This window comes from Pelodiscus sinensis, chromosome 4 (genome assembly GCF_049634645.1).
Source record: "Pelodiscus sinensis isolate JC-2024 chromosome 4, ASM4963464v1, whole genome shotgun sequence".
Taxonomy (NCBI): Eukaryota; Metazoa; Chordata; order Testudines; family Trionychidae; genus Pelodiscus; species Pelodiscus sinensis.
Genome location: NC_134714.1, coordinates 116,274,339 through 116,346,427, shown reverse-complemented (window position 1 = coordinate 116,346,427; position 72,089 = coordinate 116,274,339). Strand labels below are relative to the sequence as shown.

The 72,089-nt window shown below is 44.0% G+C and overlaps 1 long non-coding RNA gene across 1 annotated transcript; it reads right to left on the bottom strand.

The window, feature by feature from the left end:
• Nucleotides 1-39,093: 39,093 nt before the first annotated feature.
• On the bottom strand, nucleotides 39,094-62,099 carry LOC142829014 (uncharacterized). The gene is made up of 3 exons (XR_012903228.1): nucleotides 61,909-62,099; nucleotides 55,835-55,910; nucleotides 39,094-39,651 (listed from the first exon to the last, which is right to left on the bottom strand). It is a non-coding gene; the product is annotated as an uncharacterized LOC142829014 (long non-coding RNA).
• Between the last annotated feature and the right edge of the window lie 9,990 nt (nucleotides 62,100-72,089).

Below are 72,089 nucleotides of genomic sequence, written 5' to 3'. Positions count from 1 at the left end.
GTATTCAGTATTAATAAAAATAATTATATATTGAACCATTTTATATCATTCTACTATATGTAATGACTTTCATCTCCAAGAATCTCAAACCACTTTACAAACTAGGTGCCCCATTTTTTTCAATGTCTTACTCAAGTATTCCTTAATCAGACAACATGTCCAATGGAAACTTTTTGTGGAGCCTTTTACCTGAGCAAGGCTTAACTGTATTGGAATGAGAGTGCAGGCTTTATCCCTGTAGGATTCAGTCACTGGGCTGTGAAATGCAGTGCAGGTAGAAAATGGCCACTGTTTGTGCCTTACTGGGGTCGATGAGCATTTTTCCATTGATTTAATTGGACTTTGCATGCGTCCCTAATAACCTGGAATAAAACCACATGGGGCAGTTTAGAACAGGAGGAAAAGAAAAATACCACCCAAATCTGAAATTCAGGGACAATCTAGGTAGGCAGAACTCATGTCCAGAATCTATTATAGCTGAGGAAAGTTGAATACTCTTGTCGTATATTTTACATTATTTGTGTATAAAAGCTACAGTGGCATACCAGGTGTTTTGAAATATCAAAAGTAGCTAACTTTGCAGCAATTTGAATGTGGTTCATGTGTCTTGGAACATAGTTTCGACATCCATCTATTTTATTAAATGTACCTACAGCCTAGATGGAAAAGCATCTGTAGAAGTGCAAATTTTCTATAAATTAACTGTTGCTATTTTCACTTATTTGGAAAATCAGAAAAAAAAAGTATTAGTAGCAATGAGCCGGCGGTGGAGCTCCCTCCGCAAAGACTGTCTGGAAGCATGAAAACAAATTCATACGACTCCGTGGCCAGGCTCGTTGTGCTAAAATAAGCAAGCGCTAAAATAAACAGTGGTACAGTGTTTGTCTGTCGGGGATATGTATATATAATACATATGCGCATACATACCATATGCCATAGGTATATGTTGTTGATCTCTTGTTTGGATATAGATATCTGCCCCTAATTTTGAAGCCCGTTCTGCTCCAAGCAGAACTGGATGAGACAGAAGGCGTGAATGGACAGCCAAGACGGAGCGCAGCCAAGGGACTGGCTTGGCTGTAGGAGCCAAAACGCAAACTGAGCCATTGGAGCCGGCTGTACACAGATGAGAAGGAAAATGCACAAAGTGATAAATAACTTTGCTTAGACCTCCAGGAAGGGCTGCCAGAGCATTCTCGCTTGGCTGCGTGCTTCCTTGGCTCGTCCTTCCCTTCCTGAATAGACAAAGAGCTGCACCAGACCCATGCACGCATTTGGAGATTTGCTTGGGACGTCATTGGCAGTGCCCAATGGCTGGATCGCTCAGTGAGCTTTCCCAGCCCATTCCGAGGTAAAAAAGGCCCCTGCTCCCAAGAACACAGTCTTCCTCACTGTCCCTGTTTAGATAGCACACAATCACAGCAGGTGAAGGGGAAATGGGGACAAAACCAGGAGTCCTTCCATTCATTTCATTGGATTTTGGATCAGGCCCAATATGAATTTAATCCATCTCCTTCATTGCTCTCGACGTTTTGTATCAATACTGCCCCTAGCGTTAGTGTATAGTTTTATCTAGGTAGTCAAGGAATATCCTGTTTCCGAAAGCCTAGGAACTCTTTACTCACAGTGTTGAGTAGTTGCATGCGCACATAGTGCAGAAGCCTTCAATAGGTCTACTCATGTGAGTAATTGCTGAACCACGGTGTGTAAGGGGCTCATGATACAGCCCCTAAAGGCCAATTGGATATACTGCATGGGCCCATTTAGACCTGCAGCAGTCAGTTTTCAGTACAAAGTACAGTGTACTATAAATAAAATTGCACTTTCTCTGCTGCCCTATGATGTCAACTAAACTATTCCATTAATTTGGGCAAGTCTAATACACTTGGTTTAGATGAAAGGAGAGGAGTTGACTTTTCAGGGAATTTGTCAGGAAAATGTAGTCTTGACAGCACTTCTTGGTTTCAGCTTCAGTATGAGAAAAGCTGGTGTAATATCTCATCTGCCTTTCTGATCTATGATGAACATTAAGCAGATGTCTTCATTTAGTTGCGTATGATTTCCCCTACATCTTTTTTTCCCCCTCTGGGGTTACAGTGAATTCAGGCTGTATGAGTACTTTAATCAGTTGTTTCCCAGTATATTATCTTGTACTTATCTATGTTGAAAAACATTTGTAGCGAAGTTATTCAGTCAGTACCTAGTTTTAATAGGTCCATACTGAGTTCCTCATAAGTACCCTATGCTTGTGCAACTGAAATTATTTTGTATGTCACTTTGCTATTCACTCACGCCTCTTCTGGCTAATACATATATTCAACAGCACTGGATTTGGTACTGAACCTTGGAGCATCCTATATCACCCTTATTTGCTGCTGAACACTGCCCATTTATGCCCACTTTTTGCATCTTCTCTTTTAATCATGACAGAGTTTCTGGGTTTTCTCTGATTACTAAATTTCAGTAACAGCCTCTTGGGAGAGACTTGGTCAAATTCTCTAAATAAATCATCTCCCTTTATCTCTTGGAAGCCCCGATTCAGCATAACATTTAGGTATGTGCTTAAGTCTGTCCTTATTCAGCAGAGCTCTTAAGCTCCATCACTCTGAGCACATGCCCCAAGTTAAGCACTTTGATGAATAGGCAAGACCTGCTGAATCACATTTCCACCCACTTGCTGCATCACAATCAACCTTTATGTCTTAATCTTCAGGGCACCACACCCATCTTATGTGCTTTGTTGAGACAGGGTCTAAATCTCTGCTCCCATTTCATGTACTTTCCACCCCACTGCTTGTACTCTTTCCATGCATCCAGGGGGAACACACAGTTTCATTCTCATCCTTATGCCATTTTCCCATGCTGGCCTCACTGTTTGGAGTTAGCTCCCTTACCTTGTTTGCCCGTCAATCTTCACCTCTTCATTCAAACACGTTTCACCTGTGAAACCGTGTAAAACCATCCCAAAAAATCATTCAGTGACTGAGATTTGATCCAAACCCTCCCATTGATTTCAATGAACTTGGGATTAGGACTTGAATTTTCAGACTTTAAGATACACTTAGGCTGCGTCTAGACTGGCATGATTTTGCAGAAATACTTATAACGGAAAAGTTTTTCTAGTCTAGACGTGATTTTGCGCAAGAAAGCCCCGATCGCCATTTTAGCCATCAGGGCTTTTTTGCGCAAAACAGTTCTTCCCTGTCTACACTGGCTCTCTTGTGCAAGTATTCTTGCACAGGAGGGCTTTTTCCTGAGCGTGAGCGTTAAAGTATTTGTGCAAGAAGCACTGATTTTGTACATTACAAAGTCAGTGCTCTTGCGCAAATTCAAGTGGCCAGGGTAGACAGCTGGCAAGTTTTTGCGCAAAAGCAATTGCTTTTGCGCAAAATCTTGCCAGTCTAGACGCACCCTTACGTGACTAGTCCTGGCAAAACTTTCATTGACGTCACCAGGACCAGGATTTCTTGCTTAGACTGTGCCTAATTTTTAATGTAAGTTCTTTGGGGCAGGAGCAGGCCTACTTCTGTGTTTATAAAGCAGTCGGGGTTCAATGAATAACCATGAACTGTCATAAGCTTGATATGTTGTTTAACTTTTTTTTCAAAGAAATCTAACAGAGCAGGGTGATTTTCTCTTATGAAAGCCTTATTACCATATTTCACTCCACATTCCTGCACTATGTACATTTTGGCACTATTGAAATAATAAATAACACTACCATTTTTTTTTAAAGCTGTGCTTTTCAAAAGAGAAATTTGATTCTGGCAAATACTGTCCTATAAGTGGAACTTCAGACTCTAGTAACAGAATGAAACGTATGTTAAGGGGGAAGACACATGTAAAGCCTGATGTTCAGCGACGCTAAGCACTCCATTTCTAGTGTCAGGCAGTCTGCACCTTTTATGATCAAGCACCTAGAGCAGGGGTGAGGAACCCTTTTTTGGGTAAGGGGCCACTGAGCCACAGAAAAACCCGTCAGTGACGTGGCCCCTGGCTGAGAAGGCATCCAGCCTCTGACCATAGGTTCCCAACCCCTGACCTAGAGGATAACAGAAATGAGAAGGAAGACGTTTGGGTTCAGAAAAAATAAATGATGCCAGGCAAACTTGCTTTTCTGATAGAGCTCTAGGCTTAGATCCCAATCCAACACATGACTTCATATGGGGAGATTCTTACAGGCATCCACCCCTATACAGATGGGGGTGGGGAGTTAGTGGGTGGAGAAGACACACAGCAGAAGAGGTGCTGTATCTTTAACTTGAGCAAAGCAAGGAATACAGTGTCACAAACTCTCCTTAGTGAAATGCCTTCAGCTTGGCTTTGATCTGAGCACTGTGTTGGGAACTAAAAACTGGCTATAGGGCCATAATCCAAGGATAATGACAAGTGGTTGCAGGCTGTGCCACATCAGTGAGGTGCTCCGAGGACCAGTCTTAGTTCTGATCTGACTTAACGTGGTCATTAATAATGGGGAGGAGAAGATGGCCTGCATCTTGAAGGGAGGTGCAAGTGTTGCACCCAGAAGAGACAAATAATACAGAGGAACCTAGGGCCTGGTCCAAAACCCACTGAAGTCAATGGAAAGAGACCCATTGGCGGCCATGGACTTTGGATCAGGCTCTTAGATGCTAGGAATATGGGCAAGATATGGAAAATGGGAGTCAGCTTGGAAAACTGAATGTTAATACATCTTGAAGGAAAAAAACCCTGAAACACATATTGAGCAAGAGGGGGAGGACACTGGAATGTAATAGTGTTCATTAAATTAATAGGATGCAGCAACTCAAAAAAAGCTATTGGTGTATAGAAAGTAATAAATACAATAATAGTTTGATAAGCTATATGGTATCCAAAACTGCCAGTGTGAGTGGTCTGCATTTGCAGTGGCATCACAAGATAGATGTTAGACACACTATGCAGAGCTGTAGAGAAACTGAACCTAGAATACTGTGTTCAGTTCACACGATATCAATGAATGCCTTAAGTCAGAAGAGAAGTTAACTACAGATCCAGAGGGAAAAAAATGCTACATTGAGCTCTGATGACTCAATCCAGATGCAGAGTTGCCTAGATTATCACAGTAATAGTTTAGAATTATAGATTGATAGATAATTAAGAACCCACAAAATACTAAACATTCCACTAGCTAAAGCCCATGTTTGTATGTATGTATGCAATTTTAATTCTAGAACCAAAACATTCTCAAAGGTTCTAATTTGCAGCATCCATCAAGTTATAAAAATCTTTAAATTATGGTTCTGGTTTCCTCCTACTTGAAATTATTTAGGTTTTTCAGTCAGTTTTATGATATTTCTCTGGTCATATTATGCCATGGTGGCAATTTAGTTAATCTGCCATGACCGCTAAAGAGAAACAAAAAGAGGCATAAGAAAAAATTATTGCTCTCTTTGGCTGGGTACTGACCAGCAGATGACTGTGAATGGAGAAGAAAGGTCAGTTCCATGGATAGTCTAAAATGGTGTAGCTCTATTAACTTCGGAGGTACATATAAGTTGACACTTGATGAGGATCTGGAACTCTGAACATTTTTTTTCTTTTAAAAATCTACATAACATTTAACTGTAGCTACAGTTATAGACCTCAACACACACAATGAGATCTCCACAGGTTTAATCTGTTATGGAAACTTGGGGAAAAGTGATAGCCATATATGCCCTGGCATTAGTGGTCATCAACCTTAAACCAAAAAGGAAATAAAATTCAGGTCTGGACTCTCAAAAACCCCATTAATCACAAAACTTTCTGTCCAAAGGTATTAGTGATCAAACACAAGAAGACATGCATCTGATGAAGTGGGTCTTTGCCCACAAAAACGTATGCTCCAATGAATCTGTTAGTCTATAAGGTGCCACGGGACTTCTCATTGTTTATGCAGATTCAGACCAACACGGCTGCCCCTCAGATACTTGTCAAACATAAGAAGAGGCACTGACCTACTGTGATGTTCTGGCCAATTCGCTTCACCTTCTTGTCCTGCTCTTTCCTTCCACCCATTGTCTTATGTACGCGACTGTTTCAGAGCAGGCCCCTTTGAAGTGCCTCACGTAGAGCACACAAGAACGAGTACACCAAAATCACATCTCATTTTTGAACATGCAGATCCCAAGTGCTTAAAAGGGCTGCAGAGACGGCTGTGCTGCTTTGACATTCCTCAGCACAGAGCGCTCCCAGAGCTACCAGAGAATCCCAAGAAGCTCAGGGATCAGCTCTGCCTTCCCACAGCACTGCACAGTGAAATGCTTACCCACAGTGCTTTGCTCTGTCTGTCAGCAAGGCACTAGCAACGTGGCCATGAAAAGTCAGCAATGGGAGGCAGAAAAGCTGGTTTGACCTGTTTTCACTTTTGGCGACTTTTGCATGTCAACAGCGCTTGATTCGCCAAAACCTTCCCAGTGTAGACACGGCCTTAAAGAGGGATTGGAAGAAGAAAGGGAAAAAAGTCTGCTTCAAGCACATCAGGTAGCCTGAAAGGTGTGAAGCTCCGGGAGAAGGGACTCTAGGACAAAGCCCACCACTCAAACCCAGCCATGGCCCTGCTGGAGCAAGCTCAGTCTCAATGGCTGTGAAGTGTGTGCCCAGAGTCAGCGAAAGAGAAAAGGCAGCTTGGACATAAATGTTTTATGTTTAAAGGAAATCCGGTTGAATCAAAGCAGCAGCCAGGTTTCGCCCATCCCTGTCCCGTCCCCTTTTAATGTATTTAACACATAAAAATAAAGATCCCTTTATGTGAATAAAAGTGGAAGGCGTCTCCCTGGAGCGTTTTTTAAAATTCCAGAAATAGTCCCAAAGTCTCAACCAAAAGCGAACATAGTCAGGATTTCTGTGGAAAATGTCTGTAGATGGAGGGGTGGATGAAGGGAGGGCAAGGAATTCAAATAGCTGCTGCCCAGGCCCTTTTCCTTCCCCCACTCACCGTGCCCCACTGTACATCTCCAGCATCCTGTCACAGTAGATGAGTCTGGCCCAGTCTAAAAGGCCTGAATTGGTTGTTGGCTGCCTAACTGACCCTCCAGAGAAACAGCAAACTCTCCTCAATGGTCCTCCCTGTCCTGTCTGACAGCTCTTGGCAACTCTGGAGCAACGTGTTGCTAACAGTGGTTTCTCCCTAATTAATGGGGAACATGTGTGTGTGTTTAAAAAAAAATCCCTTTTTTGTTGTTTGTGTGTGTGTGTGGAAATACCACAATGCTGTTTGTATCCACTATTAAAAAGGGCTTTTACTATCTCCTGATCCCAGAGGTTTCTTTTACCTCAGATCAGGCATGTCCAAAGTCCGGCCCGCGGGCCAGTTGCGGCCCGTGTTCCGGTTTAATACGGCCCACAGGTAATTTGGCAATATCTATCTTTTGTGGCCCCCAACGAATCCATATGTATTGAGATGAATACATTGTAAAATCTCAGTTAATGTCAGTTGGTCTAAATCAGTTATAAATATATTTGGACACAACATGTATACTTGGTGTTATGTTCCTGTTCATATTTTTTTAACTTAAAAGTTGACAGACAACCTTTATTACCAATAATATGTAATGTACTTTACAATGTTCCTGACATATATTTCAGCTTCCTGGATTTTTTTTTCATCTGGCCTTCAGATATGAAAGGCAGAGTGATTTAACACCTGTTTAGATTTGTCATCCATGTGACGAAATGAAAAGTATGCCGTTTGCAATAAACTTTGCATAAAATAGTTAATTTGCATTTAATTTTAATGGTTCAAAGAATGTCAGGCAAAATGGTCGGCCCTCACGCATGTTCACTTCATCAAATCTGGCCCTCTTTGAAAAAAGTTTGGACACCCCTGCCTCAGATCAACCAACTTAGGATCAGGCACTTTCCTAATCCCCTGAGCTTTTCCCACAGGCTTTCACACATCTGCACCCTGCTCTCCTGCATTCCTGCCATGCCACTCCTTCTAATGAAAAGTAGCAGCTTTCAAAATGCCGCCAAGCCTTTGCGGAGAGGAAAGGAGAGTGGGGGGAAGGGAGATAAATAATTCTTCGATGTTTATGGGTTATTTTTAATTCTTCATTTTTTTTGTTTACTTTAAATTTTGCAAAGTAACAAAGTGGATTTTTTTCCCCTGACATTTTTCTTCCTTTGGGAATAAGTGGCTTGCACTTGCATAGTCCTTGCCAACAGAGAATCTCAATATATTTGACAAGGTAGCTGTCAGGCCCATACACCCCCACCTCAGATATACCCTCTTCTAGATAGAAGGCCTCCCTCAGAGGCATCCAGCTGTCATAACTGCTTCCATGTTACCCCCCGGCAAGAGTTCTCACCATCGGAGATGTATTGGGAGTGAGCAGGGGATGATGTGAATGGCAATTAGGAGTCTAAATACCTTGGTGGATCTGGGCCGTAGTGCCCTCTGCAAACAGAGTTCAAGTTAGGGCAGCCCTTGCAGCCCCAGTATTTGCAGGGGATGGGGGTGGGGCCAGCAGGTCACATGCCTCAGGTCCTGTTCCCATGGGGATTCTCTCTGAGTATGGAGAGCCAAATAGGGTGTGAATCAACATAACAGCATTAGCTGCAGTTCCTAGGTGTTTAATCCAAGGCAGAGAGGGTCTGTGAAGTATTCCACAGGCATAGGGCAACCATAGTTCCCTATGCTGAACATGGGACACCTGGTAAAAATGCTCATATTCAAGAGAGTTCAATGGTCATAGATCAGATCTAGGGTATGTCTACACTACAAAGTTAGTTCGAACTAACGGACGTTAGTTCGAACTAACTTTGATAGGCGCTACACTAGCGCTCTGTTAGTTCGAATTTAATTCGAACTAACGGAGCACTTAGTTCGAACTAGGTAATCCTCATTCCACGAGGATTAAGCCTAGTTCGAACTTACTATTTCGAATTAAGGGCTGTGTAGACCCTTAATTGGAACTAGTGGGAGGCTAGCCCTCCCCAGCTTTCCCTGGTGGCCACTCTGGCCAACACCAGGAAAACTCTATTGCCCCCCTCCCGGCCCCGGACCCCTTAAAGGGGCACGGGCTGGCTACGGTGCCCGTGCCAGGTGCAAGCCTGCCAGCACCCAGCCAGCAGACCCTGCACCCGGCACGGATCGAGCCACCCACCCGATGCCCCCCAGCCCTCCCCCTCTTGCCGGGACCAGGCTGGCAGCTCCCGGGAGCTTGCCCGGGACCGCAAGAGGCGGGCACCCTCCTGGGCTAGTGCGGACATCGTGGACCTCGTCCACGATCTCCGCACTAGGCACAGGAAAGTGGCCGTCTAGGGCAGGAGAGCTGCCAGCCTGGACACCCAGGAGCAGGAGTGCATGAAAATCAGAGTGGTCCATCGAGACCCCTGAGCCCTGAGCTTAGAATGTCCGTACTGGGTCAGACCAAAGGTCCATCTAGCCCAGTAGCCTGTCTGCCGACAGCGGCCAACCCTAGGGACCCTGGAGGGGATGGACCGAAACAATGACCAAGCCATTTGTCTCGTGCCATCCCTCTCCAGCGTTCCAGAAACCTTGGGCAGGGACACCACTCCTACCCCCTGGCTAATACCACTCCATGGACCCAACCTCCATGACTTGATCTCACTTCCCTTTAAACTCTGTTCTAGTTCTAGCCGTCACAGCCTCCTGCAGCAAGGAGTTCCACAGGTTGACTCTTTGCTTTGTGAAGAACAACTTTCTGTTACTAGTTTGAAGCCTGCTACCCATTCCTTTCCTTTGGTGTCCTCTAGTCCTTCTTTATGGGAACTAATGAAGAACTTTTCTGTATGCACTCTCTCCACCCAACTCCTGCTTTTAGAGACCTCTATCCTGTCCCCCCTCCATCTCCTCTTTTCTAAGCTGAAACGTCCCAGTCTCTTTAGCCTCTCTTCATATGAGACCTGTTCCCAACCCCTGATCATTTTAGTTGCCCTCCCCTCTCCCAGCCTCTCTCTTCCCCTCTCCCACCTGCTTTTCCCAGTCTCCCCCAGTTTTGTTCAATAAAGACAGATTCCATTTTTTAACACAATTGTCCTTTATTTTGTACATCAAGAAGAGGGGCTAGGGAAGGGTAAGTGGAAGGAGGTGAGGGAGGAATGGGGCACGAGCCCCCAATGGGGAGGACTGGGCTGGCTCTGCGGGCTTTTGGGGTGGAAGCTCTCCTGCAGCCCCCCCGATTGCCCCCTCTCCCCAGATGGCAGCCTGCGGCAAGTGCAGCCGGTCTGATGGCCGAGTGCTGTGATGTGCCCAGTGTGGGCACTCCGGCCACTCCAAGCCAGGACTGGTTTTCAAGCGGGGCACCCCTGAGAACTGTCTGTCCGGGGTGGGGGTCGGGACCCTTTAAGCGCAGCCCTCGGCTAGCCTGAGACAGCATCTCCACGCTCTAAGTCCTCCTCTGATGCCCTGCTGGCACTGCTTCCGGCCATCCTTAAGCCTGGTTCAGGGTCCACTTAATGTGGACATGCTAGTTCGAATTAGCAAAACGCTAATTCGAACTAGTTTTTTAGTCTGGATCCGTTAGTTCGAATTAGCTTAATTCGAATTAACTAATTCCCTAACTAAGTTAGTTCGAATTAACGTTGTAGTGTAGACGTACCCCTAGGTAGTGCAAACATTCAGATTAACATCAAGCTACCTGAACCTCTTTTGAAAAGAAATACTGTGTAGCTGGAGTCTTTTTATTTACCTGCTTATCTTTAAGACTTTGGTGTTCATGCAAGAAAAAGTGACACACACACACTCCTGTACACCTCTCTCACACAGCGAGGGTGACCATCTGAACCGATCTTCCCTGCCTGGTGCTTTCAGCCTGGCTGTGCTTCGAGGACGGACCTGCCTCTTTTGGTACCTGGCATTGAGTGTTCCCAAGACAACATGAGGGTGGGGAAGGATGCAGCATCACATGTCCCCTTCTCCCTATGATTTCTTCCAAAGTTCATACCACAATATGGCCAGCCACAGCCTTTGGGCACTATACAGAAGGGAAGGGAAGGGAGATGCTTGCAGCAGTGCAGTGCGTGGGAGGGGAGAAGGGAGAGGAACAGATGACCTGGCCTGGCCTGCATTTTTGCAGTGTTCTTCTCTTCCCCTCTCCCCCTTTCTGTGAAAGGCATCTAACATTTCCAGGCTGCTGCTGGCCACCGAGGTAGCCCAGCCACCGTTGGCTACAGCAGGGCAGAAAAGGGTTAAGAGAGGTGGCTCAGCAGGGGAGGATGTCACAGGGCAGAGCAGCTCCATGCTCCCTGGTTGCAGGAGCTAAGGTGGCAGGTGAAGAGGATGCTAAGACCCTCCTAGGAAGGCTGCTGGGGAGCCTGCCGGATTGAGGTGCAAACAGGCTGGAAATTGCGTCCCCTTCACTCTCACCCCCACCAGTGCAGAGCTTAGAGGAGTGGCAGAGAGGCGTCCTGTGCCAACACTGTGTGGGGCTTTGGCACATAGGGGGCTTGGCTCTTCCTGACCAGTGCTCCAGGCCAGCAGGTCTTGAGCTTTCCTGGCATGTCATCTGAGGCAGAGCCAGTGGGGGAAGGAAGACACCTGCAGGTCAGGCTGTTGATGAGCTCAGCACTCTGGCCAGGGGCTCATTCATCACAGGATGCTGGGAGCAGGATGCCCCTCACTCAGGAGATATGAAGGAGCAGCTGGGCTGGGTTGTACCAGGGCACAGTAGAGAGAGGACAGTGAGCAGGGGCGGGTGGGGAGGGAAGGACGGTGTCACTTAAATGAAATAAAAATATTAAGTGAATCAACATGTTCAATAGAATCACTATGGATAATAATTCCATGCTTCAATAATAAGAAATTAGCAGTAGGGATATATTACCGACTACCTGACCAGGACAGCGATACTGACATTGAAATGCTGAGGGAGATTAGAGAGGCTACCAAAATAAAGAACTCTATAATAATGGGGGATTTTAATTACCCCCATATTGACTGGATACATGTCACCTCAGGAAGAGAAGCAGAGATAAAATTTCTCAATGGCTTAAATGACTGCTTCTTGGAGCAGCTGGTGCAGGAACCCACAAGGGGAGAGGCAATTCTCGATTTAGTCCTGAGTGGAGCGCAGGATCAGGTCCAGGAAATAACCGTTACAGGACCACTTGGGAATAGTGACCATAATATAATAACATTCAACATTCCTGTGGTGGGAAGAACATCTCAGCAGTCCAGCACCCTGGCATTTAATTTCAAAAAGGGGAATTACACAAAAATGAGGAAGTTAGTTAAACAGAAATTAAAAGGCACAGTGACTAGAGCCAAATCCCTGAAAGCTGCATGAAAACTTTTTAAAGACACCATAATAGAGGCCCAACTTAAATGTATACCCCACATTAAAAAACTTAGCAAGAGACCTAAAAAAGAGTTACCTTTTCTTAACCACCATGTAAAAGAAGCAGTGATGGACAAAAAGGTATATTTTAAGACGTGGAAGTCCAGTCCTAGTAAGATAAATAGAAAGGAACATAAACGCTGTTAAATCAAGTGTAAAAATGTATTAAGAAAAGCAAAAAAAGATTTTGAGGAACAGCTAGCCAAAAACTCAAAAAGAAATAACAAAATGTTTTTTAAGTACATTAGAAGCAGGAAGCCTGCTAAAAAACCTGTGGGTCCCCTAGATGATCAAGCTGTAAAAGGAGCAATGAAGGACAATAAAGCCATTGCGGAGAAACTAAATGATTTCTTTGCTTCAGTCTTCACGGCTGAGGATGTTGGGGAGATTCCCGAATCTGCACCGACCTTTGTGGGTGATGAATCTGAGGAATTGTCCTGGATTGAAGTGTCATTAGAGGAGATTTTGGAAGAAATAGAAAAACTTAATGTTAACAAACCTCCGGGACCGGATGGCATTCATCCAAGGGTTCTAAAAGAACTAAAATGGGAAATTGCTGAGTTATTATCTGTGGTTTGTAACCTATCCTTTAAATCGGCTTCCATACCTAATGACTGGAAGGTAGCTAATGTGACACCAATATTTAAAAAGGGCTCTAGAGGCGATCCTGGCAATTACAGACCGGTAAGTCTAACTTCAGAACCGGGCAAATTAGTCGAAACAATAGTAAAGAATAAAATTGTGAAGCATATAGAAGAACATAATTTGTTGGGCAAAAGTCAACATGGCTTCTGTAAAGGGAAATCCTGTCTTACTAATCTATTAGAGTTCTTTGAAGGGGTTAACAAACATGCGGACAAGGGGGATCCAGTAGATATAGTATACTTGGATTTTCAGAAAACCTTTGACAAGGTCCCTCACCAAAGGCTCTTGTGTAAATTACATGGCCATGGGATAAGAGGGAAGGTCCTTTCTTGGATTGAGAACTGGTTAAAAGACAGGAAACAAAGAGTAGGAATAAATGGTAAATTTTCAGATTGGAGAGGGGTAACTAGTGGTGTCTCCCAAGGGTCAGTCCTGGGACCAATCCTTTTCAACTTATTCATAAATGATCTGGAGAAAGGGGTAAGCAGTGAGGTAGTAAAGTTTGCAGATGATACCAAACTGTTTAGGATAGTCAAGACAGAAGCAGACTGTGAGGGACTCCAAGAAGATTGGTCACCAAAATGGCAAATGAAATTTAATGTGGATAAGTGTAAAGTAATGCACATGGGGAAAAATAACCCCAACTATACGTACAGTATGATGGGGGCTAATTTGGCTACGACAAATCAGGAAAGAGATCTTGGAGTTATCGTGAACAGTTCTCTGAAAACTTCCACACAGTGTGCAGCGGCGGTCAAAGAGGCAAATAGGATGCTAGGAATTATTAAGAAAGGGATAGAAAATAAGACCCAGAATATCTTACTGCCCCTGTATAAAACTATGGTACACCCACATCTTGAATACTGTGTACAGATGTGGTCTCCTCACCTCAAAAAAGATATTTTGACCTTGGAAAGGGTTCAGAAAAGGGCAACTAAAATGATTAGGGGTTTGGAATGGGTCCCATATGAGGAGAGGTTAAAGCGACTGGGACTTTTCAGTTTAGAAAAGAGGAGACTGAGGGGGGATATGATAGAGGTATATAAAATCATGAGTGGTGTGGAGAGGGCCGATAAAGAAAAGTTATTTATTAGTTCCCTAAATAGAAGAACTAGAGGACACCAAATGAAATTAATGGGTAGCAGGTTTAAAACTAAATAAAGAAAGTTCTTCACACAGCGTGTAGTCAACCTGTGGAACTCCTTGCCAGAGGAGGCTGTGAAGGCTAGGACTATAATAGAGTGACTATAATAGAGTTTAAAGAGAAGCTAGATAATTTCATGGAGGTTAGGTCCATAAAAGGTAATTAGCCAGGGTATAAAATGGTGTCCTTGGCCTCTGTTTGTCAGAGGCTGGAGAGGGATGGCAAGAGACAATTCGCTTGATCATTGTCTTTGGTCCACCCTCTCTGGGCACCTGTTGCTGGCCACTGTCAGCAGACAGGATACTGGGCTAGATGGACCTTTGGTCTGACCCAGTACGGCCGTTCTTATGTTCTTATATTCTTATGTTAAAGCACTAGAAGGTGGGCAGCAGAGGTGATACATATTTAGTTGCTGCTCAGCACCTGGGGGCACCCACCAGCGCTCATGGTGTGTTGCCAGTGCTGGCTGGAACAGGAGAGGGGGCAGGGCCCTGTTAACTGAGAGCCAGCAAGGGTGAGTGGCTGGCCCTGGGCACTACACCTTCACCCTGCCACCAGAACTTGCATACCCACCCCATGGTTGGCCACTGGACTCCCCTACTCACACGAGTGAGTGAGAGGCTGGAAAGAAGGGCTCTGGCCAGGAGCAGAACCGCCAGAACTGATGTGTGGGGGTGGGGACAGAAAATAAGGGTCAATTTGTCTGGTTTTAATAAAAAGCCAGGACACCTGCAGGTGGGCTTAAATCTGGGATTTCTGGTCATTCTATACAGATTGGAGTGCTGGATGGAGGAAGCTGCATCATGGAGCTTTCCCTCATGAAGTTTCCCCCAGGATTGTTCCACAACAGTTTGGGCTTTGCTCTTGACCAGGAAGACAGGGGATTCTACCCCATAACCCTCCTGAAACCCACAGAAGGTCAGGGCCAATGACACTGTCTGATTGTCTACATATGTGGCTCATCACCATAGCATCTGAGCACCTGTCTGCTTCTCCCAGGCAATGCAATCCTACATTACTACAGCTCCTTGCCATGGTGATTTGTGAGGGGTTCTAGAGCACAGAGCGGGACTGTGGAACACTTAGACTATGTCTACACTAGCGGGTTGTTGCACAAGAATAACTTGCGCAAGAGTTCTTGTGCAAGAACACGTCCACACTGCTATGTGCTTTTGTGCAAGAGCATCCATGGCAGTGTGGATGCTCTCTTGCGCAAGAAAGCTTGGCTGGCCATTTTAGCCGTAGGGCTACCTTGCACAAGAAACCCCTGCTGTGTGTCCACTCTTGGGCAAGAGGGCTTACACTTGTTAGAAAAGAGTGTAGCTCTTGCACAAGAAGCCCTGTCTTTCGACGCTGTACTGTAAATTTCTTGCGCAAGAGCAGGCGGGCAGTGTGGACACTCTGCGGGTTCTTGCACAAGAACCCGCCAGTGTAAACATATCCTTTCTGTGCTGTCAGGCTGGATTAATGTTTTTGTCAATTCTCTAGAGGGCTAGTCAGGATGAGACACATTTCATCCACTGATCCTTTCCCAGATCTGTGACCCAATGGAGTCTCTCAGCACGCATCAAGGCAGAAGGTATGCGACTGCCCATTCTTCAACATTGAAGAAAAGTTCTTAAAACCAGACAATGTGAATGCCTGTTTCAATGAGTAGCTTATTCCAGCTACTTATCCTGCAGTCTCTGGAACCTGACTTCCATAGAAAGTTATAGGAGAGCAGCAGAATAAATACAAAAAGGACCATGGGGAGGAGTCTGATGAATAATGATCACTATGCAATTTTTGTTGAGGGCAAACCTGTAACATTCTGGTGACAAATGCTGATTTTGGGGGGGTGTTTGGCATTTTGCATGTAAGAATACCTGAAATGCCGCAACTTAGATATTTCACTACTTTTGTCCAAAAGGCAAAAATATCTAAAGAAACCTCATTTGTGAAGCATGAAACATTGTCCTTTGTTACTTGTGGAAGATGGCAGAAAATTCTACACCAAAGCATTCCATGTTTCATTTTTCACCAAATCAGTGAGACTGGCACTACCTCCTCCCCCACAAATTACAATTTTATTCACCCGGCTGATGCTAAGAGACTTCCGTGGGAATAGACAATTTATATCAGCTGATGCTCTGTCCCATTGAGTTGCAACCCCAATAGGAAATTCATAGGCTAGATTTGATTTTTCACAACTCTGCCCCCTCTCCTGCAAAACATGCTGGCAAGATCATTCAAATGACCCACCTTTATTTTGAATGTCTTGGCGTGACATTTTCCAGTTGTGGTGTCACATCCCTGTGTGATGGTGTTACCCCCTTGTATGGCAATGTTGCAATGAGAAGGTCCAAATTTCATGATGATGTACTGCAATATTATGATAGGAGTCTTTTGATTTACACACAAATGAAAGTAGATGAAAACTATAGCATTCCACAGGGCTCAGATATAATGCATATAAAGAGGATCTTTATTCAGGTCACCAGTTACAACCAGACCTCAACAATTCTCCTTGTTTCATTATCTCCTGGGATAGTATGCAGCTTGTGCTTATTAGGATCACCAACATTAGACATTAGCATTGGAGTCAGTGAACACTGACCCCTGCCATATGAAAGGAATTTTAACTCTTTTTAGGACACTCAGGAGTCAGGGAGTAAAGAACATTTTTTGCTACCGCAGTGCAGTGTGTTATCTCTAGCACTGGGTGTCAGAAGCAAACCAAATCTTTTGGGGGGAGAGGAGCAAGGGAATCCCTTTTCCCAGTAGAGAACTAGAAGAGGGTGGGGATTGCAGCACTACCACTACATCTACACTGGCAGCTTCTTGCGCAAGAACTGTTTTGCGGAAGAGTTCTTGCGCAAAAAGTCTTCCACAAGAGCGTGTCTACACTGGTATGTGCTTTTGCACAAGAGATGTGCTTTTGCACAAGAGCGCCTATGGCAGTGTGGATGCTATTTTGCACAAGAAAGCTTTGATGGCCATTTTAGCCATAGGGTTTCTTGCACAAGAAATTCATGTTGCCTGTCTACACTGCCCTCTTGTGCAAGAGTTCTTGCACAAGAGGGCTTATTTCTCGTGAGGAGAGGAATAACTCTTCCGGAAGAAGCCCTGTTTTCGACTCTGTACTGTAAATTTACTTGCACAAGAACGTGTGTGCAGTGTAGGCACCCGGCAAGTTTTTGCGCAAGAACAGCTGTTCTTGAGCAAGAAGCCGCCAGTGTAAATGTAGCCCCAAAGTTTCCTAGAAGCAGTGAAATGGAAGAAAAAGCAGGAGGGTGAAATCCTATATAGTGATGCATATATGCCAATCCTTATGACACTGAAGTGCTACAGTATATTGTGCTAGGAGCATGGAGAGAATGGAACCACAGGGGTTTCTTGATTGCCCTTGGTGTATGATTGTCATCAATCTATTTTAATTATTTTGGCTCCTATTGGTAGACCAGAGTTCTGTTTTTAAAAAATGAGTTGGTACATTGTAGCCACATAATAACATTGTAAATTGCACTGTGTTCTCCATGGGATTCCAGAAGAGTTCAATATAGATAGTGGCCCTGTCACAAGGGGACTGGTCCCATTAAGAGGAAGTAGGCCCACTCCACCTGTGCATGGTTAAATACCTTCTAATGAGACTGGAGAGAAGACACCTGGCTTATATAAAGGGTCAAGTAGAAGGTAGCCAGGCTTTGGGGGAGAGGTTTTGAGAGAGATGCAGACAGCTGGATAGAACTCATGGTTAGGAGATGAGCAGAAGGCAAAATTGCTTACTGACCTCTGTAAGCCAAGGGAGAAGGTCCAGGGAAGCAATCTTGGGGTGGGTGTGCTACACAGAGAGGAGAGAGGTAAGAAAACTGTAGGAAGGACTAAGTGCTGGTGAAACCCAGGGGTGAGACAGAAGCAGATGGAGCTGGCCTTTTTAACAGCTGGGAGAAGGAAGGTCCAGGGGAATAACCTTGAATAGGAAGAGAACCTAGGAGGGACTAAGGAACAAAAGAAAAAAGAATAGTTCTGCAGCACCTTGGAGACTAAAAAAAAAGGTAGATAGTATCATGAGGAGGCCTTGGTCACTTCATATTTGTGTCAAACCCAAAGTGGGCAGCCTTTGTTTATTCTGAACTCTTGTTTGGGATTAGAGCCCAGTGAAGTAACACCGGTGGCTGAGGAAGCCTGGAGGCAAGCCTGGCTTTTGGTAGTGGGTTATATTGTGAGTTCTTCTGAGGCATTTATGTTAATAAAGTAGCCTGCGGCAAGGGGGAACTGAGGCTTGGGTGCCTACAGAGCTGCCTGCCACTCGAGGGGGTTTGCCTGCATAAAGTGACTCATCTTCTTTGCAGCATTAGTTCAACCCCACCAGATCAAGCCTTGGCTCTCCATAACCATAGATCTTGGTTAAAACAGATGATTTAAAACAAAAGCTCTGGTGCACTCAGAATATCAGTTCTATTCTTGTATTCAGAGATGATGTTGATACAAGAACATATGGCTGTAAGCTGGCCAAGAACAAATCCAGGCTGGAAATCAGATGGTTTCCAGCCATTAGAGTGGCCAGAGCTGTTCTGGAACACCCTCCCAATAGGCATTGTGGGGACAACCTAATTTGGTCTCTCGCAAAGCCAAGTTGAAATACAAATGTATGATGGGGTTGCTTGTAGTGATAAGGGCTGCACTCAGCATCCTTGTTCAGGATTCATTTCTGATTTCTTTTCCTAAAAGTCATGTTTCAGCATTTCCGCTGGCCACTTGAGGTGTCAGGAAGGGATTTCTCGTTCTCTCCCCTCCCCCGTCGTGACTTGTGATAGCAGGTGGGAGGTACACTGCCCTCCTATACTCCCACCACAATTTAATTTCTAAAAGAGGGTGGCCTTCCCTATACCTCCTCCCCTAAAGTCACTCCTGGCTTTTCAAATGTATTTTTTAATTATTTATTTATTTATTTAATTAATTTTTATTTTTAATCTCCTTCTTCTGAAAAATCAGGTTGGCTATAGATAGAGATGGGACTCTGAGATGGCACAAAACACTCTCTCCTCAGACGCTTGGCTGGCTGGTTCTTTCTTACCTACTCAAAGTCTAACTGATTACCACAGGTAGGGGTGAGAAGGCATTTTCCACCAGGCCAGATTGGTGGTGATTTTGGGAGGCATTTGTAGCACATGAATGGAGGTCTGGTTATCTTATTTAATTATGTCCCTGCCACTGTTGCGCATAATGCTCTAGTTTCCTGTGGACCCTAATACTTGGTCTAATTTTAGTTGTTGAGTTGAGTGTGTAGGTGCTGGGTAGTATTGGTGGCCTCTGATACACAGGAGGTCAGATTAGATGGTTGGGTGGTCTCTTCTGGGCTTAAACTCTCTGACTCTTTAAGTATCACAACACATCTTACATTGCTTCATGGGGATCACAAGTGAAAATGCTTATGGGCAACAACCTTTCAGCCATCTAAGGAGCTAGAGTTGAAAGCAATTAACCTTGAAATAGAAGCAAAAGAATTATACATCAGGGTAAAATCCTGGCCCCAGTGGCTGTGAAATATGAATCTGTTCCTGAACTTCCCCAAATTTCAGCGGTGATTAGCTCTGGGGCTTTGTACTACAAATTCTTCACACAACTCTTCAAAAAGGTGGCTAAATAAGCGATCACTTAGGTACCCAGAGGAGGCTGTAGCAAACAGTTCTTTGATTCCTCACTTCTTCCCAATGGCCTGGGGATAGAGGGAAGTGGCTCAGTTTTCCTTAGAAAGGTGGTGCTGATGAGAGAGCCATAGAACTGGTACAAGGCCAGGCCTACACCAAAGGGGAATGTGTTGAATCAAGATATGCACCTCCAGCTATGTTAATTATGTAGTTGGAGTCAATGTACCTTGATTCAATGTACCTTGTTACCCCAGCAGGAGACTGGTGGAAGCAAATGCTCCTGTCGGCTTTCCTTATTCCTTGCAGGACAAGGAGTAACTGCTGCCGACAGTGGTGCCCACTGCGTTCTATTTAGTGGGTCTTTATGGGTATGTCTACACTACCCCCCCAGTTCGACTGGGGGGGTAATGTAGTCATACAGAGTTGCAAATGAAGCCCGGGATTTGAATTTCCCGGGCTTCATTTGCATAAAGCCAGCCGGCGACATTTTTAAATGCCGGCTAGTTCGGACCCCGTGCCGTGCGGCTACACGCAGCACGGGGTCCGAACTAGCCGGCATTTAAAAATGGCGCCGGCCGGCTTTATGCAAATGAAGCCTGGGAAATTCAAATCCCGGGTTTCATTTGCAACTCCGTATGACTACATTACCCCCCCCCCAGTTTGAACTAGGGGGGTAGTGTGGACATACCCTATTAGACCCACTAAATCAAACTCTGGAAGATCGATTGCAGCAGCATTGATCTTCCCTGAAATGAAGACATGGCCCAACACAAGCAACAGCAATGCAGGCAAAGATACAGTGCCTCCCACACACATAAGCAGTCACAAAGTACAATCCCAAGACTTTACACAGGAGTGCTGGAAGGCCATGGCAGAGATTTGTGAGGACCTGGTATTCTACTGCACTAGCTTTATGGTAGTGGAGTTCCATTGGCTTCAGTGAGGCTGCACTGGCATAATTCAGTGGCGAATCAAGCTTCAAATTCTTCAACTGCCTTAATGTCCCCTTCTCCCCCCGTTTTATTAGTATACTTACTTATATTGTTAACATTAGTAATAATGTGTTATTGTTTTAAAGCCTATTTATTGCAGTAGTACCAAGGTATCAACCCAGATCAGGATCCCAGAGTAACAAAGTGACCCTGTCCCCAAATGCTTTAGATCCATGTTTTTCAACCTTTTTTATAAAGTACCACATATATAATATATGTGTGTGTGTGTGTGTATGTACTCCCAGTACCTACAGATTTCAGACACAATTTTTTTCTACCATTGCAACACATTTGTTTAAACAACTTAATTGTAGCCAGGCGAGCGATAAAATTGTTGGGTGTTAAAAGTACAAAAACAATAAAGCACTGTAAAACTCGAAACAAAAATTCAGTTTTCTCCAATTTGTTGATGTACCCCCAGACTTCTCTCAAGTGCCCCTAGGGGTACTCATACCACTGGTTGAGAAACACTGCTTTAGATTATTGAAGTGAACTTCTTAAATAATTTATTTTTATATTTCCAGTGTTAAGCCCAAACTTTGCTATAAACAATAGCTTGTTCCTTTTCAGGGAATTCTTTAATTGTTACTCTGGTCTAGAGCTGGGTGAAATTTTGGGGGTGAATAATTTTATTTGGAGAAAAATGCTGTTGTGGTTGACCCAAAACTGTTTGTGAAATCAACATGAATAGTTTAAGCCATTCATGAAGGGGTCAGAGGAGGAGGAAGAGATGGTAGTGGTGATGTCACCACCATGACCCCATTACTATGTATACTCTTCAGCCCCAGTGTGTTCCTTGGTTCAAATCATGACTCTACAAGAGACCCAAAACAGGCTTTTCTGATTCACCAACATTTCCAAAAAATTTCCCTCAGCCCAAACCTATTTTGGTCAATGAGGTTGGAACTGCCACAGAAGTAAATAGTCATTCACTCTGCTTGACTCAGGATCAGATCTTCAGCTTGTGTAAATTAGTTTCAATATCAGCATCTTAGTTAGTATTGAATGATTTCTCTGTCAATTTTCCAAGGAAGCCCGTCGGAGTTTGCCTGAGTAAGAAGTGAGCAAGGCCTTGAGCATTTGGCTCTGTGCGCGGACTTTTTGCTTTGTTGAGCCAGAGGGAGGGTTTTGATCCGAAGGTTTCTAAATCAAATCTCTTAAATTACTCTTTTTAAGAAAGGCCACAAATGCTCAGCATGTTGTTGAAGCTATGTCAGTGCCTAGAAAGAAAAAAGGGGACAGGAGCCATCCAAGTTTAAAGGTTAGTTTATTCCAAATGGTTTTGTGACGCCAACAGGAGACTATATATACAGCAAAATATTTTCCCTCTTCACCACGGTGCTTTTCAAATGGCATCTTTGTTGTCTCTGTTACCATAACGATGACTAATGAGGATATATATAAGATGAGGGATTCCCCTGACCGTGGGTTTGATCTTGTCGGCCTACTGTGTACTTTTGTGGTTGCATTCCCTTTCCCTCTGCCAGTCTCCATTTCTCTTGCTTTCTATCTTTCTTTCCTCTGTGTGTAGATTTCTAGAAACAACAAGGAGCTATGACAAGAGGAGATGAATTCTTGAATGAGCAATATGGGATGTTCCCAACCAAAGCGCCTGAAGCCGAGATAGGGTCAAGCTGTGCAGTTGGACAGGCCTCTGGTTTTCCTTGAAGACAAATAGTGAGCACCACACAGGTGATTAATGTGAGAGTGAGGAAAGGGGCTGGAGAGGTGACTCGTCTCCCTAAACACATTTGAAGGCCATTAATAGTCATTGCTCTCTATATGTAGAGGGCCCTTTGACACATTCAGATCTTCCCTCACCTTAGAATAGATTTTATCTCCATGATGACATTTCAGAATTATCCCTCCCTTCAGCAGCCACTTACCATGTGCCAGGGATCTCCCTGGCTGTGAGTTTGGGGGTTTTGGGGGGGAGGGAAAGGGGGAGAAGGGTTTCAACATTATCCCCACTGTCCTATTTCTCTTTCTTAAATATTTATCATATCTGACATAGTCATATTTCTAAACTTCTCTGGAACCTCTCACAGTAAGACCCCAGGGAAGACACAAAGTGGCCAGTGGGTGCAGCCAACGGGAGGTGAAAGACTTGAGCAGAATGGCCGTCTCTCCTTTGCACCAGATTCTGGGTGGAGATCTGACCTGGATCTGAATCACTTGCTTTCTCTTTATGTATATGAGTCTATACAGCCATTCTTTCCCCTGTCTATGGCAGATAAAGTAGCTGTATAAAAGATTTTTCACCACCATCAGAAACAGGAATGGATGAATGGATAGATGCACAGGTAATCTACAGACTCAAGGGAAAAAAATGTTTTTGTTCCAGTCTTATTGTGTTGCCCCTGAAATCATGAGGCAACTTTCTGAGGCAGAAATGTCACTTTTACCTGAAAATAATCAGGAAAGCAAATCTTCTTCTCTCACTGGCTCATTTATCTTTCTGCCATTTGTGGTTTGGCTCCAAAACTGCCTAGATCAATCTCTTCTGGTGATGACACACACAGATTTTTTCCATGTCTTTTCAGACAGGCAGAGCTATCTCCACTGTAATCTCCCGGCACACAGAGTGTGAGACTCTTCTTTGAGCAATTGTAAGTTGTGACCTTTTGTGGTGCTCAATGGGAGGAGGAAGGAGTAGGAGCATGGGGGCAGGAGGGAAGAAAGGGCTTGTAGTTAGCTACTCCCATCTTGAAACTTTCTTAAAAACAAATGAGTTGCTTTGGACATGCATCCCTGGCTTGAATCAACTTGCACAGAGGCAGTGGGAAAGGGGTGTTGTGCCAGGCAGCTCAGAGAGTGTTTTAAGGTATGGGGGAGCAATTTACAACCCTTGCGATGTGGTCCTATCACTTGATAATGACATGTCACATTCTTGACCTTCTCATCATACTGTTGATCTGAGTCTCAGCCTCCTTCACATTGGGGGAAATTGGAGAGGGAAGCCTCAGGGAGGGAGTTGCTTTGCCTTGTTTGTTTTCTGAATAGCTTGTGCTTAGCAGCATTGGTTTATTTTAGGTGGTGTCATCAAGACAGCAAGTCAGCTGTGAATATGATGAGTGGGGAAGCTTCATCCTCAGGACTTTACAGCGTTGCAGAGGGTTGAGGTGTGGGTGGCAAAGGGGAGGGGTATTTCTAACCAAGACCACTGTAAGACTGTCTGAGCACAATTAATATTCTAGTTTGCTCTAATTGCCATTCACATGTGCATAGCAGGGCTGCCAAGCAAAGGGGACCTAGTCATGTATTGATGTAACAATTGCAAATATAGCACACAACGTCAGAAGCAAGGCAACACAACTGGAGCAGAACGAGAAAGTGAGCTTACCAGTTAATCCAGCCAGAGAAGCAATGCTGTTTAAAAAGCAGCTTTTGTTTACCCATATTTATTTCCCTTGATGATTTTCATATCAGATTTGCTTCCTTTATATAACAAAGCCAGCCCTTTTATCTTCAGCCTAGTCACCTGAAAAATCAGCCTCTTTTCCTTTTGCTGCATTCATCCTTGCTGGCAACAAAGATGCTGGACTCGGAACTTGCCTGGCCTTTGTGTTGGTGACACAGGAAAGAGAAGAGAACGTGTCAGGCTGTGTGTGTGTGCAAATGACGTTACATGGGCAAAAAGATATCTAGTCACTGATATCATATGAGTAGGCGTGATAGCTGCACGCACAGATATATATATGCATACAGACCTCAGGCCTCTCTTTCTGAAAATATCCCCCTGTGCATCTGTTAAGGAGACGGGCCAGGCAGCATTCATGTGGGAAGGTATTTCTGGTGCCCCTGAATATGCTGCACCATGTAGTCTGTCCAGAAGGGGGCTCCAGAGACTATCATGGTATCAATGAGTTCCCCCTCCAAAACCTCCAGCAGCACAGTGCACTGCTCTGTGTGTGTGTGTGTGTGTGTGTGTGTGTGTGTGTGTGTGTGTGTGTTTGAGAGCGAGCAACTAGACTGGTTTCTTAATGTGAATACAATAAATTATCAGGTTACCAAGCTAAAGACAACTTGTAGGGTCCATCTGTGTGTGATGAATGGGAGGGGAAAAGAATAATCTCAGCTAAGGCCTCCTTAATGTTCGTGCATGTAGGAAATGGGGAGGCCAGGTGAATCTGAGCAGGGAGGGATGGGTGAGATAGGAGTCCTCGTTTTGGAAGCATTTTCAGGCTCTGTATAACATCCCTTTGATCTTTGGGGTCAAGAGGGTAAATCTCTGTCATACTCCTCACGGGAAAAAAATGGAGAGCTAAGAGATCACCATGGGATGGGAAAAAGCAGCATGGGTAAAGTTAGCATTATTGTACCACTTAGAGCAAGAAACTATCCTTGACCCACAAACCTGATAGCAGGGGTGGGTAATAAAATGGTGGCAGTTCACCAGGATTAGCCAGTACTGTATTTACCTGTTCCTCCACAGGTAGACATGATTGCAGCTCCTGTTGGCTGTGGATCACCATTCCCAGCCACTGGGACCTGTGAAAAGTGGCGTGGATCAGGACACTGCTTCACACCGCTCCCATTGGCTGGGAACGGCGATCCATGGCCAATGGGAGCTGCGATCACTTGTACTTGTGGAGATGCAGGTGAATATAGTGGTGGCAGCCCACCAGGGGCTAACCCTGGGGAACTGGATCTGGCCTGTGGGCTGGTATTTGCCCACCTCTGCCTTACAGGTTGAACTGACAGGACAGACAGAAAGAGAGAGGAGAAACAGAGGGAGAGAAGGTGACTTGCCAAAGATCAGACAGCAGGTCAGTGGCAGAGCCAAGAATAGCACACATCTCTTAAATCTCAGGCTGCTGACCTAGTCACTAGACAATGCTGCCAGTCAATAAGGGCCTTTATTGAGCCTTTGTCAAGAAACAATTTCAGCTGAGCCATGAGTAGAAGCACTTTTTTGAGGTGAACATCTGAAGTGGCTCTTTGCCCGCCAAAGCTTATGCTCCAATAAACCTGTTAGTTTTTAAGGTGCCACAAGGTTCCTCCTTGTTTTTACAACATTCACAGTGAAGCTTCAAACCTGATATTGCAAACTTCAGCTGAGTTGCAAGAAAGCTCTGAGCCAAATTTGGAGCTTTTCCCAGGTTATACTGCAAGGCTATGTCTACACTGGGAAGGTCTGTCCAAAAAAAAAAAAAAAAAAAAAAAAAATGGTGTCCACATGCAAAAGACACCAAAGGAGAAAATTGGTCAAACCAGTTTTTCTGACATTGTCGACATTTCATGGCCACATGGTGAGCTCTCAATGTGGGTAAGTGGCCCACAGTGCCTGGCATTACCTTCATTTGCTAAGCATTGTGGGAATGCGCCACATAGCGCTAGGCATTTTGGGAATATGGAAAAACAACCCATCAGCCATCTCTTTACTTCCCTGGGTTTCTGGATAAATTTTGTGCCACTTGAATGACAGTTCTTGCTGCAAACTCCAGCATCTGCTGTGAGAAAGACTTCTCTCCTATGTTGTGTTTAACGTGCTTAGGACACCACGCACTGCAGCAGAGCTACTTATGCACGTAATAGCAGAGGATGAAGATGCGGATATGGAAAACAATGTGCATGACAAGGACAGCAGTGACGTGGCAGAGCATTTAGTTCTCAGATCAGCTGTGCACAAGTAGAGCATTACTTTTGGGCAAGGGAAGCCAGCATTGAGTGATGGGGTTGCATTGTCATGCAGGTGTGGGATGACGACCAGCAACTACAGAATGTTGGGATGTGTAAAGGTTAGTCCCTGGCAGACCCCCTGCCACTGCATTTACTTCTGCCTCATGGCTAACGGGGGCTGCAAGCATCCATACCTGCAGAGGCACAGGTTTAAAAGGAGCAGCAGCCTTGCTGAGGGCCTCCTACTCAGCACCAAAATCTTAGTTATTTAGCTAGTTCAGGTGGTAGGGCCCCTGGAACACTGAGAAATCTGGAGTCCCCCAGTCCTGGACAACAAACTGTGAGGGGGGTGCAAAGGAGGGAGAAGAGGAAGAGTGGGAAGTGGCTAATGCTAAAATGCATTGCCTCATCAGTCACTTACCACAGTGGCAGGAGGAGTGAGGTAACAGTCTGACCTCACAGATACGGTTTTACTAATAGTCATATTTCCCAAGTTTATGTGATTGATTTTTTACTTTGATTATTAGCTTCCAAGTGACTGTTGGAATTGCCTTCTGTTTAATTTTTAAAAATGTACATTTTATTTAGCCTGAAACAATTATTTTCCCCAGTTTCCTGTTTTGTTTTTTGTTGTTTAATTTTAGATCAACCCAAAAGACATCTTTTTATTTTGTTTTTCAGAGCTGTCAGTGCACTGCACAGCCAGTTGCTTACACAGCTCTACTTGCGAGTGGAGAAGCATTGTCTCTCGAAGATGCCCAGGGGAGATCATTTTAGTTTTCTCATGTTTCTTGGTGGGCGTTTTGAATGAATGTTTTTTAGTTTTCTGAAGGAACCCCTAGATAATTGAACCCAGCTTGTTTCGCAGCTGACAATACCTGGCAGAAGGGTTACACTTAAGTCCATTGGGAAAAGGTCCAAACTAAACTGTAAGTTGCTCCTAACAAAAATAGAGTGCCCAATCAACCTTTTGCACCAGATTAACTCAACTAATTTAAATTAACCTGGAGAACAAGTTTGCATGTAGCCAGGTCTTGAGAGAAGCACAGAGGAGACTCACAGCAAAACCTGATTGTTGCTCAGCTTTCACTATAAGAAAGATACATTAACTACTTTCTCCTTGCGGCTATTTTGGCAACTAAGGGTGAAATTATGGGCCCATTGACTTCAACGGGGCTAAGATTTTATCTGGAATATTTTCTCTGACCCACTAGTTTATGGATACCTGTGTTCTCCCCTTTGTCTGCAAACTGGGCTCTCAGATATTTAACACTGTCAGCAAAAGATGCTTCCACTCCTCTTCTGCCCCTTTTCTATCTGCTTAAACACACACGCATACATGCATCTGCAGTACTGACATGGCCAGAGGATCTTGACGAGTGATATGGTACTATGAAATTACCTGATGCTGAAAGCCTGAAGGGGGAAGTGTGGAATTCACTTCCCCATATATGGCTATACTTGGATGGGAGATTAAAATGGGACAGCTTCTCTCTGTCCCCCTTCTCCATGGCCCCTTTCAGAAAATTAGAGGGCCTCTCTCTGAGAAGAAGCTGTTGAAAATTGCACACCCTTTTCCCCTTCCCTTCCCCTTGAACGTAGCCAGAACAGCAATATACATTTCTGAGGTTTGGCAGCTGCATGTGAAAGCACTTTGTTTGCCAAAGGAGAGTTGGCTGATGTATATGGGGGCTGAAGTATGTGTGGGCTTTGGGGGACACATGGGGAGGAGAAGGAAAGAGAAAACACCTGTACCTGCTTTGTTACCCACTGCCAATGGCAATTCTAGTCCCCCTTTCCCTCAGCAGCATTCTAGTATCATGTATTTATCTCCCAGGGGTTGTATCCCAGTTTTGGAATGAAAAGCATCAGCTGAGAGTGAAATTCATGCTTGCGTTTTCATTAAGTTACAAAAACAGACAATTATTCACACGATAGGCCTCTTCTGAGTTGAACAAGCGTTTGCAAAAACATATATGATCTATTAGCAGCCCATACGCACCAGAAATGACATTGGCTAGAGGAGCCGCAAGCTGAAGTGCCTGCTTTTATGCTAAATTCTGTTTATTATAATGTTACCTGCTCCTTCAGCCCCCTATTTGGCTGTCTGTTGTCAGTCTTGTTTGACAGTGAGACAGTAAGCTCTTGGGCACCTGAACTGTCTTGTTTGCTACCTGTTTGTACAATAGGGCATATTGGGCCTGGTAGCCCTGCGTTGTTTTTCAGGGCCTGGTAGCCCTGATGGGGTAGGAGGGAGGTTCCTTGCCACTGTTAACTAATCCAAATATAGGGTTGCCAGGTGTCTGGTTTTGAACTGGACAGTCCAGTATTTGAGCATTCTGTTTGAGGAAACACATTGAGAAAACAAAAGAGAAAATATAAATGTCCGGTATTTTCTAAATAAGATGTCACGTAGATTGTGATGTCACGTCAAGTGTGTCTGATATTTTTGTTGAAACCATCTGGCAACCCTATCCAAATACTAGTAACAAATATCAATGCATGTCTGAAAATGCTTTACATTTTCTGTGGAAAACTGTTGGACAAAACAAAAAAGTGAGTTTTGCCCATGAAAGCTCATGATTTTTTATATATATATATATATATATAGTATTTGTTAGTCTCACTAAGATGCCAGAAGACTCCTCTTTTTTGTTTGTTTTAAGAAAAAAAAACTTCACTACATTGTTCAGTTTATCAATGAAACTAAAAATTAATGTTTGTGTATGCTTAGAAAGCCAGAAGTTTTTCAGGTACTGTTTCCCTGCCCTCATCCCCATTCTTTCTCTAAGGCTATGTCTACACTACAAGGTTATTTTGAAATAATATGTCCTGAATTAACGATTTCAAAATAGTACGTCTACACTACAGGGAAGCCTCGAAATTAATCTGAGGTACGCTCCCTTTAATGTGGATGCATTACCTCAATTTAGAGACCCAGAAATCACTGTGGATTAATTACTTTGAATGACTCTGGTGAGTAGTTATTTTGAAATAACAGCAGCTGAGTGACCTCACTAACCCTGTTTTGAAATAGCAATTCTGAAAAATAGGCATTATTCCTCATAAATTCGGGGTTATTCTTTCAAAACAACAAGCCTGTTATTTCTAAATAACTTTGAAATAATGGGCATGCTGTGTGGACACTCACCTTGTTGTTTCAAAATTATAGGAGTTGTTTCAAAGAAACTTTGCACTGTAGGCATGCCCTAAGTGGGGGAGAAAGGAAGAAACAGAAAAAAAACCAGAAACAAAAAAAGTTGTGGGGGTTTTTTTCTTCAAAAATTTTGTACAAGAATGAAAATTTGTATTGTCTGAAAAAAACTGTTTTTTTAATATGAGGTACCTCAGAGATGTTGACTCACTTTACTTGCTGTTTTATTTAGGCAGAAAGCCCTTTGAGGCAGGGAGTGTGATGGGTCTCTGTACAGCACCCAGCACAATGGGGCTCTGGGAGCTACCGCAATACAAAGGATGACGGGGGTTGACTTATTACTGTCGTCTACAGTGTTACAAAACGTAACAAAACTCGTGGGGTTCATTTGAATGCTAGCCTTTGCCAGGCTGGGAGGGAAGGCTCCACAATTTAAAGTGAAACTCCAGAGGCATGGAAGCCGGTGAATGCTGATGGAAAATTTGGCTGAAAGCCTTGCAGAGCAAATCTGGTAAACATCACATGGCTCTGTTTGAACAACTTGTTATGGTTTAAGGTCATTTTCACTTCCCTTAACTTTGTTCTCTTAATTTTCAAGCTCAAATTAGTGGGCCCAACGAAGAGATGCAGCTATAGGGGTAGGAGAGGACAGAGGTGTTCCTGCTCTGCTTTTTTTTTTTTTTTTTTTTTAATGACTGTGGCAATAGGTGGGGATTAAAGTCAGAGAGATATGGGATGATGAGTGGTTTTGAGTGATAAGATATGGAAGAGTCTAATTCGGGCTTAGTTTAGGGTGCGGTTTTATATGTAAGTCTAGATGTTCAATAAAAGGCGCACCGCTCCAGCCTTTCAGCTATGTAAGTCAGAATGCCTGTTATTTCTGTGTGCTTGGGGGCAGTAATGTAGGCTATGTCCACACAAGAGTTTTTCTGGGATACCAGTAGCCCGGAAAAACTCTGCCGCCCCCAGAGTTTTTCTTTTTATGAGGAATAAGAGCTCTTCTGAAAGAGGAGGTTTTTCCCACATTTGGCCCCATGTAGATGGGCCAAATGTTGGAAAAGCCTCTTCCGAAAAAAGAATCAGAAAAAGGTTCGCAATTTTCTTACCTTTTTCTGAAAATACCCTGCAGTGTAGACAGCCATAGTTACCCATGGTCCAGATGCAAACAGGAAACCAGAGTCCAGTGCACTGAAGAGGAATAGCCAGGTGATTCTTTTTCCCCCACAACATGCTTCCATTTTCATTTAATTTGGTGGTGTGTTTCACTCCCAGTTGCTCTCTCTTCACAGAGCCACAGATCTGAAGGGGAAGGGCTGCATAAACAGTAACACCCCAACAAGGCTAGCCTTACGGGAAGAGGCACCCTGGGCCAATTTGTGTTTTGGTGCCTCTGATCCTTGTGGGCATAGCACCACCCATTTCCCCTGGCACCATGGCCTGCCCAACCCCTGCACCCAGGAGCATACTGGCAATCAAAATAGGCCCGGGAAATGTGTTGAGAACAGCCATCCCCATGATGTCACCCCTGCATGCCCCTCAAGCCCCGCCCCCTGCGTCATGTCTAGCATGTGGCGCAGGTGGCGGGTCGGGCTCTGTGTGCCGCATACAGCGCAGACGCAGAGACGCTCGGAGTGAGGGGCAATGGCATGGAGACACGACGGCTCACCGGATGACAGCACACCGTGAAATTCCCAGTATCCCGCCGGGCCAGTCCGCCCCTGCCTGCACCCCCATCCTGTGTTCTCTTTACCACTAGTCTCTGCCCTGTGCCTCCTTTACCCCAACCGCCACACAGTGCCCATTTCATCCCAAACCTTGCACTTTCCTCTCCTCTGTACCCCCAACCCCAACCCTGTGCTTCCAGCATGTCCTGCCACCCTGCCCCCTGCCCATTATCCTCTGCCCCCTTTGCTCAGCAACAACCCTGCCCAGTTTTCCCTCTGGCTACAGTGCCCTGGGCATGGGCCCAGTTTTCCCAGCCCTGCACCCCTGAAATCACCCCAGGAGGCTTTCTGTGTCAGATGCACAATGCCTCTCTGGCTTCCTCCTTGGTCAGGGTGGAGGCAGAAATTCACTGCTGGCTTGTACCAAGAGCACAGGTCACATGCTGTCCCAACAGTACATGCTGTACTGGCTCAATGACACTGGCTAGCAAATGGAGATGCATGCCTCGGGGGGCAGCCAAGAATCTCCCAATTATCCTCTTATTCCTATCTAGATAGTAAGCAAGGAGGAAAATAGCCCCATTGATTCATAAGCACCTGGGGCTGAGTCCCAGGTTCCACAGCAAAGGTGTTAAGGGGGAAATCAAACTCTTGCTTCTTTACGTGGGCACTTATTCCAAGTAATAAGCTAGTTTGTGAACACCATGTCCCATGCATTCTTCTGTATTCTTCATTCTACTCCTGTCTCCCATGTAATCTAAATTGAGCTGTGCTACGAGGCTGAGGGTAATGGGTTTTTTTTCTTAACAAGAGCACGCTACGGAAAATATTTGGCAGGCCTGCACTAGAAACTTTGGCAGCAGTGGCTATGTTGGTTAGGGGTGTGTGATTACTATGACAGCTAAAGCTCTAGTGAAGTTATACTGGCAGAAAAGTGCCTTTGCTTATTTTACCAGGGGAACCAGGCTAAACTACATGTTCCTTTGCCAGTGGAAGTTGCGTCTACACTAGGGGTATGTCTAAACTACATGCCTCCGTCGACGGAGGTATGTAGATTAGCCAGATCGGCAGAGGGAAATGAAGCCGCGATTAAAATAATCGCGGCTTCATTTAAATTTAAATGGCTGCCCCGCTCTGCCGATCAGCTGTTTGTCGGCAGATCGGGGCAGTCTGGACGCGACGCGCCGACAAAGAAGCCTTTCTTGATCGGCACAGGTATGCCTCGTGAAACCAGGTTTACCTGTGCCGATCAAGAAAGGCTTCTTTGTCGGCGCGTCGCGTCCAGACTGTCCCGATCTGCCGAAAAACAGCTGATCGGCAGAGTGGGGCAGCCATTTAAATTTAAATGAAGCCGCGATTATTTTAATCGCGGCTTCATTTCCCTCTGCCGATCTGGCTAATCTACATGCCTCCGTCGACGGAGGCATGTAGTTTAGACATACCCAAGGAGGACTTGGCAATAGAGTTACACAGGTAGAGCTATATCAGCAAAACTTTTCTTAGTGTAGACTAGGCCATCATCTAGTAACTGCTATGCAGTTAGGCATGGATGTGCAGGAGCAGTGTACAAAACTTTTAGAGGCCAGATCCTCAGCTGGTTTAAATCTGTGTAGCTTCACTGAGTCAATGGAACACTCTCTGATTTATACCATTTGGGGGTGTGGTTCTGACTCTTCAACAAGCACTTGAATTCTCAGTGCCACTTCTCCGAATGAGTACATCATTCTATATAATGAGCAGTAACCTTAAAAGATAAAAAAAATAGGCACCTGTAGCTAGACTTTGGGTTTCTCAAAGTTCTGAAGTACCACATCCAGCCTGCTTAATTAGCCTCATTAACACGGGTCCTACTATTTACAGGTTTTTGGGGGGTTTTTTTGCTGTTCTATAGCTCTTGGTTTCTGTTCTTTCCACTCCAACTCATCTGATGAAATTATTTTATCCATGAAAGCTCATGATTCTATATATTTTTCTGTATATTTGTATTAGTCTCTACAGTATCACAGGAGTTGTTTTTGAAGTATCAAATGTTTCTGCAGTTTCTAGGGCTAGGTGACTTGACTTGAGCCCGATATATGGAAAAGATCAGGTAAGCATCTATTCTTATGAGTCTTCCTCAGAACCAGGCTTCTGAATGCTCCAGGGTCTGCCCACGCAGGTCGTTAAAGGTGTATTCATTCATGACCGAGGCCCCCCACTGCTTTTATTCTGACCTGATCTCCAAAGGGAGCACAAGAACTGATCATCCATAATCCTGTTGTGGCCAGTCACAGTAAGTGTTTGGCTGAGGTATTAATTTCATATTTCAAAGCTGCAAAGGAGAACTATGCTGCATACCTTTGGAAATACTTCCCACCCACCAAAACCCATCAGATGTTACCATCAGCTCTTGCGTTTCACTGCAGCATAGAAGCACACATATCCAGTGTTCTTCTGTTGCACATTGCAGCTTGAGGTCGGCCTCTGTTGCTGTTAGTATCCATTCTTATTTCTGACTCAGTGGCACCTCGCTTAGCTCCTTATTCATTACCCAAACATCTTGGCTAGCAGGAGCCTATTAGTGGCTTAGGTTGCTTGGACCACATGGTGGAATCTTATGGTAAGCCCCGAGACACTTATAGAGGTGTACTATCTTGGTTTTGGTTCCCACCACATTTTCATAGCACTGAGGCCAAAACCACATCGAAGGAGCAAAATCTGGCAATGACAGTCAACCCCAAACTCATTACAGGCCAGTTAGCCTGTTAAGAAGAGATAAAAGAAGAAAAAAACCCTCTGCCTTCCTCAATTGCTTGTTTGTGGAGATTCCTTTTTTGTGGCCTGGGTTCCCAGGCATCTAAACCCACTAACCTTGCCATGCTGCGTTCCTGGGGAGAGCTGAGGCATTCTCATTAAACCTATGACTGGATCATAGCTTGTGCTGGTCCAAGTGGATGTCCTACAGCTTCCATGCATCCCTTTGTGACTATTCACCCTTTAATTTCATTGCTCTCTTTCTTCCCCCTCTTCTCTCAGCAGCTGCACAATTTGCAACCAGGAGGGTAAAAAGCCCTCTCATAATTACAGCCAATCTGCATCAGTGAGCTGGTCACTAAAAACTGCTGAAGCAAGACCCACTATATCATAGCACCTAGCTAATGAGCACAGTTCTTGCAGGGCTGCCTGTCCAGGCACTGAATGAAATATTCTGGGAAATGGATTCCATTTGAGATTTGCTACTCAACATGCCTTGTTGTTCCAGTTTTAGTGAACAAATTACTAAGCAGCCTTTTCCTCTACATTCTGCAGCTTTTTTTCACTAACTTGTGCTCTTAATTTGTGGCAGCTAACACATGGTAACCAACATGAGATAAAATCCATGGGTACATCTACATAGCAGTGTTATTCCAGAATAACTAATGTTATTCCAAAATGACATAGTGCGCATCTACACTATAAGCCTTTATTTTGAAATAATGTCAAGCTGGAGGATTTCTTACTCCAAATCCTGTAACCTTCATTTCACAAGGAGTAAGGGACGTCAAAGGAAGAGTGTTCTTCCTTCAACTTCCTGCTGTGTAGACAGCGCCAAAAGCTGAATTAAGCTATTTTGACTTCAGCTACGCAATTGATGTAGCTGACGTTGTGTAACTTAATTCAAATTTTAGCCCTGCTGTGTAGATGTGCCCCAAGTGAAGACAGGGCAGTTGGAGTTTTGACATGATCCATGCAGTCTGTCTCCTTAGGAATGAAGCTGTGTTGTAGGTAATTCTCAGTAAAAGAATGCTGTAAGAAATTCTCAGTAAGAAATGCTGTAATAGCCAGCCTCACAGTATGCTCATGAGAGTCTGCTCTTGTTAACATCATATTTCTAACATTTCATTGGTTGAGTGTGTTGTCACTTAATAACCTGAGAGTTTAAGGGGTGGTATTTTGTTGAAGCCCAGAACTTCCCCATATACGGTTCTTGATATCAACTTGGACCAGCAAACTCTGTGATCCAACCACAGTTTCAGTGGGAAGAACGTCTCAGCCCTGCTGAACACACCTTGAAATAAATTCTGTTTGGCTGTGTCTAGACTGGCATGATTTTGCGGAAATACTTTTAACGGAAAAGTTTTTCCGTTAAAAGTATTTCCGCAAAAGCATGTCTAGATTGGCACGGATGTTTTTGCGCAAAAAGTGCTTTTGTGCAAAAGCATCCATGGCCAGTCTAGATGCGATTTTGCGCAAGAAAGCCCCGATCGCCATTTTAGCCATCAGGGCTTTTTTGTGCAAAACAGTTCTTTCCTGTCTACACTGGCCCTCTTGCGCAAGTATTCTTGTGCAAGTATTCTTGTGCAAGAGGGCTTTTTCCCGAGCGGGAGCGGGAAAGTATTTGCGCAAGAAGCACTGATTTTGTACATTACAAAGTCAGTGCTCTTGCGCAAATTCAAGCGGCCAGTGTAGACAGCTGGCAAGTTTTTGTGTAAAATCAGCTGCTTTTGCGCAAAATCTTGCCAGTCTAGATGCACCCTTTTTGTTTGTTTTCTAAATAACTGAGGGCTTCTAATTATTCATGTCCCAAACACAGCAGAGGCTAGGGGTAGGGATGGACATCTCAAAAATCAACATCTGTGTGGATGTCAAATATTGCCATATGTGGGGTAAGCATCTGACATGGTCTAACAAGTGCCCTGAATGGGAATCTTGCCTGAGCAAAGACTGAGGAGAAGAGCAACATTTGCACTTACTTTTGTAGAAACACAGTGTTTCCATTAATGTCAGATTGGGTTGTTAGCTCACTCAGTCTCTGTAAACAGAAGACATTCTGGAAAGGATGGAGGCTGTAGATCAGAACTGAGGCTCAAGCCAGAGAGAGACTAACCCAAGAGCCTCCCACAGGTGCTCCATTCACCTTTTACATCTGAACAGCTGCCTCTTTTGCGTGTGTGTGTGTGTGTGTGTGTTTAGTTCCAGTCACTAATTATGGGAAAAATCCACCCTGCCCCCCCAACTTCTGCGGATGCCTGGTTGATGATCTCACTCGTTAGGCCCCTGTTGCCCTGTTGCCTGTGAGGAAATGGCTCCGTTCTCCAGCTGAGGGCAGGAAGTGTCAAAGGGATTCTTTAGAACAGTCTGAAGAGTGTTTCCCATGGCGTTATGTTTATACTCACCGCAAAGCCAGGGGGAGATCAACCTTTCAGATGCTTTTGATTCAACACTCTCTGGCACAAACCACATACCCTTCATCTGCTTTATGAAGGGAAGTTTTGAATCTGTATTCTCTTCCCAGACATGTGGAGACTGCCTGAGTACTGTATTTACAGGGCTAAATTCTGGCTTTGTCCTGCCTGGGGATGTTAAGGCAGGAGAAAGGGGAACCCAGAGCTTCTTGTCCTCTTCCCCTCAAAGTGTATGTGTACAGGTACCAGGCAAAGTGCTGACCTACAACTACCCTGAAGCCAAGATAATTAGGCTGGTACTATGCTGCCTTAGAGAGTCAGGGCAGCTGATATGGTGAATGGATGGCAAGCTCAACTGTCCTCATCTGCCAGAAGATGAGGGGAAAGCATCCATCACCTCTCTTTGAAACAGCAATTAGGACACAGTTGGCTGGGAAATGATTGAAAATCTGAAAATGGAACAATTTTTGCTTTGCTTTTCAACAAAGCCCCATAAGAATGTTGGAACAGAATTTTTCTGGTGACAGTCCCGCTTTGCTCAAAATCCGTTTTCTGTCAAATAAACATTTTCAACACAAAAAGGTTGTGTACTTCCTCTGTGGAGTGCGTCTCCTCCAGACCCTCAGAGCAACTTTACCCTGACCCGTAGAAAAGGCTCCCCAAACCTTCATGAGGCTTCTCGTGTTCCAACCCTCTGATGTTCCAGGGGACTTTGTCAGGAGCCACAGCACAGCAATTGTAGTAACTGACCATCCACCCCACTCGGGGGACTGTTGCTGAGGCTTTGGGAAATACTCTCTCCCACTGACCATGTTCCGAAGCTTCACATAAGCATAGTCATTCTGCATCTCATTTACATAGCCACAGCCAATAGTTGTAATTTGACACCTTTGCTTCTCTCTTTGCCCCTTCTTCCCATAAAACATTAGAATTTTAGCTCTTATAATGCCACTGTTAAGTCGGGGGAGGGGTTGTTCACACTGCTCCATTTTGGCTTCCGTCACAGAATATTATTAATTAGATGAGAGGAAATGTATTGCCCTACTTATCTATCTACTACGCTCGTCTCTCTTTTTCCTCTAACAACTTTTAGGGTTCTTACCATAAAGACTTGCACAACACATGTTAAAAGCCAGCCTTTTAAATCAATGTACATTTTTACTGGACACAAAACTAAGCTTTTTTTTAAGCCCCACATTCCAGTCTCCAAAGCAGAGATAATCTTCCGAGGAAGCTAATGAACATTGCTAATAGATGAAGCAAATGTATAAAGAGTGAGGGGAGGACAAACAGACAAGAACCTTCAGCAGAAAAGTTGTGACAATACTAGAATATCATTCCAAGGTTCTGTGGGTCTCGTGAATGCCACTTTATTCATTCAAGGTAATTCAGAAACATGTTTAATTATTTGCAAGGATTCTTTCTGTTTTGTCTCTGCCAGATGCTGCTGATTCGGTTGCCCACTGCTTTCTGCCTAAGATTTGATATGTTCAGTGTCCATGATATATGTAACAGCTATCTCCCTGCCACTCATGTTACATGTGCTCTGCTTTAAAAATCTAAGCTGTGCCAATGTTTGTGGTGGATTATCTAATGTCACTGTGATATTATAATTAAAATTAAAAAATGATCTCTACCCTAAAACCCTTTTTTCATCCAATTGCTTAAAACTAGAGATTGGTCCGGTCTGGACATTGGGGCTCTGTAAACTTCTGAAGACTGTTTAGTGTAAGGGGATTTCTTCATCAAATTACAGAGGAGAGGATCAAGTGCAAAGGTCTGGGGCCTGATATGCCCCCGCCCTACACCGTATATTGGCATTTACAACTGAGCAAAATGAGTGCAAAGAAAGTGTACATCCCTACTGAAACAGGGCACTGTATTCTTTCCCCAGTGGCATCTGTTACAGGCGTAAATGATGACACAAGTTTGGGATTTCAGTTTGTACAGCTTTATCAGAATTTCTCCTAGTGGAACTTGGGGGCCATTTTCAGAAAAGTCCATTCTGGAGTGAGTCAGCCGCAAACAGAAAAGGGCTTTCTACCAAAGACATTTTCCTGATGCTATTCTTTAAGGGTATGTCTACACTACAGCGTTAATTTGAGTTAACTTAATTCAAAATAGTTAATTTGAATTAAGCTAATTTGAAATAATGCATCTAGACACACAAACTATTTCGAAATAGCGTTTTGCTATTTTGAAATAGCACGTTCACACTGAGTGGACCCTGAACCGAAGTTAAGGCTGGCCGGAACCAGTGCCGGCAGGGCATCAGGTTAGGGTTTTGTGTGTGGGGCTGCTGCCTGAGGCTAACTGAGCTCCATGCTTAAAGAGACCCTACCCCCACCCCGGACAGACAGTTCTCAGGATTCCCCACTTGCTTGTCTACCTCAATGAGGGACAGCAAAGCAGTCCTGTCTTGGAGTGCCCTGAGTGCCCGCACTCTGGACACCACAGCACTTGGCCACACGGAGCCAGAGCTGCCCCTGGGCACTCCAGTGCATCTCGTGGGGTCGTTGCCATCAACCCGGCTGCACTTGGTGCAGGCTGCCATCCAGGGGGTCCATCAGGGGGCTGTCAGGATCCAGGAGGCCCTGCAGGAGAGCGTCCACCCTGAGGAGTGCCTTCAGAGCCTCACCTGGGGATCGTGCCCCATTCCTCCCTCATGTCCTTCCACTTACACCTACCTAGCCCCCTTCCTGATGTCAAATAAAATACACTTTTTTTCAAAAATAGAAACTAGGTTTATTGAACAAAACTGGGGGGGGGGGGGATGAACCTCTGGGGAGACTGGGGAAAGGAGGTGGGAGACAGGAGGAGAGAGGGTGGGAGAGGGGAGGCCGAAAACTGGGAGGAGGGAGCTGGAAGGGGGAGGCAAGGAGGAGGGGAAGCTCAGCGCTTAGGGGTGGGGATCTCATCGGGCCACATGTCTCCCAGCACGGCGGTTGTGGGGGGTCTCGGCGTCCCCAGGGGGATGGGGAGGAGGATGTGGAGGTTAAGATGGGGGGGTGTGGAGATTGAGGAGGAGATTGAGGAGGGAGAGGCAGGAGGGGGAGAAGAAGTGGGAGGAGGAATGGTAGCTGGGGGAGGCAGCAAGCGCTGGACTGGTACAAGGCAGCACGTTCTACACCAGGGTCTGCAAATGGGTACAGATGGCACGACCCTGGGCAAGCAGCTCCCTCTGGAACTCCTGTTCTTCCTGTGCCCGCTGCTCCATGATGCGGGTCAGGGCTCGCAGGGCTTCCAGCTGCTGCTCTCGGTACCTCTGCCGTGTTGCAGTGGTCCTGTGGAGCCCTCGGGTGCGGAAGCATGTCCCGGGCAGGGTGGTGCGCCCTTCACGTGCAGCTGGTGTGGCTGTAGAGAAAGAAGAGAAGTGGTCAGTTCTCCCTGGGGACACAGTGGGTGAAGCCCAGGCCCCCTCTGCGAGGTGAGGATGACCGTGCCCTGCACCATCAGAGCCGCTGTGCTTGCATAGAGGCCATGGTCAGAATGTCCAGCTATCCCCGGGAGTGGGAGCTGCCCCGAGACCGCACCCTGCCCCTATGCTGTATATAGTGTGGGTGAGGTAGGGGGGAGATGTTAGAGAGGGCTTGTGAAGGGCGTCCTGCTGTGTCCCACCCCGGGGTCAGGAGCATGTCAGGTCTCTTCACATATGCGTGTGGCTATCAGGCCATGGCCCCTGTGTGGCACGCAGCTGGAGCCACCTACCCTGGGGTGGCACGGCACGTGCTTGCATATGCACAAGTTGCTGTGTGATTTGTGGTAAGCAAGGCCCATGCGCGCAGTCCCTGGTATCCCTCCCCCACCCTTCGGGAAAGGGATAGTAATGGCACTTACATGGTGTGACCTCCCCGGATGACCCAGGCGACTCTGCTGATGGGACAGCTCGGGTGTCCGGCCAGTGTGGCACCCTCCATGGTGGCTCCTCTGCGCCCTGGTCAGGGACCTCCGGTCCCGGCTCGCTGCCCCCCTGAGTGTTACAGACCGTCCCGCCCCCCAGGATGTGGTCCAGTGCCTTGAAGTAGGGGCAGGTGTCTGCCCCTGCTGAGGAGCTGCCACAAGTGGCCCTGGTGTATCCCTGCCGCAGCTCTTTAGTTTTCAGGCACACATGCTCCTGGGTGCACCTGTGGCCTTTCTGGGCCTGGTGGCAGCTATGCGGCCATAGACAGCCACGTTCCTCCATCTAGTGTGGAGATCATGACTATTAGGGGCCTGCCCCCAAACCTCAATGAGGTCCATGATCTCCTCACTAGTCCAGGAGGGCACGCGGTGTCTGTGACCCCTGGCTGGCTCCTGGGTACTGGGGGACTGAGCAGGGGACGGCTTGCTGGCACGTATGGTGGGGCCACTGTGTCATGGGAAGAGACTGCTGGCAGTCCTGGATCTGGCACGTGCAGTCTGGCCAGAGTCTACCCCTTTAAGGACTCTGGGGCTGGGGGAGAGGAGAGGAGTTTTCCTGGTTTGGCCCAGAGTGGCCACCAGGGGAAAGTGGAAAGGGCTGGAGGCCAGCTAATTCAAATTAAGTGTCTACACAGCACTTATTTTGAATTAGCTATTTCGAAATTGGCATTACTCCTTGTAGAATGAGGTTTACCAAATTCGAAGTAAGCGCTCTGCTATTTCGAATTAAATTTGAAATAGCGGTTTGCATGTATAGATGCTATTAAAGTTAATTCAAAATAATGGCTGTTATTTCGAATTAACTTTGCAGTGTAGACATACCCTATCTCAGATAAGTGATCTGGAAATGACACATCAAGCATTTGCATTGTACTGGCTCAGGAGTGGTGCCTTTTGGCATGTTTCAGAGCACTTGAGACTAGAAATAAGAAAGTCATTGGTGTTTGTTTTAAAACAGAGTTTAGAGAGGGCGTGCTGCATATTCCATTCTGCAGTATCACAATGTTCAAGAGATTACTATGCTGCAACTGATTCTATTTGACTTTCAAATGGGCTGGGGAGCTTCATCATCTCCTGGGTCTATTTCCTAATTTTGGTTAATACCCAAATTCTTTTGTGTTCATCCCTGTTTATGCCATCCATCCAGCCATCATTTGTGCTTAAAATCCCATTCTGACTTCTGAGTGAGCCCTGGAATGTCTCCATCTTTAATGGATAAAATAACAGAGTCTGTCTGTTTTGCCTTCAGCTCAACCTACTGTCTTCAAGAGATATGATATGCTGGGAAAGCGGCCTAGCGTCAATCTGTTAAGAGTTGTGTTGTAGTGTTCACGAGCATTTTGGCTGGAACTTCTCTGCTCCTAACCTGGGAGAGACTATATATTTACCATCCATTTGTCATGTCTGTTCTTTACTAGCCTTGGGCAGTGGGAGTTATAAGATCTTTCTCCGTGCTGGCCGAGCAACTGACAATATGCTGTTTTCTGTGTGCTGGAATCTTTGTCCTTATTATGGAGCCCCCTAATCTGACCTCAACAGAGACCACACACGGGTGTCTCTGGATGGGAGGGAATGTATGGAATGTTTTTCAATGAGCCGTTTATGAAATTCTTTCCTTATACGTTTTTCAGAAATTCTTTAAATTAAACAGCACAAACATTTCTTAAAAGGAGCCAGAGTTCATGGGAGCTCAAATAGAGGCACTTGCTTTTAAAAACATTTTTTACAGGAAAAGGGAGAATAAAAGAAAAATAGAGATGTACATGGAAAAAAGTATAATTTCCAGTTGAACACACACACACACACACACACACACACACACACACTGACTTCATTGGGTACTGAATTGGACCCTAAGTCATTAGCTCAAATGCAGCTTGTGTCAATGGTGAGTGCAAGCCATTGGTGTCTGATGTGAGCTCCATTAAATATTTGGACAGGTGCACATGTCACATAACATCTGGTACCCTCCTAGGTAGTCTCAGGAGAGAGGCTACTCCAGAGGCAAAATAACTTCTTCACCATTAGGAGTGGTTTCTCCAGTCGGTGATGAGGCAAGCATGTTGGAACCTTCAGGGCCTCTGCATGGTTCATGGCTATTCAATGAATATCTGGGACCTTTAACCAATATGGATCATTCTATCAATAGGTCACTAAGGCTATGTCTACACAGCAGCGTTATTCCAGAATAACTAACGTTATTCTGAAATAACTGCTTATGTGTAGACACAGATTGTTATTTTGACATAATGTCAACATAATGTCGAGCTGGAGGACTGCTTACTCCAACTCCTGTAACCCTTATTGTACAAGAAGTAAGGAGAAGAGTGCTCTATCTTGAAATAATTGCCTTGTAGACTTAAGATTTTGACTTATGCTACACAATTAGTGTATCTCAAGTTGTGTAGCTTATTTTGAGCTTAGCCCTGCTGTGCAGACATGCCCTAACAGTATCAGTTAATGGTTTAACTGGGAGAAATCCTGACCCCATTGAAATCAATGAATAAAACTCCTTTAGACTTTAATTCAACCATGATTTCACCATTATACAGGTTGAACTTCTTTAATCCAGGACTCTCAGGACCTGCCTGGTGCCGAACCAGAGAACGTGCCAAACCACAGGAATTCAGTATTGTCTAACAGCACTGCCAACACTTGCACTGCTTCCTGGGCTCTTAAAAGTTATTTATGGGTAAATTAGAGCTAAATAACAGCACAGAACACTGAGAGCCAGGATTGATGGCTATAAGCAAATTTTATGGGACTGTGGGAAACTTGGCCATACTCAGGATAAGTGGACATCCAACTAACTACAGTAAAATCATACCAGACTACAGAGGCGGTCAGATTATAGAATGACAGACTAGAGAGGTTCAACCTGTATTTATTTTTAATTTTCATGCCATCTTTTATGCCCTTTATGATTCAGACTAGTTTCCTCCCCTTAATTCTGATCCAAAGCCCACTCAGGAGGACACAAGATGCTGAAAACGGCAGGATTCTTCCCAGAATGCTTTGGATTATCTCCTTCTAATGAGGGAGTTTACATTGTTTTATCCCTATTGTGGTTCTCTCTCTACAATCCCTATGTGGCCAACTATCTTTCCCTCCAAATGGGTAATCCATTCCTTTAAAGGAGCTTCTCATCTTTCCCCTTAATCTCTCCTGTCTTCTCCCTTCTCTGATGCAGCTGACACCTTGTCTGTTCTCCCAGTGTCCCAGATACACCTTGTCAGGGTAATATTTGACTCTTCTCCATCATTCTCTCCATCACATCCCAGCTATATCATCATTATTATTTGTAATACAATAGAGCTTAGGAGCCTAACTTGCATTTCAGGCCTGTGATGAGGTGTACCAGGCATTTGCTGCCCCCTGCTGGAGGTCCCACTAACTAGTCACACCCCACTAAGAGACCATGTCCTTTTGGGGAAGAAAAACACTGAGTTCAGTCCTCCAAGAACTGCATATAGAGAGTCCTGCAGGCAGAACCAGTGAAGATTGGTTCTAGTGGCTAGAAAGGCAAAGAATGGGCAGAAACCAATCAGGGCCCAGCAGGCAAGATAAAATGGACAGCTGCTTTTTCCAGCTGAAGGTGTGATGGGGGTGGAAGGAACTCCCTTATATTAACCCAAGAAATCTGGCTTGTTCACTATATACTTTGATTAGGTCAGGGAAGAAATATTATTTTATGCTGTGGAATTTTAAAACCCAGAGGGCATTTTTATTTATATATCCATTTACTGCTGTAAAATCAGAGCTGCTTGGTTCATGAGACACTCCTGTCAGGCACCATGCTGTGCAAATACATAATACCAGACCATCCTTGCCCCCCCACCCAAAAGCTTCTTATAAACAGAAAAGAGGGTGCAAGGAGAAAGAGACAGAAAGAAAATTGCTCAACTTCACACAGCAAGTCGGGCAGAGCAAAACATAAAAAACGGGTCTCTGGACTATTCACTACACCACATTCCCTCTCAAAAATCAGCACCTTCTCCCCTTTCCCAACTGGCTTGTCCTTCCTTGGGCCATGCTTTTTCCTTATAAACTATAACTCCTTCTCCCCTGGCTCTCTGATACTCCCACTCTGGTCTATTTAAAACACCATGGCTAACGTAATTTTCCTTTCTCCCTGCACCGGCCATATCACCTCATCCCTCAGTGCCCTCAGTGATTTCCTCTCTTTGAGCCTCTCCAAGCTGCAATGTATCTACAAGGTTCTCATCCCTGTCTACAACTCTGCTGTTACTTATCATGGCTTAGGATCTTCACACACATAATAAAATGGGGTGCCTGTCTCAAAGAGTTTGTAATTTAGGTAAACAAATAAATATACAAACACCATGAAGGAGCATAAATGAGCAGTTAAATACTGTAAAGCCTGGCACAGGTTAACTCTATTGTACAGATGGTTTGAGCACCTTCCACAAGAGAGGGCAAGGATTAGCTAGAGTAGTGGTGGCCAACCCATTTAACAAAGAGAGCCAAAACTGGTGGAGAAAATGCGAAGAGCCACACCAGAATTGTCAAGCAAAAAAAATGCTTAGGCTTTTTGGCCATATCAGGCTCCAGTCAACGGCCGCCATCTTGGGCACCATTTTGAATTGCCGACCCAGTGAGCACTGGGGAGATGGAGAGAGGGGCTGGGGGTCGTTGGGGGTGGGGTGCAGGAGCAGCTTCGCAAGCCAGACTTTTGTGAGGGGAGATCCACACGCGGCTCGTGAGCCATGGGTTGGCCATGGCTGAGCTCGACTGTTGGAAGAAGCACACCTAAAGGAGGGAGAAGGTGTGGCAAACCTGGTGCTGGAAGAGTTTCTAGGGGAAGAGCACATTGGGAAGAAGGTGCAGAGATGAGAGTGGGTGAAGGACAGGAAATAGGGAGGGGAAATATGTGGTGTAGGAAAATAAAATTGGTGAGACACAGATCAGGAGAACCTCAAGAGTGGAGACTTGCATTTCGTGAGTCAAGAGGAAATAAGGTCTTCCCTTTATCTTCTGTTTTTCAACTGTTACCAGAGTTCTATATAAAGAACATACATATTCGGGAATCTTAAGTGGGAATAATTTCAAACCACCTTAGTAAATGCCCAAAATGCCACAGTTGAGAAAGGTGGCCATATTAAAAAACTGACCTGGTGCGTAGGGGAAATGAAGGCAGAGTGATCTAATACAAGGAGCAGTGGATAGAAATGAATGTAAATCAGAAGCTAGTAACTGCAGAAAATTGATAAAGGAAATAAAGAGACATCTATGGCCAGCAGAGTTAAGGACAATAAGGAGTTTTAAAAATTATATGAGGAATAAAATGAATCTTGACAATGGTCTGAGTGCAGAAAAGGCAGAAATGTGCAGTACATATTTCTCTTCTGTATTTGGGGAAAACCAGATGATTTAGTCTCATCATATAGCGATGATGCTTTCTGTATATCATTAGTGTTTCTGGAGGATGTTAAACACAAGCTAATAAAGTTATATGCAGTGTTATATCTGAAGCATAAGGTGGGTAAGGTAATACGTTTTGTTGGACCAAATTCTGTTAGTGAGAGAGACAAGCTTTCAAGCTTACACATAGCTTTTCTTCAGGTTAAACGTTTTTAAATGTAGAGGTTCAGACAGCTTGCATCCAAGAGTTTTAAAAGAGCTGGCTTGTTGGCATGTAAATGTTGATTTTTCAATATCAGTGTTGGAGCATTAGGGAAAATTCTACAAGTCTGGAAAATGCTAATATTGTAACAATTTTTTAAAAGGGGGAAATAGGAGGACCTGGATAATTATAGTGCTGACAATGATGCTGAGCATGTTTGATGCAGAGGCTGATATGGCATTTGATTAATGAAGAATTAAAGAAGGGTAATTCATGCAAATCAATCTGGGGTTACAAAAATAGATCCTGTCAAATTAACTTGCAGTTTTTATGAGATTACGAGTTTAAAGTTGATAACGGCAATGTTGACATAATATACTTAGAATCCTATAAGATACTTTGCACTGCACAACTTTTATGTAAAAGCTAGAATTGTGTAAAATTTGCATGGCACACACACAATTAAGTGGATATGTCTGCAGTGGAGGTATCAATCCTTCACCCTATGCTATTTAAACATTTTTATCAATGACTTGGGAGAAAACAAAATCATAACTGATAGAATTTGCAGATGATACCAACATTTAGGAAGCAGTACTTAAGAGGACATTTCAATGATTCAGAGAAATCTGTATTTCTTTATACACTGGGTGCAAGCAAACAATGTGAGTTATAATATAGCTAAATGCAAATGTACACTACACATCTAGAAACAAAAATATAGGCCAGAAAGGGGGACTGTATCCTGGGAAGCAGTGACTCTGAAAAAGATCTGGGGATCGTAGTAAATAATGAGTTGAACATGAGCTCCCTGTGTGACACTGTGACTGAATGACTAAGTGCAACCCTGGAGTACATAAACAAAGGAATCTCAAGTCAGAGCGGGGAGGTTATTTTACCTCTGTTTGGCACTCATGTGACCATTACTGGAATACCATATCCAGTTCTGGCATCCACAATTCAAGAACGATATTGAAAAATTGGAGCAGGTTCAGAGATGAGATACAAGAACCACCAAAATATTAGAAAACATGTTTAACAGAGAGAGACTCAAAGAGCTCAGTCGATTTGGCTTAGGAAAGAGAAGGCTAATAAGGAGTGACTTCATTACAGTCTATAATTATCTACATTGGGAACACATTTAATAAGCTCTTCAGTCTAGCAAAGAAAGGTATAACATGATCCCATGGCTGGAAGTTGAAACTAGATTAATTCAAACTGGAACTAAGATGTAAATTTATAATTGTGAGAGTAATTAATCATTTAAACAAATTGCCCAGGGTTGGGGTGGATACCTCATGACCTGAAAATTTCAAATCCAGCTTGGATGTTTTTCTAAAAGAAATGCGTTAGGAATTATTTTGGGACAATTCTCTGGTGTCTGTAACACAGGAAGTCAGACTAATGATGCCAATGATTTTAGTGGTCCCTTCTGGCCTTGGAATTATAGAATCATAGACAGGGCCCTACAGAATTCATGGTCTCTTTTGGTCAATTCCATGGTCATGGGATTTTAAAAGTCATACATTTCATGATTTCAGCTATTTAAATCTGAAATGTCACAGTGTTGTAACCCCCTCGCCCCTCCCCTCCTTTTTGGGCCAGGGACCCTACCATTACAAGGTCATTCTAAAGGGGGTTGTGTTCCCTCTTAGCTGCAAGGCAGCACAGCTTCACTAGTGATTAATCAGCCCTGCCCAGTCAGAAGCTCAGGGCTCTGTGAATGAAGCTGACTGACTGTGTGGGGCTGATTAATCCTCTGTGAAGCTGTGCAGCCGCGCAGCTTTGAGGGAACACCGGTTGTGGTACTGCTACCCTTACATCTGCATTGTTGCTGGAGGTGACGCTGCCTTCAGAACTGGGCAGCTCCAGAGCGGCAGCTAGTGGCAGAGCCACCAAAAGTAAGGATGGCATAGTATAGTACTGCTGCTGTGAGCAGCTGTTATCATAGGAGGAAGGAGGCTGCCCCTCCTCAGAAAGCCTATTGTAGCCCTACCCACTCACTGCTCTAAGCCAAGACCTCTCCTGCTGTTCCCAGCACTCTGTCCTGGCTGACCCAGGCTGTCATTGGCTGGCCAGCGTGCCTCCCGCAGGGACTCCGGGCAGCTAGTGTAGGGTCATGCTGCCCACCTGGTGCTTGGACCATTCTGTGTAGCCAGACGATGCATAGTGGCTGGGGACACTATCACTTCGTGCTCTGGGGCTGGGAGCACCGCCATCTAGTGCATCAGCAGAGGGGAGGAGGCTAGACTCCCCCAATAGCCAGGTCACCCAAGATTGCCACCCTTACTTCTGTGCTGCTGCCACTCAGCAGTTGCCATATGCCAGGCACCCAGCTCTGTGCAGAAGTAAGGATGGCATTACCCCAATCTCTCTAAATAACCTTATGACCACCCTTTGCCGTCAAGCCCCCAATCTGAGAATTGCTCCACCATGAAATCAAAATAGTTTAAGGGCCACACAAAGGGCCAGATTTCATGGGGGGGAAAACAGATTTCATAGTCTGGGTTGAGTTTTTGTGGCCATGATTTTGGTAGGGCCCTAATCGTAGGGTTGGAAAGGGATGCAAGGATCATCTAGGCCAGGGCTACTCAACTTTGGAAGCCCTGGGGGCCACAATGATACTCACAGAACATGCCAAGGGACACAACTTAAGTGTGGTTGCATAGACATGCAAATATATATGCAAATAGCTTCTTTCACACTGAAGGTCATGAATACAAAGATTAAGGCAAGACTATACAACATGCAGGCCCCATGTAAGTCAGTTCTGCCAATATAAATAAAATGCAATATTTACCCAATTTCCACCCATATGACAGCACTTTTAATGAACAATGACAATCCAGGAATTTAACTACTAAAACACATATCAACAGAAGATCATTATATTGACTTGCCATTGTGGAATGTGTTCCCAGTGGAGGCCATGTTCAAAGGATCCCACCTGCGGGCCCCATGTCGAGCCACGGGTAAACCCAAACCACGCCGTGGGCCGGAAACAAATGGGCCGTGGACCTCACGCAGGCTGCATGTCGAGTAGCTCTTGTCTAGTCTAACTCCTTGCCAAGATGCAGGATTTGTTGTGTCCAAAACATCCAAGACAGACCGCTATCTAGCCTCCACATATAAATCTGCATAGTTACTATAAAGTGTCCTCCAGGGCATGTAAAAATATGTAACTCTGGTGAGAAGGTTCAATAAAGTTGTTGTAAGACATTTCAGATATCTTCCTGATGGTAGCTCTTAAGCCTGTTGTCAAATGTAGCCTCCCATGCCCAGCTTTCTGACCTATATGCTCAAAAGAGATTCCATGATTCTACCTGGGAGAACTGATTTAAATCACCAAGAACAAATTGTTGATTTAAATCAAGTTCCTCAATGATACTTCTTCACATATTTCTTAACCAATGGGGCAAAACTGATCATGTCAATTTATAGCTCAGATCAGCATTTTACAACATCTGAGAAGGTTTACTTGGTATCATGTTTTTAGATAACTTGATATTTATTAATTTAGGAAAAACAGGTTGAACCTCTCTAGTCTGGCACTCTCTGGTCTGGCAACATCCATGGTCCAGCATAATTGTAGTTAGCTGGATATCCACTTATCAAGGGTGTGGCCAAGTTTCCCGTGGTCCCAAAAAGTACGTTTACAGCCTCCAGTCCTAGCTATCAGTGTTCTGTGCTGTTATTTAGCCCCAATTTATCCCCTATATGTCTTCTAAGAGACCAATAAGTAGTTGAAGTGTTGGTAATGCTGCTAGACGATATTGACCTCCCATGGTACGGCAAATTCTCTCTCTCTGCACCGGTCAGGTCCTAAGGGTGCCAGACTAGAGAGTTTAACCTGTAGTACATAACACTTATTACTTGTGTCATGCTGCAAATGCAGCAGCAGTACATTAGAAATTGTAAGAACAAAATCACAAACACAATAGAACTTATATTTTGTTAAACAAAATCTTAAATGTTACATAAATGTTTCACATTTGCAATTGCAGCAGTCTCCTGAATTGCTGGCTGAAGGCTTTTCCGAATTTTGTTAACTGTAAGGCTACATCTAGACTGCAGGCTTCTTGCTCAAGACGCTTTTATCAGAAGAGATCTTCCTCAAAAAGTTCTTGCGCAAGAGCGTGTCCACACTGCAAAAGCGCATCAAAAAAGTAATGCGCTTTTGTGAAAGAGAGCGTCCAGACTGCATGGATGCTCTCTCGAAAGTAAGCTCTCATTGGTATGCACAGAATGGCCACCAGGGCATCTGTGCTTTTTCCTCTTTCCTCTTTTTGCACAAAACCCCCTATTCCCCATCCCCACACGCCTTTTTGCAAAATAATTCTTTCACAAAAAGGAGTTCTTCCTCATAGAATGAGGAATACCTATTCCAGAAAACCCCCTTTGTTCCTTTGATTTTTTTTGTGCAGAAACATGCTTGAGATGTGGATGTTCTGTGAGTTTTTGCAGAAAAAACAGCTGGTTCTGCGCAAAAACGCTGTAATGTAGACATAGCCTAACAGACAAGTCTTCAGAACATTAAATATACAGTGTCCTTAAAACTTCTACAACTAGCTCTCATCTTCCTCTCTCCTGAAACAGAAATATGAGTTTTCCTGCTTTTTCAACTCCCAGTGACTTTCTTAGATTTGTGTGAATAATACCAGACAATGAAAATATTCTCTTTGTGCTTGCAGAGGAAGCTACTGCTGTGAAAAGCTGGCTTAGCAACTGAAGGAATTCTGTTTCAAGGTGTCTGACTAATTATTCCCACCAATTCAAGGGAGTGACTTTGTTAAAAACATCATTTGTAAACATGTAGGTTGTATCTACATTGGCCCCTATTCCGTAATAGGGATGCAAATGTAGCACTTTGGATTAGGCAAATCCGCGGGGGATTTAAATATCCCCCACGGCATTTGCATTAACATGGCTGCCGCTTTTTTCCGGCTTGTAGATAAGCCGGAGAAAAGCGCCAGTTTGGACGCGATCCTCCGGAAAATAAGCTCTTTTCCGGAGGATCTCTTATTCCTACTTATCTACAAGCCGGAAAAAAGCCGTACTGATTATATGGTTTCACTCCAGCCCTGAAATTTATTATGACTGGTATAATGGGGAAGTGATTTTGAGATGCCCATCACATGGTAGAAGCAGCATCTTCAGAAGATAGGGTCTACCATTATATCTGGGGTTAAGCATGTTTGCAAGAAAATGAGATGGACTGAGTATTTGATCCATTCCCTTTTCTATTGCCTGTAGTTTAACTTTCTGGTAAGTTATTTCTTTTGTCAATGTCTCTTGAAATCCCTTCCAAATTTCGACATCAGCAATGCAGCAGTAATTTCTCAACAGTTTAAGTCTATAGGTTTCAGTATACTGAGCATATCCTCTACATTTCTCTTTAATACAATATTAGATTCTCTGAATGAGATACTTCCATCTATTTAATTATGATTTTCTTCACAAAGTTCTATGAGAACAGGCCAATTCTTAGTAAATTCAAAACAATCAAACCACAAAATTCCATCAAACATTTTGAGGGAGAATTAGTTTGATTCCTTCTGCTCTGTTCAGAGAAGCTGAAGCAAAATGGTTGTTATGGAAGTATTTTGCAACTTCAACTACATTTTCTTTTATCCTGTGAAGACGTACTTAAGTCTTCGGCTACAAGACACATTAAATAGGCGCTGCCGCCATATGTTAGTTAGGAGCATCCTGCTGGTTTTTTCCTTCTAAGTATCACTTTGCCATTTTTTGCAGGATTGTGGCTAAACTGTGCACATGTTTAATTTTTGTTCAGTTTATTACAGCTTTCCCTGACACGTCTTTTAAATATTCTGTTATGTGGGCATTTCCCCCTGTATGTATTGTTTCTGAAAGAAGCAGCCCCATCTTCTGTTGTCACACTGGCACACATTACTGGACCATCATGTACATTGCTCCCCTTTTCAAGGCTTAAATTGGCAAATTTCCCCTCAGTATTTCTTGCACACTATCCAAGTTCCTTCTTGTATGCTGTATCAAGAAACCTTCCATCAATGTCTACTTTAACAGGTGGAGTATGGCCTGGTCATAAGGACTCAACCATGTTAATGAAGGTGTTTATTATTAACAGTGCAAAAAAGAGAATTTGTAGCATAAATACACCAAGCAGTATTTTTATCTATGGCTTGTTGGTATTTGCTGGTCCTTACTACAAACCCATCCATGGTGGTGTTTTTTCTGGATGATTGAAATCTTTTGTTTGCTACTGATACTTTATTGTCTGAAATATGTTTAGATGTAACACTGCTTCTAAAAGACTCTGAAATTGTTGCAACTGGACAGTCTAAGTCTCTTATGTTTAAAATTAAAAAGGTTTGGAATAGTCATTTTTCACACACTAGTATTTAGTTAATTATTTACATTTTTTTTTAGCAACGATGCAGATCTAATTCCAAGTCACCAAAAAAGCTAAGAGTGCACTTAGCGTGCACTTAATTTTCTATTAAGTCCCATTGAACACACTGGCACTGCTGTTTTTTGAGAAAACAAATATCGGATGGGGTTTCCTTGGGAAAGCTGAGTTATGCTGAAGTAAAATAGGGAAATAGACTTATGGCATCACTATTATGGCTCGTGACTATGATGTTTCAAAATAAGGGGTGTATATTATGTAATATAAAATGAGAAAATGACACTGAGACAACTGCCAATATTTATCTTACTGCTGCTTTCTGCATTATATACTTGGGTGATAGATTCTAAACCTAGTTAATTAACTAAACAAGCCATAAGGATTTGCTATGCCAACTTTTTTGTTTCTAGCAACATACAACATAGCAAACAGCTTGGGAATTTACTTGATAATCACTTATACTAAAAGGGGAAGAGAGAGTCTTGAAGAATAATGGTTACAAAGTGAATTATTTAAGTTACTAACCAGATCCACCCTGATCTTCAGCCATATCCACATCTTCATCCACATCATTTTTTCCCAATAAGAAGTTTTCCTTAGGATGTTGCATTCTTGCAACTAGGCCCTGCATCATCACCTTGAACTACTTACACTTAACCCATTTTCCTTTTTTACCTAGGAAGACATTTCTTCAAAATATTCCCAGATAGAATCTCTCTTATGCCCAGAAGCCATGTTTTTCTGTGGCAAAAGTGTGGAGGAATATAGGAATCTGTGTGTGCTGAATAATGTGTTCCCTTTTCTTACCAGTCTACTCCACTGTTCCTTTCTACACTGCCTCTGTCCTTTCCTTTATGTTGTCTCTATCTTTAAGTCAACATTTTAACTAACTCTTCTGCTATGTGTGGCCCAGGTCCACCAAGAGGTAAGCACAGAATAAAAACAATCCTATCCAGCCTGTGTCCTCTTTGCACCTGTTACTTTTAAGTCTGCTGAGAAAAAGAAATTGGAAGTCCAGAACTTTCAAGAAGCAAGAGCTGGTAGTTAGGCTGGACAGACTAGAGCCATTCATTCATTTTTATGAGACTATACGGGCTACATCTACACAGCGATGTTATTTTGGGATACCAGAGGAATCCCAAAATAGCTATTCCATGTCTTAACAGCATGCTTGTTATTTTAAAACATAACATGCTCGCTCTTCTGACGTCCCTGTAAACCTCATTCCACTAGAAGTAAGGGACATTTTGGAATAGGAGGTTATTTAGAAATTGACTCAAAATAAGCTAAGCAATTTTGCATAGCTCAAATTGCATCGCTTATTTCAAGCTACAGGTTCAGGCTGACACAACCTAAGCATATGTATAGCAGGTTTGTGATGAGATTTAATTGTGACTTGTTTTTTACATGAGAAATTTAGTATTTTATTAATTTTAAAATATAAAATATTATTTAAATTTAAAAATCAGATTTTTTTTCATTAAAAATTAGTTATCCACCCTGTATTCTACCTATCAAGTGCCCATCTTCAAATCCCCTCCTAAAACCTGTTTCTTCCTAAGGTCTTTCCTGTGTGAGTCTCCTCCCCATTAACCTCTACTCACCATTTCTTAAATGAATTGGAGTTCTGGGATTCTTCCTCTGTGTCAGACACTAAGTGCTTATGGGGTGGAGCTGTGTGGCTTATAAAGTGCTGTGTGCATTTACAGCATTGTATATTTTCATTAATTACTATTAATGATCAATAATTCATTATTCTTCCTTGAAGCACTTTCACATTTCCCTTAAGGCCTGTATTGTATTTGAAATCCTTCCAGCTGATGGTTGCCAATGTTATTTCACATTGGAAGTCAATATATCTCCATTGAAGATAATAGAGTTACACCAGTATAAATGACAGAAGCTGCAGTTTGAGACAAAAGTCAAATTCCTGCCAACAATTAGCTCTAAAGCAAAATCAAGTATTCCTGCTGTAGAAATGTCTATGAATTCCAGGAAGATTAAGTTAGAAATCAATAGAGTGGGCACAGGAAATACAGTAATTGGACAATAACAAAGGATCAAACAAAACAGGAAGCCATCATAGAATTTTAAAAAAAATCAGCAAAGTGACTCTTGCTAAAGAATTAAGTTCAGTGTTTGAAGAATCAGAGCAAAGGAGTCCTAGAGAAGTTCTATTGTAAAGAGAAAACCAGAATCCCAACAGCTTCAAATTTAAGCTCCAAAGTAACTCACTTGGTTTTGGATCTAGATTAGATCCAAAATTAGTAGATCCTTTGCCCTGCTTTGATCTCGACTGAGCTGAAATCCACAGCTAATGGAGTTTTAACAAAACGTTTTTTAATCAAATGCCAAACCGTTCACAGGAAAGGATCTGGTCTGATGAATTTCCGAATTAAAAAAATGTTTTGGGTTTTTTTTTACATTTTCTAAACAAAAAAAAACCAATTTTCAGTTCAAACTTTTCAATAGCAAAAATATGAAAAACTAAAAAGTCAAAATCAAATGAAATATTTTCAATAATTTTAAACTAACTTTTTAGATTGATCTGATCCAAATAAAATTTTGAATGTTTGCTTTTTTAAAATGTTTGAGATTGTGATTTTTCATATCCATACTAAATCTCTCTCAACAAATTTCAGAATGGGGAAACAATTTCTCACCCATTTCCACTGAAATCTTTTGAGAAGAAGAGTGGTTAAATCATGAGATATCTAACCACTCCCTTAAGCAGAAGACTAGCTAATTTGGCATCCATTTATGTTTGTAACCATCTGTCAAGCAGCTGATAACAGAAGATGACTTCTGGTCGATACAAGATGGTGAAGGAGCCCAGTTAGATTTTTCTTTCATCTGGCCAGGATGAAGTAGTTTGTTTCTCTTTTGCATGTGTTATTGGGAACTAAATGCCACCAAGAAACTGTGCTGTTCATGTAAGAATATAAAAGAATTTCCAATGCTACGTGGAACCTAAGCTGAGGATGTTAGAAACTATACTGTACTCAAAACGGGGTGATGACCTCATTGCCAGCTTCCAGGCACTGAGTGAAGATGTCCAGCTGTCTCTTCAAAGAGGATTATAAAGCTGCAGATCATTCCAGAGGCGGGAGGGTGAAGTTAGGGAAGAAAGAGGGAATGGCAAACAGCATTAGCTGATTCAGAGTGTGTTTATTATGGAATCATCAGGAATGGGGAAAAATACTGTGTCAGGTCAATTTATCCATCCCTACAACTCATGTTAGGAGTCTTCCCTAGATTGTGTTCTTCAAACTAGCTTTAATCCTTGGAGGATCAGGAGTGAGAGTCACAGCTCAACACAGAACAAATGTGCTCTTTCCTTTGCCACAGCAGCACAGGCCTCATCTTACCTTCCCACCTCTCCTTCAACCTTTGTGAAAGGTGGGCCACCACTGGGTCTCCCCTTCCAGTGCAAAAGACAGGTCAAGAATTGGTAGGACAGACCATCTGGGGAATGCAGACTGGAGGTTCAGTAATGGTACTACTTACTCCAGGCAAGTGTCCTGCCCTTTTCCCTTCTGCCAGAAATCCTGCTTTTATTTCCCAATACCTGTTTCTACAGACAGGTGGTAGTAATCAGTTATCTACCTGGGAGCTGTCTGGTTTTCTGAGGCTATAGGCCCAATATCACAAGAAAGGCTTACATTCAGCAGCAAGGTCCCTTTGCTCTGCCACTTTCCAGCACAGCAGGCTAGAAAATGTGTTGCGCCTCCATGTAAACTGAAAAAAAAAATCGGAGAAATGTAATGAATTAAATATGGAAATGAATAATGCACTCGGTAGAGTGTCCTCTGTGTCATGTTGAGATTCAATTCATTTTATGCTGTCTCCACATGATCAGTTTTCAGTATTTATGTGTTGGCAGACTAGGACTGCATCGTAGAAATTGTCAGGGAGGACTGGAGGTTTAGCCATCTGGGTAGGGGACAGTGTAGTCTTTTAGGAACTGGGGAGGCATTAACAGTGTTACAATGCTGACATTCAAACTGTCATCTTTAAATGTTAGACTATGTGCTGAAGGGTGTGGGGGGGGGGCGGAGAAGAAGCAGAGAGGTGAGCTCATACCTTTCAGAGCCATTGTCCTAGTCTCTCTGCAGACGCTGGAAGATAATGGGATCAGTTGCTTTGTGTTTGTTTGTTTTATGAAAGCTTAGGTTCTAGAGCTGAATTGTGCAGAGTGGGACAAATTCCCTACCCCAGTGGTGCACAACCTTTTTTCAACCACAACCCCCCTATACTCATGTTACAACCCTCAAGATAATTTGAGCAGTGCAGTGCTTAGATCTGGCCGGCCGGGGGCTGGGCCCGGCCATTGGCAGCCCCCCAGGAAGACATCCACTACCCCCTTGTGGGTCGCGACCCATGGGTTGTGCACCATTGCCCTACCAAATGGTATTGCCTCAGAAGGTAAAAACATAGGGCCCCAGATTCTATAATGGGGACTCCAACATGACCCACCTTATATTTTGTATATGATGGAAATCACTTCAAACCAGCATCTCCCCCCCCCCCCAAAAAAATCCCTATTTCCAGCAAGTATGTGGGGTAATTTATGTTTGTAGCTGGAATTTTCAAAGGAGACTAAGGGTGTGTCTAGACTACCTAGTTTTGTCGACAAAAGTGGACTTTTGTCGACAAAACAATACCAGCATCTACACTACCGCGGAGTTCTGTCGACATAACGTCGATAGAACTCCGCGGTTTTGTCGACGCTGGTATACCTCATTTTACGAGGCATAACACTTTCTGTCGACAGAACTCTGTCGACAGAAGGTGTTATTGCCTGTAACACTGCGTCCAGACTACGGAGTTCTGTCGACAAAGCGGCTTGCTTTGTTGACAGAACTCCATGTGTCTGGACGCAAATTGTCGACGGAAGTTTTGTCGACAGTATCTGTCGACAAAACTTCCGTCGACAAAACGCGGTAGTCTAGACGTACCCTAAGTTAGGCATCCAAATCCTATTGAAACTCAAAAAGCTTAACTCCTGTTTGGCTTTGAAAATCCCTTCAAATACTTGCATGTATAATCTTGCCTCTACCCCTATATCCATGGAGGGATATACTTTACCGTACTTGCAAAGTACCCCCATTGCATGGTGTGAAACATTTAGTTAAGAGATGGAAGAGGAACCCCTTTAGGAGGGGAAGCGTTGGGTAGGCTGACTATTATGTGCAACTTTTTCCCAAGGGATGGATTCTTTCTTTGGGAGAACTGAGCCTTTGATTAGCAGAGGATAGTGCAGATTGGTATAGGGGAAATGTGTGGAACAAGCTTGCACAGAACCCATCTGCATTATACCATGCTCTACCCAGTGTTATCAGTCTTTTAATTTCTCCCCAGCCTTCATTCCACACTGACCTCCAATCTATGATGTATATGTAATCACTGACAAGTTATCTGTATAACAATAGCATGTCTTGTGGTTTACATGTCTTGTCCTTTGATAGCCACCTCCCTCCCCTGTTTTGATTGTCCTCTGGATGTGTTATGTCTCATTTTGATTGTAAGAGCCCTGGGACAGGGTTCTGTAATTGACTAAGGAACGTAATGAGCCTCTCTGTTGTGGTATAAATAACAAACACTGTGTACACTTTGCATTCCAAAACTTCAGGCCATGGATTTTTAAAAGGAGTGTCAAGGTGGTCTTGAATGCACACACGAGCAGATGGAAATGAGTGCACGACTTCACTGTGTCAGAGAGCAGCAGAATTTGTAGCAGCTGTCTTCCAGGCTGTCATTGCTGCACACTCTCATGCAATACCAGGCTCCTTGTGTCACCACTGGTATGTTCCCTAGGACACCAGCTAACATAAGACCCATCACAGCAAGAGGCTCCTTCCAGACTGAACAAAACAAAAGGCTAATTCTGCCATTCATTGTTCAGTCAGATTCCTAGGGAGACAATCTAGGATGACTAAAGTTTAACCATCCTCTATTGGCTTCTATGGCGAGGAGGGTCACCATACAGGAGTCAACTAGTGACAGCTCTGATGGCAGAGGCCTGTCCCCTAAGAGCAGGAGTGGGACCACAAATCTACAAAGGCCAGCAAGATGTTAGACATTCGCATCAAATATGCAAATCCATGGACATAAAACATCAGGATTTTTGAACCTTCAGCCCTTCAGCCCTCTATCATTCCCAGGAGGGAAACCAATGGTGACACATGAGTGCTCACAACAGGGCATAGCATTTTTGGTGTGTTACAAGCAGTCAACAACTGGCAAAATCCTTCATCACATGAGCGTGACTTGTTTGGCAGCCATCTTTACTCAGCTGTTTCCTGTACACTCTCACCGCTAGGTGGCGCTATAAAACTGTGCATGTCACACATTCCACTTTGGCTGAAGATTCCCATGCTAGTCTCTTTGCTGCCAAGAATTGCACCCTGCATCCAAACCAGGCTGAAACACAAACTCGGTTCATGTTCATGGGGTGCAGATAGGACTCTCTTGTGTGGTGCCAAGTCTAGGCCAACAAGACACAGAAAGCTAGTTCAGGTGCTAGTCATCCCAGGGCTATTCTCAGAGTTCTTTCTGGTTGATCCCATAGTCATCCATGCAATAATGCCATGCATGACTGCTGTAGAGAGGTTCCAGGGATGAGCAACAACAGTTCTTTTCCGGGGTAGTAATTTTCATAGAACCATAGAATACTAGAACTGGAAGGGACCTCGAGAGGTACTCAAGTCCAGTCCCCTGCCCTCACAGCAGAACCAAGCACCATCTAGATCATCTCTGACAGGTGTGATGGAGATTCTACAACCTCCCTAATTTATTCCCCTAAGGTCTGATCCCGATGTTCTTAAATATCTCCGGTGATAGAGATTCTACAACCTCCCTAATTTATTTCCCCAAGGTCTGATCCTGATATTCTTAAATATCTCCAGTGATGGAAATTCTACAACCTCCCTAATTTATTCCCCTAAAGTCTGATCCTGATGTTCTTAATCACACCCAGCAGCACCTTCCTCAGTAAACAGTAGTCTAACAGAAGTAAACAGAATTTTGTAGAGTGAGTCGCCACCTCGACATGAATAATGAAGTCACAAAATGCCACCCTTAGACTGCACATGCTTTTCAGTAATGTGAGACAAGGGGAGGAGGCTATTGTGATTGAATGTGGGATGTGGTAGCCATCAATGGGTTACTTCTCTCAGTTTAAATCCAACAACAACCAAAGAAATAAGTACCAATGAGGAATGTAACTTTAGACTTCTTCTACAATACAAACTGGAATTTCGTGAATTATCCCCAGATTTGAAGTCCGCCCCCATGGCTTCTCTTCTGTCTTTTACAATAAAAAATTGCTTTCCAACTTCCTTGATGGGGGACAATGAGCCAAAACAAGCCTGGAAGGCACAGTGCAGTGCTGCATTTTGGGAAGTCCTCCCTGATGTGTTTTGATGACCTGTGTCCCCCTTCAAACAATTTACTGATATTTGTGGGGTTCCCCCTCTAATGTTTCCTATACTTTCTTGAGGAACCTCCCCAAAAGTGCATGGCAGTGAGTGGAGGGGGTAGCAATTCCTTAAATTCGTCAGGTGATGTCCGTTATGTAAGACTGGAGAGTTGTTGTTAGGAAGGAGTTTGGTCTTCTTCTGAAGTATTGGTCATGTCTGGAAGGAGTTTGCCAGCTTAGATGGACCCAACAATCCAGTCTGGTATGGTAAAATTTAAGATCTTTGAAGCCTGAAGCTATTTCCAAACCACAAATTATTTCCAGAAACTGAGAGGCTCTGGTGAACAGGAGGAGGGAAAGCCAGCACGTGGCAAGCTTGACACAGAAGAAAAATCCTTTGCAATGAAGTCATTGCAGAGAAAGTAAACTGCTCACAAATCCTTTTACCAGAAGAGTTTGGACGCAGAGCTCCCTAAATCAGCAATGGCATGCAACAGATAGAGTATGAAAGAAGGGGGTTGTCAGTGTGAAGGTCTGAGGTCTTCCACTGAAAGCTCTGTGTGTGTGAGAGAGACAGAGATTCACTGGGAGACTTAGTCCATGTGGGCCCTGTTCCAGAGCCAGGTTAACGGAAGAGTGGAGTTTTTCACAGAAATTAGAGTCAAACCATTGCTTTATCAGGTTTGCTGTTCACTAAACTTTGCTTAACTTGTGCAACAATTCCTGGCTCCTCTGTCTGGCCTTCACCTTTGAATAGTACTGATTAGCTGGTACCTAGCCTGGCATATGAGCTGCAGCTCTGTTAGATCTTTCTCTTCTTTATCTCATGGGGTTGGCTATTTTAACCCTTTGTTTGAGAAAGCCACTCCCCTGGTTATAGGTGAGCTATCGCTGAAGTTTCTTAAATAGACACTCATCTTTTTAAGGTGGGAAGAAAAGATAAGTAGACTGCAGACCTCCAGAGTTTAGACTTAACTCTTCAGTTATTGGTGTTACTAAAACTTTGAGTTAAATTAACATCTAGAAGGCAACCCCAACTTCCACTGAGGTAGATACAGGACAAGCACATAGGGAGAGGCAGCTCCGACTCTGAAGAACTTACAAAGGCAATAGACAAGAGTGAAAGAGTGTGTGTGGGTGGGTGGGAGGTGAGGGGCAGAAATAGAAGCGTATAGATGAAGTGACTTGGCTAAGGTTATCTAGAGTGCCAATGGCAGTGCTGCAAACAGAGCCTTTGTCAGGCAAATAGGATCCATGTTTCCAATGGAATGTCCTATCCAGGGGTCATACCTTTTAAACACAGGATTAAGGTTTGCCCTGTGGTACCTCATGCCCTTCTAGAACATGAAAAATGGCAAAACATAATGGTCTAAAGACCAGGAAATGAAGAATTAAAATAGCACATTCAAATCCCTGAAAACCAGGAAGTGTATTGCTAAGGTGTATTGTAATGCCACCTTAACTCTGCCCAACATGTCATCAATACACTTAATAGCACTCTGTGTTCACAGATGCTACAGAACTCTCTGGGCAAAGAGCACATGAGAACAGTAGGGATATGTCTACACAGCAACATTATTTCGAAATAACTAGCATTATTTTGAAATAACTTAAGTTCGCATCTACACAGCAGGCAGTTATTTTGAAATAATGTCAAAATACTGTCAAGCTGGAGGACTTCTTACTCCCACTCCTGTAACCCTCAGGAGTAGGGGAAGTCGGAGGAAGAGTGCTCTATTTCAAATTAAGTGCAGTGTATACGCTTCCAATTTCAAAATAAGCAATTTCGAAATAAGCAATGCAATTGACATAGCTCAATTTGAGTAGCTTATTCCGAGTTAAGCCCTGCTGTGTAGATGCACCCAGTCTAACACCTTCTCTTTGCTATGACAAATAACAGGCTTAGGTGAAGTATAGCAAATAGGAACTACCTATACTTGTCCTGCACTGAAATACAACTCATCGCAGGATTGCTAAATGTGGGAGGATGAGGTGAGTCGGCTGTATCTGAGGTATCCCTCCCTAAGCAACCCAGATGTGGATTACAAACACTATCCCAAGGAGGCATAGGAAAATTCAAGACAGTCCAAAGAAGCATACATATTTTAGAGCTCTTAGAATCGTCCACCTTTAAACAGGAAGCAAAGAACAACTGTAACTGAGGTGGAGCTGAAAGTCAGAGAGTGGCAGCCATATTAGTCTGTAATTTTAAAAACAATGAGCAGTTGCACAAATATATTATGCCATGAGCTTTTGTTGGTAAGATCCACTCCATGTTCATGCTGACGGCACAGGGATTCATTTCACTGAACTCACCTTACAATTTAGTTTCTTCAGTTCATGATTGTGGGGTCTATTGTGAAGCAGACTATGCAGAAGCCCCGGAGTAAATGAACCTGGAACCTGAACTTCCCTATCCTCATTACTTGGCGAGAAGGTAATTCCTCTAGGGTAGGGTTGAAAAGTTCTCTCTGGTGTATGTGGAAAGGAGACCTACATTATGTCTGTCTCTTTCATGCTTTTATCTAGCGTGTCAATAAATAAGTTTATCTCTCTGGTCCTCATAGTCCTTCACCCAGCAATCTATTCACCACTCGACCTCCCCCACAAAAAGTAATCAATAAATAGCTATCCTAGCAATTCTGATCAAATAATGCAGGGATTGCATTAGTTTGTATATCCAGCCATAGATTTCACAGACACTTTCAGTGAGTGGCCAGATGGGGCATCAATCCTGAAAGGACACTCATCTTAGTACCCTTCAAGGGTGCATCTACACAGCACCCTAAACTCGAAATATGATACGCAATTAGCGCTATGCAATTTTGAAATTTGGCATGTTTACACAGTGCCAAATTTTGAAATACTGTGCTATTTTGAGCCATACCTTATCCCTCAGGCAATGAGGTTTACCAGGATGGCAAAATAGAGCACCTGTTATTTCAAAATAACAGGCAGCTTGTGTGGATGCGGGGTAGCTATTTCGAGTTACCAACAGTAACCCAAAATAGCCGGGCAGTATAAATATACCCAAGAGAATAAACTTGTGAAGGCCCTGGAATGTGATTTGGGAGACCTGGGGTCAATTCCCAGATTGGCCACACACTTCTTGTGTGACCTTGGGGAGTCATTTCATCACTCTGTGCTTCAATTCCTCCTCTGTATGGGGGTCCCATTCTCTCCCTCTGTATTGCTTGTTTATACTGTAAGCCCTTTTGGTCAGGAACTTTCGCTTCTTATATGCACAATGGCTGACAGTTCTTTTGGGGACACATCCATCGGTTTCCATTGTGAACAGTCCACCAATGTGTCAGTGGTCATTTGGCCAATCAGCAAAGACCTTCACTGACATCTTGGGGGCGATTTGGCATTTCTTCCTTTCGTGGTCTCCACCAAACAACTAAAATGTTAAACTCCCTTTGAACATATTAAATTTGAACACAATGTGATGTAAGCCCATTCTCAATAGGGCAATACAACTAATGGAAGCTGTTCCTCTAGAAAGTGCAGGGATAGATTGGTCAATCTAACTATCCAGTTATTATTAAAAGGTACCTACTGCCTTGGTATCCGAGAGCCTTAGCACCAGATCCTCAACCGTTGTAGCATTGCTCAGTTGATGTGAATGAAGTTATGCTGTTTTAGACTAGCAGAGAACCTGACCCTTAGTATTTAAGAAATGCCAGGATAAGAGACAGAGAACCTGACAAGCTGGAGCCAGATTTAAGGCTCAGAGAGACATACGTGTTATGAAAAGAAGGGGCCATTATGGTAATCGAATATGATCTTTTGCAAACGATAGGCGATAAAATTTCTAACAGTAATTCCTGCTTCCATCTCCATGACCTGTGGTTGAATTAGAGCAGATGGTAAGGCATCATCTGATAGACACAAGAAGTCAGCAGGTGGGCATGTGGAGTGTGTTGAGGGTAGGGCAGTGGGAAGGAAGGAGGCTGAGTGGCACAGAGCTTTGCTGATGGTTGGGATGTGGTTTTCAGCATGTCTCCATTTTCAACAAGAAATGTCAGGGTGCGTGAATGCCAGAAACCCTGATCATTCCTCTGTGCTAGTCTGGATATGTTCCATTTATTCTCGCCAGGCTTGCTGAATGAAAATGACTATCACACACTACTCCCTACCCTCCCTGTCCAGCAATTCGGCCCCTAGATCCTTACAATAACACAGCACCAGACTCAAATGGCTGCCTTTTGCTCAGCATTCCCTGTTGCCCAAAATGTTTCTGTGTAGCATTAACTGTTTATTTTCCCTCCCAAGATAAATTCAGTGCTCCTGAAAAGTGTCAGAAAGTAAAGTCGTTTATACACTGAATACACACAATATGGGCAACTCCATACTATCCTGTTCTTCTGATATCATAAAGGGGCCAGTTCTAGGTGTGAGAGTAGTGCAGATTTTATGGATAAATCCACCCGTGGACTTTCTGACACACGCTATGGCAGAATTAACAAAATATCAGATAAGTTTCCCCCATTCTACCTTACTGACTCCAGCAGATCTCCTGCCTTTGCTGAAGGTTCAGCTTGGGCCTCTGTTAGGCCTGACAGTCTCTTCTGTGCCGGTTAGTATCCTCAGAGTTTACCAGTTCCAGGAATTCTTCAGTCTCATGGATTCAAAATGGGGCACCTCTGCCATGGGAATGCTTTACAGAGCATAAAGCTGTAACCATAATGCCCCTATTTAAATCCACACCTTGCATGCGGCCTGAAGTTCTGGCTGCTCTATCTCAACAAAGATGCACTGGAATTGGGGGGGGGGAGGGGGGGAAATACAGAGAAAGGCAAAAAAGATGGTTAGGAATGTGATCATTTTCCATGTTAGGAGAGATTAAAAAGGCTTGAACTGGAAGAGATGACTAAGGGGAATATGATGGGGATCTATAAAAATCAGGAAGGAGGTGAAGAAAGTGAATAAGGAAGTTATTTAACCCTTTACATTACACAAGTTCTAGGGGTCACCTGATGACATTAACAAGCAGCAGTTTTAAAACAAACAAAAGGACATACTTTGTCCCACAATGTAACCTGTGGAACTCATTGCTGGGGGGAGGGGCGGTGTTATGAAGGCCAAAATTATGAATGAGTTCAAAAAAAGAATTAGATAAATGTATGGAGGATAGAGCCTCCAGTGGCTTTTAGCAAAGATGCTCAGGGATGCACTCTCATGCTCAGAGTGTTTCTAAACCTCTGACTTCCAGGTGACTGGGAATGGATTACTCAATAAATTGCCCTATTATTTTTGTTCTTTCTGAAGCATCTGGTACCAGCCACTGTCAGAAGATGGTATACTGGTCTAGATGGATCATTGGTTTGACCCAGTATGGCCGTTCTTATGCTTTTATCAGAGATGGGCAAAGGGGCCTCTGTAAGTTGGATCCAGCCCGCAAAGTGGGTGGACCTGGCCAATGAATGCCCTGCCACTTCCCTACCTTGCAGGGTAAAGGCAGGGAGCGAGATTTTGTGCATTCTTCCCACCCCCAGGCCCTGATTCTCTTCCTGCCCTTCAAGGGGCGCGTGGCACTTTTACTCTAAGGGTATGTCTAGACTACATCCCTTTTTTGAGAAAGGGATGTAAATTAGGCACGCTGATATTGCAAATGAAACCAGAATTTGAATTTCCTGCACTTCATTTGCTTAATGGCGGCTGCCACTTTTTTTCTAAATGGTGTTTGTTCGAAACCCCCCCCCCCCCCCCAGCAGTTTAGAAAGGATCTTTTAAAAATAAAAACCTTTTTCAAAAGGTCCTGTAAACCTCATTTTTTGAGGCGGGGGAGTTTTCGAAAAAGCCCCATTTCGGAAAAAAGCGGCAGCTGCCATTATGCAAATGAAGTGAAGGAAATTTCACACTAAGCGCAGTGTCTTCCTTGCCGGGGGGAGGGGGGGGTCAGGGAGCAAGAGACTTCACATGTTCCTCCTGGTCCCAGGCTCTGATTGGCCTGGGGCTGGGAGGAGCTCGTGAAGTCGCCTCCTGCCCTGCAATGGGGCGGGTGCCTAGAGGGAACAGCCAGCTGTTCAGAACACCTGACAGTTCTCTCTAGGCAGGGGAGGCGGGGCAAAGACTTCACATGCTCCCCCACCCCCAGACCCATCAGGATCTGTGGGAGGAGGAGCACATAAGTGTCCTGTCCGCACCCTTCTGGGGCAGCCCAGGACCACTTCAAAAATTAGTGCGGTGGCCCCCTGTCCAAAATTATTGCCCATCCTGTGGTTTTATAAAACTACTAGAAGAGTTACCTGGTGTTGCCTGGGTCCTTCAGGGCAGGAGGCTGGCAATGTGTGTGTGTGTGGGGGGGGGGGGCATGCATGAGTCAGGGAAGGGCCTTGGGGATATGGCAGGGCATGCAGGAAATTTGTGGAATGGGGAGTGTGAGAGTGAGGGTTGGGGGGGTGAGGAGGGGCTCAGGGCAGGGGGGTCCCATCTGGCGGGGCTTTCTCTCCGCCCCCCTCCCCAAGCCATCAGGGGCCTTTTGTCTCTCCCCCGAAACCCCTCTGTCTGGTGGCAGGCAAGATGGAGGAGCACTATTGGCCACTTTCTTGGTGGTGTACTTGTCCCAGTGGCCATTCTCAGTATTGTGTTTCTCCTCTCTGTGCCCCTCCCTTTCCATGTTAGGGAAAACAATCCCATTCCTGGCACATCCTATCACCCTGGAACAACCAAACTGTGACCTTGCTTTAAGTTAAGATAAGAGAAAGCTGCGTATCAAATTTGGTGGTCCTAGCTCTAACCATTTAGGAGGAGTTCTTGAACAAACAGACTCACAGACAGACATTTCTAAAATAGATAGCTAGATGACTTATGACACTGATTGTCAGAAGCTATATTCTATTGCTTAGATGGGCCTTTCTGATGATGTCACACCCATGCAACAACTCTCAATGGTTCACGACCGGGACCTCATCACTGAATACCCCAGACCTTAGCTTTGTCCAGACTGGAATATCATCTTGTTGTGGTAATGGTGGCAGGTTGTGTGTGCACGCGTGAGTGTTTTGAAGAGCTTAGAGTAACAGAGAAGGACTTTGAAACTGGGGAAAGTGAGATGGAAAATAAAAATGAATTATTAGATATCATGTCCTTTGTGGGTGTGATCCAAAGTCCACTGAATTTAATGGCAGTCTTTCCCCTGGTTTAAGTGGGGTTTAGATTAGACCTAATACTTATACAATTAAAAATGTCATTTGATAGGGAAGGATAGGGAAAAGTACTGATTGGTGGCGCTTATATTTTATTTACTTAATGTTTCCTGCATTTTGCCAGCTGAGAAGAGGAACCTGGCTGCTGATCTGCAGCTATGAAGGGTAATTATTCTCATCTCTGGCTGGTTTAAGTTCTGGCAAGATGAACAGGGGAGAGATTATACATGGTTCTGAATAGTGGGTCACACCAGCCAATAGAAATGGTTCTACTCATACCTAACTGAGATTTGTCCGGAATAAGAGGAGCAAGATGATCCTCGATACTTTGCAGACTTCCTGACTACGTCTAGACTGGCATGATCTTCCGGAAATGCTTTTAACGTAAAAGTTTTCCGTTTAAAGCATTTGCGGAAAAGAGCGTCTAGATTGGCACGGACACTTTTCCGCAAAAGCACTTTTTGCAGAAAAACATCCATGGCCAATCTAGATGCGCTTTTGCGCAAAACAAATCTCAGCTGTCTACACTGGCCCTTTTGCGCAAAAGTTTTGCGCAAAAGGCACTTTTGCCCGAACGGGAGCAGCATAGTATTTCCGCAAAAAGCACTGATTTCTTACAGTAGGAAGTCAGTGCTTTTGTGGAAATTCAAGCGGCCAGTGTAGACAGTTGGCAAGTTTTTACGGAAAAGCGGCTGATTTTCCAGAAAAACTGGCCAGTGTAGACACACCTGTGTCCAGAAAAACTGGATCGGCTGAATATGGGACCTTTTCTACATTTTCATTGCTGTATTTTGTCAAAAGGTCTTAGCACTTAGTCATTATTTCATATTTTTGGTACATATTAATGATACCTCTGGCCTTTTCGGGACAGGCCTCAATACTACACTTCCGCTCATTGGACATCAGCCTATGCTTTAGCATTGTGACAAATCCATTGAATTATTTTATAAAAAAGGTCTTACACTCAATCCTGGACATCACTCTACTCTTCCCTGTCCTGCTGACTACCCTTTGGTTCTTTGCCCCCAGTGGCAAATGCTTGGACTTTAATAGATGCAATTTACAGTTGTTTCCTTGAGCTTCACACATTTCTCCATCACAACCTGAAAAAACATACTTTTTTATTTGTTCTTCTGAACCTTCTGTTGAACAATCAGTTCTCTCCCAACTGCCATGTTTCTGTTTTAATCAAGGACAGATTCTTGTGAAAATGGTGGGGGAGGGGGGTTGTTTGCTTCTTTTTTTTTAAATTTCCTAGAAATGCTGAGATTTGGCTGCCCCTCAGGATTTTCCTGCTGGACTAGGGTTTAAAGGGAGATCTGGATAATCTATTCATTTTCAACTTTAACTGTTTTGTTCTTTGCACAGCAAATCTACTTCTTCCTACATGGGTGAAGGTGGGGACGGGGAGGAGGGTGGAATTATGCATCTCCCACTGTATATGTAACTTAGGTACAAGTGATCATCGTTGGATATAAAGCTAAAGCAGAGAAAACTCCAGATCAGTTATATATATTCTTGGTACTTTAAAAGACCCAGTTTTTCAAAACTGAGAACAGTTATCATGCAAATAATCTGTGAGGAAGACTTTAATCAGAAAAAAGTGAATGCTAATTTGGAATTGTTTAAGAACACTTTACTAGATACCCAAAAGCCACAGTAGATAAAGAAGGGCATATTGATTTTAAAAAACTGACCTGGTGTAAAAGGAAAATAAAGGCAGTTTTATTTATATATACATATTTATTACGAATGGAAGAACAGGAGAGTTGACAGTGCTAAATATGAATCAAAAGCTAGGAGATCTAGAAAACTGATAAAGGAAGCAAAGGGATAAAGGAGAAATCTATGGCTAGCAAAGTTCAGGACAGCAAGACAAAAAAAAATTAATTATATTACCAAAATTAACAATGGTCTTGGTGCATTGCTGAGTGGAGATGGTGCAATTAGTAAAAAGGCAGAAATATTCAATACATATTTCTGCTCTACATTTTGGAAAAAATAGATGTCATATTATGTGATAACACTTTTTCCCTCCTGTAGTATCACAGGAGGATGTTAAAGAGCAGCTACCTAGGTTAGACATTAAAAAATCAGCAGGTTTGGATAATTTACATCCAATGTTTTTGAAGAGCACACTGAGTCCTGTATTAAATGAGTTCTGTATCAGCTGCTTCATTATATTATACTATATTATTGTTGTTTTTCACTTAGTCTTAGAACACTGAGGGTATGTCTACACTACCCCGCTAGTTCGAACTAGCGGGGTAATGTAGGCATACCGCACTTGCAAATGAAGCCCGGGATTTGAATTTCCCGGGCTTCATTTGCATAAGCGGGGAGCCGCCATTTTTAAATCCCCGCTGGTTCGAACCCCGTGCAGCGCGGCTACACGGGGCTCAAACTAGGTAGTTTGGACTGGGGTGCCTATTCCGAACTACCGGTACACCTCATTTCACGAGGAGTAACGGTAGTTCGGAATAGGACCCTAGTCCGAACTACCTAGTTCGAGCCCCGTGTAGCCGCGCTGCACGGGGTTCGAACCAGCAGGGATTTAAAAATGGCGGCTCCCCGCTTATGCAAATGAAGCCCGGGAAATTCAAATCCCGGGCTTCATTAGCAAGTGCGGTATGCCTACATTACCCTCCTAGTTCGAACTAGGAGGGTAGTGTAGACATACCCTGAGGTAGATCCAGGAGACTGGCAGAAAGCTAATTCTGTGCCAATTTTTAAAGAAGTTAAGCGGCATGACCCTGGTAATTATAGGTTTGTCAGTCTGACATTGATCCTGGGCAGTAAAAGGGAGTGGCTGATACAGGACTCATTTAATAAGGAAATTCAAGGAAAGTAATATAATTAAGGTCAATCAACATGGGTTTGTGGAAAATACATCCTAACGGGGTTATCTTTGATGAGATTACAAGTTTGGTTGATAGCGGTAACAGTTGTTGATGTAACAGATTTCAGTAAGGCACTTGAATTTATAGAATCATAGAATCATAGAGCTGGAAGAGACCTCAGGAAGTGATCAAGTCCAGCCCCCTGCCCAAGGCAGGACCAATCCCAACTAAATCAACCCAGCCAGGGCTTTGTCAAGCCGAGACTTAAACACCTGTTGGCATGGAAATTCCACCACCTCCCTAGGTAACCCATTCCAGTGCTTCATCACCCTCCTAGTGAAATAGTTTTTCCTAATATGCAACCTAGACCTCTCTCACTGTAACTTGAGACCATTGCTTCTTGTTCTGCCATCCATCACTACTGTGAGCAGCCTTTCTCATCCTCTTTGGAACCTCCCTTCAGAAAGTTGAAGGCTGCTATCAAATCACCCCTCACTCTTCTCTTCTGAAGAATAAAGACACACAGATCTCAAAGTCTCTCCTCATAGGTCATGTGCTCCAGCCCCCTAATCATTTTGGTTGCCCTCCGCTGAACCGTCTCTAATACGTCTACATCCTGTCTATAGTGGGGTGCCCAGAACTGTACACAATATTCCAGATGCAGCCTCACCAGAGCCGAATAAAGGGGAATAATCACTTCTCTGAATCTGCTGGCAATGCTCCTCCTAATGCACCCTAATATGCCATTAGCCTTCTTGACTACAAGGGCACACTATTGACTCATATCCAGCTTCTCATCCACTGTAATCCCCATCATTTTCTGCTGAACTGCTACTTAGTCATTCAGTCCCCTTCAACCGGAAGCACGGATGAGAACACCACTTTCACTTCAAATTCCTTGATCCTTCTTCCCAGCGCTACATAATCTGCTGTGACCTGCTCAAGGTCATTCTTGGCCATATCATTAGTTCCTACATGGAGAAGCAGGAAGGGGTAGCAATCCGAAGGTTTAATCACTTTTGGAAGACTCTCGGTCACATCCTGAATGCAAGCTCCCGGTAGGCAGCACACTTCTTGAGATTGCAGGTCTAGACAGCAGATGGATGACTCAGTTCATCTTAGGAGGAAGTCCCCGACCACCACCACCGTCTTCTTTTGGAACACCCTAGGACTGCACATCCCATGCCTTCTGGTAGATGGTGTTCCCTTCTGATTTCTTCTATGAGAGGTTCTTGCCAAAGCATTCTCCACCACAGTGCCTGTAGAGAGAGCCTGAAAGCTGTTACTTACATCTACAGGAATGGGGGATACCTGAGCAGGCTGCCTTCTCCTTCTAGAGGTTACATGCTGCTAGTTTTCTTCCTTGTCCTTAACTGGCTCTTCAGCCTGCTGTGTCTCCAGGATTAAACGCTGCCTTCTATCGAGGAAGTCTTCATCCTTTCTGATAGAACGTAGGGTCAATACTTGGGCCTCCAGTCCTCTAATTTTTTCTTCCAAAATGGTGACCAGCTTGCACTTAGTGCACACGAAATCCCTTCTTTCTTTTGGGAGGAACACAAACATGGCACATGCTGTGCAGGTAACAACAGCAGAGCTATCACCATCCATACCTACCTTCCTTTTGAGAGATTCCTCAATTGTTATTAAATGCCTCCTTGAAAGGAAGGAGTGTAGTGAAAAGATGTTAAGGAACATCAGGACAAATTCATTACAAAACAGTAACGATATGTAATATGGCATACAGTAAATTGATTATAATCTGGCTAACATAGCAAATTGTAACTGTAAATAGGGAAGCAGCAGCAAAAAGGTATGCTTCTACAGGCTGAACTTCTCTAGTCCAACACCCTCAGGATCTGACTAGTGCCAAACTAGACAATTTTCTAGCAGCATTACCAACACTTCCACTGTTTACTTGGCTCTTAGAAGACATTTAGGAGTAAATTATAGCTAAATAACAGCATAGAACACTGAGAGCCAGGCTGGAGTGCATGACCTACGAGGAGAGGCCGAGGGATTTGGGCTTGTTTAGTCTACAGAAGAGAAGAGTGAGGGGGATTTCATAGCAGCCTTTAACTACCGAAAAGGGGGTTCCAAAAAGGATGGAAAGAGGCTGTTCTCAGTAGTGACAGATGACAGAATGAGGAGCAACTGTCTCAAGTTACAATAGGGGAGGTCTAGGTTGGATATTGGAAAAAACGATTTCACTAGAAAGGTGGTGAAGCACTGGAATGGGTTACCTAGGGAGGTGGTAGAATCTCCATTCCTAGATTTTTTTAAGTTCTATCTTGACAAAGCCTTATCTGGAATGATTGAGTTGGGGTTGGTCCTGCTTTGGGCAGGAAGTTGGACTCAATGACCTCCTGAGGTCTGGTCTAACGCTGGGATTCTGTGATTCTATGGGACCATGGAAACTTGGCCACACCCATGGAAAGTAGACACCCGACTAACTAAAATCATGCCAGACCAAGGATGTTGCTGGTCTGGAGTGCCAGACTAGAGAGAT